The 70,955-nt window shown below is 49.6% G+C and overlaps 1 protein-coding gene across 1 annotated transcript; it reads left to right on the top strand.

The window, feature by feature from the left end:
- The first annotated feature begins 12,415 nt into the window (after nucleotides 1-12,415).
- SLC37A2 (solute carrier family 37 member 2) lies at nucleotides 12,416-69,119 on the top strand. The gene is made up of 18 exons (XM_065417145.1): nucleotides 12,416-12,474; nucleotides 36,503-36,584; nucleotides 37,317-37,404; nucleotides 39,030-39,108; nucleotides 40,620-40,755; nucleotides 44,875-44,951; nucleotides 46,962-47,128; nucleotides 49,822-49,859; nucleotides 52,121-52,279; nucleotides 57,428-57,518; nucleotides 58,122-58,184; nucleotides 58,873-58,958; nucleotides 62,110-62,158; nucleotides 63,130-63,203; nucleotides 65,684-65,762; nucleotides 66,803-66,900; nucleotides 68,521-68,585; nucleotides 69,074-69,119. The coding sequence occupies exons 1-18, from the start codon at nucleotides 12,416-12,418 to the stop codon at nucleotides 69,117-69,119; spliced, it is 1,536 nt and encodes a 511-aa protein (XP_065273217.1).
- The last annotated feature ends 1,836 nt before the right edge of the window (nucleotides 69,120-70,955 follow it).

Raw genomic sequence — 70,955 nt, 5'->3', positions numbered from 1 at the left:
CAACTCTGATATTCTAATTCACACATAGCAGCAAGCACATCATGCGGCAGTGCAAGACTGAGATGTAAGTGATGTGATAGGTAGCCCTCTTAGTTCTAACAGAGAGTCTTTCCATGTACTTCAATGGGATTGGATCAGGCCTACAAAGCGCTTTTCATCCATGCATCACAAAGGAGAGTAGCATTATCCCCATTTTACAGATGAAAAACTGGGGCACAGGGAGTTGAAATGACTTGCCTGAAATCACACACTGGGTTAGTGGCAGAGCTGGGCCCACACCCCAGGCGTCCTGAGACCTAGTCCAGTGCCCTCTCCAGGGGACAATATTGTGTGTCAACAAGGACATTGTTGTGACTGGTTTATTTATTTGTCTCTTTCAGGGGCCCTACTCCCCTCCCCATTCTGTGAGGCTCCCCATGGATATGATCTTGGCCCTTTGCTCTTCCTACCGCATATCCTGTCTCTGGGTGACCTCATCAGCCCATGGGGCTCCAGCTCTCACCTCTGTGCTGATGATTCACAAATCTCTCTTTCCATCCAATCCCATATTTCACTTTACCTCTCCAACATCTCCTCTTGCATGCCTTGTCACCACCTTACACAGACAATGGCTCACTTTTCTTTCCTCCTGAACCTTCTTTTCCTTCCTTCTACAGCCCCCCTCCCCCCCGCATCCTTCCCATCACTCTGGGCTACAATCTTCGGGTTATTTTTGACTCCTCCCTGTCCCTTGCTCCTCACATCCAGCTCATTTCCAATTCCTGCTGCTTCTTCCTCCTCAGCATTTCCAAGATTTGTCCCTTTCTTGCTGGCTCCAGAGCTAAACCCTGGTCTACACTACAAGTTTAGGTCGAATTTAGCAGCATTAGATCTATTTAACCCTGTACCCGTCCACACGACGAAGCCATTTTTGTTGACTTAAAGGGCTCTTAAAATTGATTTCTGTACTCCTCCCTGATGAGGGGATTAGCGCTGAAATCGACTCTGCTGGGTAGAATTTGGGGTAGTGTGGACGCAATTCGACGTTATTGGCCTCCGGGAGCTATCCCAAAGTGCTCCATTGTGACCGCTCTGGACAACACTCTCAACTCAGATGCACTGGCCAGGTAGACAGGAAAAGCCCCGCGAACTTTTGAATTTAATTTCCTGTTTGGCCAGCGTAGCGAGCTGATCAGCACAGGTGACCATGCAGAGCTCATCAGCACAGGTGACCATGGAGTCCCAGAATCGCAAAAGAGCTCCAGCATGGACCAAACGGGAGGTACTGCATCTGATTGCTGTATGGGGAGACGAATCTGTGCTATCCGAACTCCGTTCAAAAAGAGGAAATGCCGGAATATTTGAAAAAATCTCCAAGGGCATGAAGGACAGAGGTTATAACAGGGACCCACAGCAGTGCCGCGTGAAGCCTACCAAAGAACCAGAGAGGCAAACAGCCGCTCCGGCTTACAGCCCCAGGCATGCCGCTTCTATGATGAGCTGCATGCCATTCTAGGGGGTGCCCCTACAACTACCCCACCCCTGTGCTTCCCTCCTCCCCCACCCCTCCTGGGCTACCTTGGCAGTTATCCCACCATTTGTGTGATGAATTAATAAAAAATGCACGAATTTGAAACAACAATGACTTTATTGCCTCTGCAAGCGGTGATCGAAGAGGGGAGGGGAGGGCGGTTGGCTTACAGGGAAGTAGAGTGAACCAAGGGGGCAGGTTTACATCAAGGAGAAACAAACAGAACTTTCACACTCTTCTAACTGCCCTGGTGTCTGGCTGCGCATACTCAGCAGCCAAGCAATTTGCCTCAACCTCCCACCCTGCCATAAACGTCTCCCCCTTACTCTCATAGATATTGTGGAGCACACAGCAAGCAGTAATAATGATGGGAATATTGGTTTCGCTGAGGTCTAACCGAGTCAGTAAACTGCGCCAGCGAGCTTTTAAACACCCAAAGGCACATTCCACCACCATTATGCACTTGCTCAGCCTATAGTTGAACTGCTCCTTACTACTGTCCAGGTTTCATGAACCATGGGAGCAAGGGGTAGGCTGGGGTAGGTGTGACTGCGCGGTGCTGCCGACTGGGAGAGCAGGTTGAGGCAGAAGCCTCCAGCTGGCATGATATTCCAGGCAGGACTGAATCACCATTAGACGAAACTTAAAGAAGAGAATGACCTGGAGTCATTCCCATTTTTGTCCAGGGGCCCCCGACCGACCTCACCGAGGCCGGCCAGGAGCACCCATGTCTGCCCAGGCGCCCCCGACCAACCTAACCGAGGTCGGCCAGGAGCACCCATGGGACGATGACGACGGCTAGCAGTCGTATTGTATCGTCTGCCGTCCGCAAGGCAAGGCAAGGGGATGCTGCTGTGTAGCACTGCAGTACCGCATCTGCCAGGAGACATACAGTGACAGTGAGCTGAGCGGGCTCCATGCTTGCCGTGGTATGGCGTCTGCACGGGTAACCCAGGAAAAAAGGTGAGAAACTATTTTTGCCGTTGCTTTCATGGAGGGAGGGAGGGGGGCCTGACGACATGTACCCAGAACCACCCGCGACAATGTTTTTGCCCCATCAGGCATTGGGAGCTCAACCCGGAATTCCAATGGGTGGTGGAGACTGCGGGAACTGTGGGATAGCTACCACAGTGCAACGCTCCGAAAGTCGACGCTAGCCTCGGTACCGTGGACGCACACTGCCGACTTAATGTGCTTAGTGGGGACACACACAATCGACTGTATCAAATCGATTTCTAAAAAATCAACTTCTATTAAATCGACCTAATTTCGTAGTGTAGACATACCCTAAATCTCTTGTTCAGGCCTTCCTTATATCCTGCTTTGTTACTAAATCCTCCTGCTCTCTGGCCTCCCAGCAGCATAGACATTGCTCCCTTTCAGTCCATACCAAATGCTGTTGCTAAACTTGCCAGAAGATTTGATCAGATAATTCACCTTTTTGAATCCCTCATTGGCTTCCCATCTGACATAATCTCATATTTAAGTTCTTTTTGTCCTCACCTTCAGAGCTCTGGGTAACTCGGCCCCTCCCTACTGAGCGATCTTTGTCCAGCCTCTCTTTTCCCTTCCACCAATGCTCCCAATAAACCTGTTTGAGAAATTGAGTTTCACTTCTGCTAAAAATGTTGAGGTGGGCAGGAGGGTGAGGTGGCAGGAAACCACACAGGTTTGCCCAGGAAGTTTTGCCAAAATCAACACATTCCTGCAGAAAACACTGGTGAATCACCATTTTCCAATGAAAAACTGTTCGGTTGGAAAATGTCCACCCAGCTGCACTCCCCGCATCTGCCACAGGGTTGGTGCTCAGCATTTTAAATTGTCTGGAGTTGGACACCCAAAAACAGACACAACCAATTGTGAAAAGTAGGTCTGATATCATGGAGGTAGTTGGACATGCTGGTGGTGGGCACTGTATAAATATCCAGCTAGATGGGTTGTTAGGTGCAACTGGCAATACAAGGGAATCAGGTAAGAGGGTGTGACGATTTGGGAGTCTGTCTGTACAATGTATGGATTGTGTGAGATTCTCTGGGTGTATCTGCGTCAAGCTGCAAACTCCATTTGCACGCGAAGGCTAGTCGTCTTCTCTGTGTGCTTCTGCCTCTCTGCTGGTTTGGAATGCTAAAGGCCGGTGGCAAAGGGCTTAAGTGCTCGACCACTGAAGTGGAATTTCTCTAGACAAAAGACAAAATTTCTCTAGACAAACAGGAGAATGGGTTTGTCAGGGGAGAGATCATCTTGCAATGAGGTCGCGGTTGGGACTGATCAGAAGGCCAGCTGACAGGGAATGGAAGGTTATAAGAGGGCAGGAACTGATCTCTTTGGGTCATTCATGGGCCATCTTAAGATGAGGGAAGCTGATGCAGGACCCTGCTTCCTTGAACACAGATGGTTCCCAAGGACTCCTAAGGAATGGTGAGCTCACTCTGCACAGGCCATTTGTTGTTTTCTGTATGGTCTGTACCCACTATGTAGTTCTTGAGTGATTAAACAAGGAGCAATAACGAGTCAGACCCTGTGCAAAGTGTCTGTGTGTTATACGCTACACTTGCCACATGGTCCCTTGAAGCAGTAACCCAGCAGGCTCACCCCTTCAGTGGGGCTAGGGGAAAGGTGTGTTTAAGATATGGGGGTATCTCGGGGGTCAGCATTGGTCTTGGAGGGCTGCAGGGCTCCAGTTCCATGAAGCGGTAACAGACTGAGAGTCAATGCCCAGGAAATGGGGAAGGAACCAGTGCTGCAGCCTGCTGACACCCTGGGCAGCTTAGAGTCCATGGGGGGAATCACTGACTTGATCCCTCATTGCAGGCTGCCAGCAGGGGGAGCCTGACCAGATCTGTGTGACAGTGGGCGATGCCATGTTCATTTCCCTCTTTCCTCCAAAACTTTAACACATGGTGTCCATGAGGTTAATGTGATAGGGAATAACGAGTAAGAGCAAACCAGCTGCTCGAACACTCTAGTTACTGTCCCACACAACTCAACCTGGCTAGATTCCTTTGGGCCAGCATTGCACAAAGGCATAGAGGAGCCAGTGGTGCAGAGCCAAATCACATGACATGAATCGTTACACCTCTGCACTAACTTTCAATAATCTGTGATGGGAAAATTCTCAAAAATCACACGCAGGCCAAATAACCGGGCTGGGCCCTTAGCCGTGTGCCCTGAGGAACAGAATTCTCAGGTCAGATCTATACTACAGAGTTAGGTTGACGTAAGGCAGCTTATGTGGACTAACTATGTACGCGTACACATTACCGTGTTCCTCCCGCCACTGTAACTCACCCGCTATGCTGACCTAATAAATCCACCTCTGCAAGAGGCATAAGGCTTAGGTCGATGTAGTTTGGGCAACACAGTGTCTGAATAGACACTGCATTACTTGCATCACCTGTTGGCTGTCGGCATTAAAATGTGTTTGGAAACTACAGGAGAAAGTCCCTGGTGATCTGCACAGAAACACTGATCCATAATTTGAGTAGTTGGGCACATGACACAACCTATAAAGAGGGAACATTGTGCTCTGGAATTTATAGCTGCACTATTATCTTTGGGAGCTATGCACGATGTCTGAGAGGCAGAACTGCATGCTGCTGACAGCTGTGTCTCGGACACTGCCATCATTAGTTGTTTCATGTGACCCTAGCTCTTTGTACTATCTGAAAACAGGGCTTTTCTTTTAAAATGCTTATTGAATTTTAGGCAATACATTCACAAACAGCCAAACCTGAGAGCCATCACTCATAACTGAGTGTGACACTGAGGGGCCAGAAAGAGATGGGACTTGAGCACAGAGATCAGGGAATGACACAGGTTTCACGCTCCATTAACAGAATAACCATAAACCAAAGTAACTGAAACAAATATAAAATAGCAGCAGGTTTTAAATAACTATCTCTGCTTACCCTGGTGGTCTCCTCACTACCCACAGTCCAGAGACTGTTGTCGAAAAATCCTCGCCAGGCAGGTCTCGATTGGCATGGGAATTTTATGAATATTATGTATTAAAAAAACACAGCTGCAAACCTGGAGGCCCCCTGTGATGGACTGGGAATTTCTCATAATATTTTCTATGTATATTGTGTGTGCCTCAGTTTCCCCTATGTGCTGCATGGTTAACTAGATGGTGGGGAAAGTTTCTTGGGGCTTGTCTACACTGGCAATTTGCAGCGCTGCAACTTTCTCACTCGGGGGGTGAAAAACACCCCCCTGAGCGCAGCGAGTTTCAGCGCTGTAAAGCTCCAGTGTAAACAGTGCACCAGCGCTGGAAGCCGCGCTCCCAGCGCTGGTAGCTATGCCCCTCGTGGAGGTGGGTTTTCAGAATGCTGGGAGAGCTCTCTCCCAGCACTCTGCGGTGATTACACAAGCCATGTTAAAGCGCTGCCATGGCAGCGCTTTAGGGTTGCCAGTGTAGACTAGCCCTTACTCTTTGCAGAGTGACTGACACCCAGCTGCCTGGGGCCCCATGCCCATGGAGAGTCTGAGAAGACAACAGCCACTCCAATTGCCTGGACATTTGGCACCTAGCAACAAACAACCATGGATGGGCCAACCTCCTTAGGAAGCCAGTTGGGTGTGATAAAATGGAGAACAAAAGGCTAAGGAGGAGGCCAGGTGACTGTGTTTCCCTGGGAACAAAGACAAAGGACTGAGGAGGGACCAAGTGGGGTTATTGAGTGTGGGCTGCTGGAGGCAGAAGCGCCTGGACTGTGACTGAAGAGGGATCAGAAGGCTCTGTGCTCTGGGACTGACCCAGATGGACTATGGTATAACTATCTAATCTCTATGTTAACTAAGGACTTTCTATACTGTGTCCCAGACATCTAATAAACCCTCCTGCTTTTACACCGCTGCCTGAGAGCTACTCAGGTTACGGAAGTTGGGGGCGCGTTGCTCCTTTTGGGTCTGCAAGTCTCCCTCAGGTGTCCAGCTCAGGTGGACTCACTGCAGGGAGCTCACAGCGTGAAGCAGGAGTGCTGAAGGCCCCGAGGTTCAGTCTAAGGAGGCAGTAAAGCCAAGTGACTTACCCTAGTGACAGAGTGTGACCCTAAGGGGGCTGACAGACTGAAGGGATTCTCCCAGGAACTGTTCCAGAGCTGGACGAGAGCATCGGACTTGTGGATCTGTGACACCCCCACTGCAGGAAACCTTTCTGTGTTGCCTAGTAGTTTAAATGTGAAGCTCTCCCTTCTTTCATAGAGTCATAGACTTTAAGGCCAGAAGGGACCATTGTGACTGTGACAGATATGAAAATATCGTGGACAAACTTGATTGAATTAAGTACAAGTATCTTTGGAGTTCATTGTATTCGAAATGCAAATGTTTATGTATGATTGTGGGACTGTATGTAACTTCTTTTAAGCGAGGGGGGGGCAAGTGGGGCAATTTGCCCCAGGCCCTGGGCCCCGCAGGGGCCCCCACGAGAATGTCGGAGGCTTCCCCCATCCCCCGGCACCTCAGCGCACCGTGTCCAGGAGCCGCCCTGGACAGCGCTGCAGCGGCGTGGCCTGAGCTGCTCCCGCTGGGAGCCGCGTGGTAAGGGGGCGGGGCTCCGGGCCAAGCGACGGGAGCTCAGGTCCCGTGGAGCCACGCCACTGCAGCGCTGTCCAGGGCCGCTCCTGGACGCGGCGCGCTGAGGCTCCGGGAGAGTGGGGAGGCGGGAGTAAGCAGCATGGTAAGCCCCTCTGAGCCGGACACCCCATCCCCCCCACAGCCCTGACCCCCAGCTCTGAGCCCAACCCCTCTGAGCCGGACACCCCTCTGACCTCCCCCCACAGCCCTGACCCCCAGCTACGAGCCCAGCCCCTCTGAGCAGGGCACCCCCCTGATCCCACCCCCCCACAGCCCTGACCCCCAGCTCCGAGCCCAGCCCCTCTGAGCCAGACACCCCCCTGACCCCACCCCCCCATAGCCCTGACCCCCAGCTCCGAGCCCCGTCCCTCTGAGCCGGACACCCCCTGACCCCATCCCCCCCAAAGCCCTGACCCCCAGCTCCGAGCCCAGCCCCTGTGAGCCGGCACCCCCCGACCCCACCCCCCCACAGCCCTGACCCCCAGCTCTGAGCCCAGCCCCTCTGAGCCGGGCACCCCCTGACCCAATCTCCCCACAGCCCTGACCCCCAGCTCTGAGCCCAGCCCCTGTGAGCTGGGCACCCCCTGACCCATAGCCCAGCTCCCCACCCAGCCCTGGGCAACAGCAGCGCCACCCCCAGGCAGCGACAGCCCATTGGCACCAACCATCACCATCACCCAGCGACAGCCCATTATGTAATTGCAAATGTATACATACCATTAAAGCATTTAATGTTTTTAAATAATGTATTTCGTGTATTTTCAAATTATTAAAAATTAATTTTTGAATGTATTTCACTGGTTATTTTTTACATTTCCAAATACATGTTACTAGAGTATTGCAACTTTTTTTTATGGAAGGGGCCCCCAAAATTGCTTTGCCCCAGGCCCCCTGAATCCTCTGGGTGGCCCTGCTTTTAAGGGGCATACTCCAGTTATGCAAGAACTCAGCCTTTTGAAGCTTTGCCCTGAAGGGGGGACCCATGTGTGGCTGATAACCTATTCACAGTCCCTTCAAAGACCTCAACTGGATAAAGGAGGGACTCCCTCGTTTGTGAGGGTGCTTGTTCGGAGCTGAAGCGCCAATGAACTTGTGAATAAAGGAAAGCCCCCTGGGTGGAGTTTGAGGGACTATGGTGAACCGACCAAAGCCCTTGTTGGAGACAGAGGGTGATCTCTGGGGAGCTTATTAGCATGTGTGTAGGTTTTTTTTATTGTTTTAATATGTTTTCTTTTACCTTAAGAATAAACGTGTTTGTTTAGAAAGAGCTGTGTGGTAACTTAACTGTGGTAATTACACCACTTACTGTCTCTGAGCTCAAACGCAAAGCAGGCCTGCTTAGGCAGTCTGATTTTGCTAGACATCTCACAGTGTAGGCAGAGCCTTAGTAGTAGGCATCCTTCAGTCTCGAACTGTGACCATCTATTCTGACCTCTTGCATAATACAGGCAAGAGAATTTCAGTCAGTGATTCCAGCATCAAACCCATAACTCCTGGTAGAGCTACAGCAGATCTCTTACAACTTCAGCCAATCTTGATTTAAAGACCTCAAGTGATGGAGAATCCATTACATCCCTAGGTCTGTTGTTCCAAAGGTTAATTATCCTCACCGTTAAAAAATTGTGCCTTCTTTGTAGTTCGAATGGCTTCTAGCTGTTGCACCTTACTCTGCCCGGTAAATTAAAGAGTCCTTAATTATCAGAAATCTTCTCCCTGTGTAGGTATCTATAAACTTGCCTAAAACAATAATGCAATGCTCAGCTAGTTAGTGCTGGCAGTATTGACTCTTTCTTGTCCCACACTAAGCAGGGTGAGTGAGTGCCAAGAATGTAAGAAAGAAGAAATCTGTTGGAAGCAGCTGTCTAATTGTGTTAATTAGCTCAAGGTTTTGCAGCTCCAGATCTGCATGGCCCCACAGCATCTGCTCTGCTCTCTCCGGTGAATGTTAAGGTCCTCAGCAGGGCAGTGACCTAGTATTGACAAACCCAAACATCCAAAAATCACAGAAGATTTTAATTCAAAATCATGAGATCAAAACAAAACACAGATTTGGGCTCTTTTAATTTGCCCGCTGACTTTTCAGTCTTTTAGCGATCGTGGGGTTTTAAGCTTTTCCCCCCGCTATGAAGGCTAGACCGTTGTTCCTCTCCTCTAAATGGAGGCTGAGATTATCACATACCCTTTGACTCTAGGACTTAACACTGAATAGTGCAAGAGTTGACCCCTACGCTCCGGTTGCAAGGAAAGCAGAAATTCTACCTCTAATTAAATGCACATTCCTAATATAATCACAAGTACAAACATTGGTTTTCTCCAGTGTCCCCTCAGTGGTCCCAGTTCTGCTTTGACTGCTGTGAAAGTGGGAGATATTATGTTGCAGTAAAACTGATGTGACTTCAGAACCAGGCTCGGCATTGCCACCTGTTTTATGTATTGGTGCTAGAGGGAAATTGCTTTGCTACTGATGGGGCAGTGACTACCTAGGGGAAAACAGCAGCCACTAGGAGCTCCCTCCACCCTCTGACACTTAAACCTGCTTTAGTGCCTGACAGACTATGAGCCAGAGCCCTGAGGTTCTCTACTAAGCTCTGCAGGGTCACGATGCTCTCCTCAGGTTCCTGTCAGCCAAGCAAGGGATGACTGTGGAGTTTTCATTCCCATCTGTTCTGCTGCCATGGCAGAGCCCAAGGAAGGAAAATGGGGAGGGGAAGCCTGACTGAACTTGGGTGCTACTAGGTGCCCTCAGCCTGGTCCGGCCGTTCCCCAGCACTCCCGGGAGCCAGCGCCTTTCATACCCATACTAAGTTGCTCTACGACAAGGTTTTGTTTTCCCCAGATATGGAGATCCACACAAGAAAGTGGGTTTCTTTCCTTACCTGCTGCAATGGCTAGACTGACCTCACCAGACAATTTCTCTGCATCCCTGAAGGGCTCAGGAAGACATTTCAAGGAGATACTTGTATTTAATATTTTGTTCAGCTCGCAGCCTTGGTTCAGACAAAATCAACTGGAAACCTCCTCTGCTGTTACAGAAATGGATGGAGGGGGGTAGTCGTGAGTATGTGCAGGGGGAGGGTGTGCTTGTTTGGGGGTGCAGGAAGGGGTTATCTGTGTGGCCAGACAGCTGCACTTTCCCCTCTCCTCTGCTGGATCCCACCCAAAGGACAGAGGCTGGGGGAGCAGGGGCTGGAAGGGGGCAGAATGGGTGAGGGGGGGAGATGAGATTGCTGCTGGATTTCCTACCCTCCTTGCCCCCCCCCCCATTTCAATCCACCAAAGCCTTCTCCCCCCACTTCTCCTTTAGGTTCTCTCCACCCACACTCCCTCTTGCCCATGGCTCTCCCAACCCTTCACCAGCCTCTCCAGCCCTACTCCCCCAGAAGAAACCCTGGGGCGGAATGAATGGCTGGTTCTCACCTGTAAAAAATGCCACATACAAATGTGGCCATTCTCTGTGGGGAATGGAGGGAAGTGTGCGTGTGTGTGCATATATAGGAGATGCTGTGTGAGGGGTCTGGCCAGCACCTGGAGGGCCATGAGAGGAAGGATGTGTCTGGGTGCAGGATACTCCCTGGCAGGCAAAGCCAGTATATGGGGGTGGGGTCTGGCATATAGGGAAGGTAGCTATATATGGGGGCTGAGAAGTGTTTGGGGGTGGGGAGTGTCTGTGGAGATGGAGATGTGGGTGTATGGAGAGTATGCATAATGAAAGAAGCAGAAGGATGTGTGAGGATGGCAAGGCTGGGGGGAGTATGAGGAGGGAGGGGTGGGGCTGGGGCAGGAGGTCTATGGAGTGGAATAGGGTGTGGGGCTGTATGTGCTTGGGGATACAGGCAAGGCTGTATAAGGTTGGTATGTGTATGGGGAGACATGGGGTGGGATGTGTGTGAGGATGGGGTGGGGGTGCATGGAGAGGGAAGGTTTGTGGGGATAGGGGCAGGGCTTGTATGGGGAGGGAGGATTGTAGGGCTATATGTATGGAGCGGAGAGAAGTGGCGAGATGCATGGCCTATATGAAATTTAAAAGATGGGAAATTTAAAACCAAACGAAGGAAATACTGTTTCACACAACGTGTGATTAAACTGTGGGAACTTGCTGCCACCTGATGTTATTGTGGCCAATAGTTTAGCAAGATTCAAAAGGGATTTGATATTTATACGGATAACAGGGATAGAGGCGGGAGGGGCACATGTGGGGGGAGGAGCAGGGAGAGGGCAGGGGGTGCACAGGGAGGGGGATAGAGTCAGAAGGGGTGCACGGCAGATGGGAGGAGGGGGGTGCATGGGGAGGGAAATGGGGGGCACGAGGGAGATAGAGGTAGGAGGGGCAGGGAGGGTGCACGGAGGGGGGCGCGAGGGGGATAGAGGCGGGAGGGGCGCAGGTGGGGGGAGGGGAGCAGGGAGAGGGCAGGGGGCGCACGGGGAGGGGAGGAGAGGGAGGGGGCGCGAGGGGGATAGAGGCAGGAGGGGTGCAGGTGGGGGGAGGGGAGCAGGGAGAGGGCAGGGGGCGCATGGGGAGAGGAGGGAAGCAGGGAGAGGGCAGGGGGAGCACGGGGAGGGGAGGAGAGGGAGGGTGCACGGAGGGGGGGCACGAGGGGGACAGAGGCGGGAGGGGCACAGGTGGGGGGAGGGGACCAGGGAGAGGGCAGGGGGCGCACGGGGAGGGGAGGAGAGGGAGCGGGGCGCGAGGGGGATAGAGGTGGCAGGGGTGCAGGTGGGGGAGGGGAGCAGGGAGAGGGGAGGGGGCGCGAGGGGGATAGAGGCGGGAGGCGTGCAGGCGGGAGGGGAGGGGCAGGGAGAGGGCAGTGGGCGCACGGGGAGGGGATGGGAGGAGAGGGAGCGGGGCGCGAGGGGGATAGAGGCGGCAGGGGTGCAGGTGGGGGTAGGGGAGCAGGGAGAGGGGAGGGGGCGCGAGGGGGATAGAGGCGGGAGGGGTGCAGGTGGGGGGAGGGGGCGCGACGGGGATAGAGGCGGGAGGCGTGCAGGCGGGAGGGGAGGGGCAGGGAGAGGGCAGGGGGCGCACTGGGAGGGGGATAGAGGCGGGAGGGGAGGGGCGCAGTGGGGGGAGGGGCAGGGAGCGCTCGGCGGATGGGGGCGGGGAGGAGCGCGGAGCCGCAGCCCCCGCACAGCGCCAGGCGGGCCCAGGAAGGGAGCCGGGACGCAGGAGGCGGGCCCGAGCCGGCCCCGGCGCGGCCGCAGCATGTGACCGGCGGGGTGGGGAACGGGGCTGACCCAGTGGCATGTGCCCGGCTGCCGGGCTCCAGCGGGGCATTTAAATGGCAGCGCCCGCCGGGCCTGCAGCAGAGCTCGCCCCTCTCCGCGCCCGGCACCATGAGATCCTCGTTGGCTCCCGGAATCCGCCTCATCCGGGCTCTGCCCCGGGAGAGCTGGTAAGCTCGGGGACCGGCCCGCTGCAGGGGCACCAGCGGCGCTGCGATGCCCGACAGGCCCGTGCGGGCTCCGGTGGGCGAGCGAGGCTGGTCCTTCCGCCGAGGCCTCCTAGCTAGAAGCCTGCCCCGGAGCCACGGGGATGGGCCGGTTCATCCCTGACCCCAAACCCCAAGTGGTGGCACTGTTTGTTCCAGGAAGACTGGACTGGGGTGGACTAGCGGGGCGCCAGGGAGGGTGCACGGCAGAGCTGGGGGGAGCCCCAGGCTGGACTGGGCGCGGGGTGGCACTGGAGAGCTGGGGGGGAGCCCCAGGCTGGACTGGGCGCGGGGTGGCACTGGAGAGCTGGGGGGGAGCCCCAGGCTGGACTGGGCGGGGGGTGGCACTGGAGAGCTGGGGGGAGCCCCAGGCTGGACTGGGCACGGGGTGGCACTGGAGAGCTGGGGGGAGCCCCAGGCTGGACTGGGCGCAGGGTGGCACTGCAGAGCTGGGGGGAGCCCCAGGCTGGACTGGGCGCAGGGTGGCACTGCAGAGCTGGGGGGAGCCCAAGGTTGGACTGGGCGTGGGGTGGCGCTGCAGAGCTGGGGGGAGCCCCAGGCTGGACTGGGCGCGGGGTGGCACTGCAGAGCTGGGGGGATCCCAAGGCTGGACTGGGCACGGGTGGCAGTGCAGAGCTGGGGGGAGCCCCAGGCTGGACTGGGCGCGGGGTGGCACTGGAGAGCTGGGGGGATCCCAAGGCTGGAATGGGCGCGGGGTGGCGCTGCAGAGCTGGGGGGAGCCCCGGTCTGGACTGGGCGCGTGGTGGCACTGGAGAGCTGGGGGGATCCCAAGGCTGGAATGGGCGCGGGGTGGCGCTGCAGAGCTGGGGGGAGCCCCGGTCTGGACTGGGCGCGTGGTGGCACTGGAGAGCTGGGGGGAGCCCCGGTCTGGACTGGGCGCGTGGTGGCACTGGAGAGCTGGGGGGATCCCAAGGTTGGACTGGGCGCGGGGTGGCGCTGCAGAGCTGGGGGGATCCCAAGGTTGGACTGGGCGCGGGGGTGGCGCTGCAGAGCTGGGGGGAGCCCCAGGCTGGACTGGGCGCGGGGGTGGCGCTGCAGAGCTGGGGGGAGCCCCAGGCTGGACTGGGCGCGGGGTGGCGCTGCAGAGCTGGGGGGAGCCCCAGGCTGGACTGGGCGCGGGGTGGCGCTGCAGAGCTGGGGGGAGCCCCAGGCTGGACTGGGCGCGGGGGTGGCGCTGCAGAGCTGGGGGGAGCCCCAGGCTGGACTGGGCGCGGGGGTGGCGCTGCAGAGCTGGGGGGAGCCCCAGGCTGGACTGGGCGCGGGGTGGCGCTGCAGAGCTGGGGGGAGCCCCAGGCTGGACTGGGCGCGGGGGTGGCAGTGCAGAGCTGGGGGGAGCCCCAGGCTGGACTTGGCGCGGGGTGGCACTGCAGAGCTGGGGGGAGCCCCAGGCTGGACTGGGCGCGGGGTGGCACTGCAGAGCTGGGGGGATCCCAAGGCTGGAATGGGTACCGGGTGGCACTGCAGAGTTGGAGGGGAGCCCCAGGCTGGACTGGGCGTGGGGTGGCACTGCAGAGCTGGGGGGAGCCCCAGGCTGGAATGGGTACCGGGTGGCACTGCAGAGTTGGAGGGGAGCCCAGGGCTGGAATGGGTGCAGGGTGGCACTGGAGAGCTGAGGTGTGGGGCTGAGTTGCTGGTCACGGTTGATTTTTTTGTTTTGTTTTGTTTTTGTTTGTGGGCAGATGTGCGGGTGAAGGAGCGCTCGCAGCTCTTGAGTTTATTGCATCTGTCACAAACTCCAGGCCCTGCCCCATGCACCAGCTCTCTGGCATCTGTTACTTTGTCACTGAAACAAGGAGCTCACCCAGATCAGTCTGTAGCTAGAAAGTTCCCTGGGTGGTTATTTTGTCATTTGTGGACTTTCTGTTCCTACTCGGTTGGCACCTGTTCTATTTCATGCTGAGCAATGAATTTCCCCAAGTCTATGCCAGTTTCTGCTGCAAGTTGCTGGGCAACTTGCTGGTGCATCTCTGTGGACCAACATTAAGTGTATTTAGGGCACATCTACATTCAGGAGAGTTAATCAAAATTAACATAGGCCTGGTGTACACTAAAAAGTTAGGTGAACCCATGATTGTCGCTCAGGGGTGTGAAAAATGCACACCCCTCAGAGACGTAGCTATACTCAATGGAAGAATTCGTCCATCAACCTAGCTGTTACCTCTCGTGGAGGTGGATTACCTACACACCGATGGGAGAAGCTCTCCTGTTGACATAGGTGGTGACTATACTGAAGTGCTACAGAAGTGCAACTGTGCTGCTGTAGTGTTTTAAGTGTAGACATATCCTAAAACTGCATATGAAGTGGATTAGTTAAACTGCATTAAACTCCTGAGGCCACTCATTCAGAATTGATTGACGTGGTCCGTTCTAATTAATTTGGATTAACTTTTCTGAGGTCGGCTCTACGCTACACACCTATATCGGTATAACTGTGTCCCTCAGGGGTGTGAAAAATCCCATCAATTTAGGCTGCATCTACACTGCCACTTTCAGCATTAAAACTTTCAGGGGTGTGAAAAAACACCCCCCCCCCCCCCCGAGCGATACAAGTTTTAGCGCTGAAAAGCCCCAGGCTCCCGGCGATAAAGCTACCACCGCTCGTTAGGGGTGGGGTTTTTTTTAACACTCTCCCAGCGATAAAGCGTGTCTACACTGCCCACGTCACAGTGCTGCTGTGCTGTAACGTGGGTAGTGTAGACATACCCATAGCTACTGCCTCTCAGGGAGGTGGATTAACTATGCCAACAGGAGAGCCCTCTCCTGTCGGCATAGAGCATCTTCGTTAAAGTGCTACAGACGTGCACTGAGTGTCTCTGTGTAGATAGTTCTTATGTGGACTATGGAAACACCAACATAATGCTGGTGGCCAGCAATGAAACAAATATTTTTAAGATTATTTTTGTGGCTCTTTAAAATCTGCAAATCCAGTGAAAATAAATGTGAAATAACACTTTTCATACAATGTTTGCTTTGTTCAACTTCAGAGGTTTATATATCAGCAGAACCTTAGAACAGGGTGTAGTATGCGTGGGCTCTTAATACTTCACGCTTCCTATTTAATCCAAGGATCACAATTTATTGTGTAATTAATAAATCTTGCAGCATCCCTGTGAAATAGACTCATCTTACAAATGGGGAAACTGAGGCACAACTAGCAAGGGACTTGACAATGTCACATTTGTGACAGAGCTGATCTTAGAAACTGTCAGCCTCAGTTTTCTCTCATTTGCTTTAGCTGGACCCTATGTCCTTTGCATGCAATAATTTTCACTGCTTGCTGTCCATCTTAATGCATCTGTCTTCCAGATGTTACTCTGTTAAGATAAAACAGTAAACTTTGCGGACTTCTGTTGGGGTGGTTTGCTGCAGATATCCTATTCTACTTTAAAAGTGTTTCACTTACTCCATACATTTGGCTTTTAAGTGACATTAGTATCCATAGTCATATTGTGACATTTCCTATAATGCTATATTGTATCACTGCAGTTCATGACTGTGCTTTGTAAAAGCCTGTCATTTGATATACCCTTATAAAGTGACAGGATTATAGGAGATAAAGTGAACCTGTTTTACCTGTATCAGCTAAACCATGAGAGTGAAGCTTATTTGGCTTTTTCAGTTCACTAAAGGAAAATAAAACTCATCTGTAGCTGTTCCCCTCTTATAGCTGATTCTCCCCTGCCCAGGCCTCTCCTCTTTGGCTACAAGAAAGGTTCTGCCTTGTTAGTCTGCTGAGTTGCATTCCAATCCCTGAAGAATTCTCAGGGCTTTGTTGGCCTAAGCTTCAGGCTCTGTAGGGGACTTCAGTCTGCCCTGCTCTGAAAATGAGAAGATTAGTGGGGCTACAGAGATAGAAATGGATGTCTGCAACGTTCATTTCCCTTTATAATTGGGCAGGGCTGGGAGTGGGAAAGCTTTTGAGCCAGATAGGCAAAGATCTCCTGGAGGGAGACTTGGTCCCCACAAACAGAATGTTTACACGGCTTCTGGCTTCTCTTTTTACAGTCCGTTTCTGATATTCTCTCTCTTTTTTGAAATGTAGATGGGGGAGGCATGGAAGCCTGTAATTTTTGATGAACTCTCAAAGCAGCACAAGGAGTGGCAGTGCAGTTCCCATTAGGTTTAGTGTAGATAACCCCCTTACGCCCTGTTTTCAAACCTGACTGTCTAGTCTGTGTGACTTTTTCTACAGAATGAGAGCTTGAAACCTTTCAGTTCCTAGTATGGCTATTAGTATAAATACTGAGTCATCACTTCCAGGGGGGATAGTGGCTTGTGCCTCTTTGACATGTAATCTGGCATTGTCACATGATAGACACGAGATCGCTGAAGAATCGTGGAAAGTATTGCTTTCTTCTAGCACTGAGCAAGGAGCCCTTCTGCAGTAAAGAGAAGCATTCTTCCTAAAGCAACTTTGTCTTGCTCTGCTTCAGTTTAAAGCTTCTACTGACAATCTTACCAGCTACCCCTCACTTATCTCACCTAGCCTGACTTCTTGCTGCAATTTTAAAGAAACAGTAGACCTTCTCATTGTGCCCATCACCATTGTATCTGGATGGTCATGAAATCTGGTATATGATAATGTACTGTAATGTCCCTTAGAAAGCCAGGATAGAGGTACACATCCATTCTAGTGGTTAGAATCTGTCAAATACATATGTATGGTACGTAATTACATGGTGTGTTAATGGTTCAGTGTGTAGGTAGGTAGGAAGCTATGAAGCCTTTCACGCTTGCATCACCATACCAAACGTGTGGTCTGTGGTGGCTGGCTGGTTGCCTGTGCATAACGAGTTGGCTGTCTTGGTTCAACTCCAGATGAACTGGGACCCAGTAGTGAATACTATCAATCGTCCCCTGAGCGAAATCTTTTGGCAAATAGTAAATTAGCAGGAAAAAAAATCACCTTTTCAGGGCAACCCAACTATTTGTGTATTTGGGTTGAATTCGACTAATAGTTTTGGGGAAAAAACCCCAGAAATGTCGAAATACTTTATTTTGACATTTTTGAAACAAATTGTTTCAATATTCCATTTCAAAATGTTGTTTGGTTTTGGTTTTTGATTTTGGCAACCAAACCAGAGTATCAATTATTCATTCAACTCTACTGGGCCCTCTGCTGCTAGTGAGTGACTGGGCCATGGAGACAGCACTCTCCTCTCAGCTATAGAGGTGATTTCCCCCTCTCCTCCCCCCCCCCCCCCCCCCACAGCTCAGGGCCAAGTCTGGAAGGCTGCATTATTGTCACATTAATGAATATGAGGCGCTCTGACACTATGGGGATGAGCACCATAGAAATACCTAGAAATAAATACATCTAATGGATGTAACTGATCTTGGTTAGTCTCTGATTGCTAGTAAGGCCATCTGACTATGGGACATGGGTGTGCCACAGGCTTTCATAGCAAAGCAGCACACATGTTAATAACTCACTCAAAGCTGTTGCCAAGGAGTATCATTCACAACAGTCACTCCAACACTGTGTTTGAGTGGGCCTTCAAGAGCTAACTAACCATAATGCAGTGTGGATGATGCAAGTATTACCTGGGGAGTAGCGACAAGCTTTTGGGCAACTTAATTCTTGCTTTTCTATGGCTTTTAAAAAAATTCCTGTTGGCCTTTAAACTGCAGAGATGTAGGAAGAAAGGACACACCTCTGTATTTGACACTGGTGTGACTATTACTGGAACACTATGTCCAGATCCAGTGTCAACAGTCCAAGAAGGATGTTGATAATAGGAGAGGGTTCAGAGAAGAGCCATGAGAATGATTAAAGGATTAGAAAGCCTGCTTTATAGTGATAGACTGAAGGAGCTCACTCTATTTAGGTTAACAAAGAGAAGGTTAATGGGTGACTTGATCACAGTCTGTAAGTGTGGATATGAGGAATAAATATTTTTGATAATGGGCTCCTCAGTCTAGCAGAGAAAAGTCTAATGCAGGGGTTGGCAACCTTTCAGAAGTGGTGTGCCGAGTCTTCATTTATTCGCTCTAATTTAAGGTTTCCTGTGGCAGTAATACATTTTAACGTTTTTAGAAGGTTTCTTTCTATAAGTCTATAATGTATAACTAAAGTATTGTTGTATGTAAAGTAAATAAGGTTTTTAAAATGTTTAAGAAGCTTCATTTAAAATTAAATGCAGAGCCCCCTGGACCGGTGGCCAGGACCCGGGCAGCGTGAGTGCCACTGAAAATCAGCTCGTGTGCCACCTACCCCTGGTCTAATGCGATTTAGTGGCTGGAAGTTGAAGCTAGACAAATTCAGACTAGAAATAAGGTGCAGATTTTTAACGCTGAGGGTAATTAAGTTGTTCCAGTGGTTACTAAGAGTTGTGGTGGATACTGGCAATTTATAAATCCAGTCTGGATGCGCTTTTAAGATCTGCCCTAATTCAAAAGGAATTATTGTGGGGAAGTTCTATGGCCTGTGTTAAACAGCTCACACTGGATGATCACAGTGGTCCCTTCTGGCCTTACAGTCTATGAATCTCCTCACACGTGTTGGGCTTTTGTACTGGGTTTCAATCCAGTGTTCAATTGATTTTATGCATTAAGCATAATAAACTCTTGGAAATGGGTCAGCACTGCAGCTAGATCAAGTGTGATATGTGCCATACAGTTCAGCCTGTACTGGGGGGGGGGGGGGGGGGGAATGGCAGAGGACGCTCAAAACACATACCTCATTTAGTGAAACTGGCTTTTGTACATCATGGGATCAGGGCTCGGTCTTCACCTGGCTGCAGATTTGACATTTCTGCACCACAGAGTAGTGTGTGGGGCAGGTGAACCAGGCTGAAATGAAGAAAAAAATAGTGGTCACTCTGAATGCATCTCTGGTGCTTCCTGTGTACCTAGTGCATTCCCTTGAAGGGGCAATGGGTGTGGGAGTAACCCAGAAGGGGAAGCCTAGCTGGATGGGTCCCAACAACAGACGCTTATGATATTGCAATTATTTGTCCAAATGATGCCAGTTTACAAGGATTGTGTGTTTAGATGAGCAAACAGTGGTGTGTGGGGGGAGGTATTAATAGCTTAACTTGGACCCTCAGAAGTGATCAGGAGTGACCCTTCCCCTACTGCCCCAGTGCTACTATTGCCAGCTCCTGTGTTCCATTGCTCGGCTGGGGAGTGTCAGTGCTTGGTGCTTAGTGCAGCCGATCAGCCTCTCCTACCCCCATGCCTCAAAACAAGAGAGCGAGTGAGGGTTCAGCTGCTGGACAGCTGCCAAGGGACTCCCTTTCTCTGGTTCTAGAGGCCTCCTCTATACTGGCATTTTTCTTAGCCTCTCCCGCTGTTGCTGTAGCCCTGGTGCAGCCCCACTGGTGATGGCATATGGTAGGTAGCTGCAGTATTTGTGGCTCATCCTGTTGCAGAGTGCACCAGCCAGGAGGCAGCACACAGGAGAAAGCTGATGCCCTCCTTCTCTCGCATCAGCATTAGGGGGCAAAAGAAAGAATGGGGGTGGGGCTAGCATAGAGGAACATGGAGTCTAGAAAGGTGTGGTTCTGTATTTAGAAAGGGGTATGAAGGTTAGAGGGATGGGGATGAAAATCATCTGTCCAGAGGAAAAAGTGAACCTACCTGCTAGGGGCAGGCGAGCAGGACAGTTGCTCTGGGTGCCAGCTTCCAAGGGGAACTGTATTGCTACCCCACTTGAATTTTTGTTCCACTCTGATTGACCAGCTGCTTTTGTACTGCTGATTGACTGGCTTTTTTCCCTTCAGCTGTGTGTGCTGGATGCCCACACACATACCCAGGGGGTCAGGCGCGATGGCACTTGGGTGGCTAGCTTGAGTCACCACTCGTGTCACTGCAGCCACATTGCTATTTTTAGCATGCTGGTTTGAGCAGAGTTTAGTGCATCTGTCTACCCAGGCTGGGAAGTACCCTCCCAGCTGCAGTGTGGACATGCCCTTTGGGAATGCTAGAGGCATGAAAAAACTACTCAGAGGAAGGGTGCCTAAATCTGGCCTTAAACGATTCTGAGTGTTTGTGGTGGACACTCCACAGTTTTGTGAGTCTAGAGCACAGTTTCTCAAATGCGGCCACCAGGTGGTTTCCCTGTGGCCACGGCAGTTTCCTGTGCAGCATGTTCTTTGTTCGGCTCGGACTTGAAGATTTTTCGCTTTCCTCTCCACAGCATGGGATGTGGTTCGCCTGCTGGGAGCATTTGGGCATATCTCACCTAATCAATTCCTTGCACTGCAGGGGTCTCTGGCATTATAAGTACCTTGATTTCTCTGTTCTATCCCTGTGGCACACAGTTTAAACTAAAACGTTTCAGTCCTCAGAAGACTAAAGTCTCTGGGCTTAACATAGGGGTATCTAGGTGGAAATTAATGACCTGTGAAATATAGGACAGACTAGATGATCCAATGGTCCCGTCTGTCCTTAAATTCTAAAACTATGAATTTTAAAGTGGCTGCCATTCCTGACTCGAGTGCCCAGTAATATTCTAGATGTTTAAAAAAGTAAATTGAAAAAACAAATTCCATCATGACTCATGTGGTTGGCATATCAGCAGGGTTGGAACCTTTAGCTCCATCAAACAGACCTATGCCCCTTAAACTAGTGGAGTAATTGAAAGCAACATTAAATCCTCTATGTGGATTAACATGGGGGGTGGAGGGGGTGAGACACACACTTTGTGGAAGGGTTTCACAGATATTTGCTGACTGCAGAGGAGTGGTGACTCAAGAATCTTGGATTCCATTCCTGGCTCTGGAGGGGGAGTGTGCTTTGTGGTCACAGACTCTTCTGCCCTGTCCACTCCAACTTGTCCCTATCCCAATCCTGTCTCTTCCCCACCATTGGCTTCTCATCCCAGTTCCATTCTCCTTGCCTAGCCTATCCCACTCCTCAAGCTTCTCATCCAAGTCCCAGTGTCGTTGGCCAGCCAGCCCTAGTCTCCCCCTCTGGGATCCCCATCTGAGTCCCAGTCTCCCCCTACTCCCAGTATCCTTGTTCAGTTAGTCCCAGTTGTCCCAGGAAAGGCACTGAGAGTTAAAGTAACTTTGCTTGGAGGTGACAAATGCATGGAACTCTGTGTCCAGGTTCACAAGACATTTTTGAAAACTGATGCTACCTGGTCACCTGACGTTAGTGAGGATTCAAACAGGACCCCAAGACTTCCCACCACTTTGAGAAATGGGAGCTGTGCGCTTTCTATGGAAGATAGCAACAACATTTTGGCTGGCTCTTCAAAGTGTTTCCTCTTTCCAGTCAGCATTGCTTCAGTCGTGCCTAGGTTCAACATGGGCCAGCTGCTCTTCATAGGAGAGCTAATTTCCTGTCGGAATTCTGACTCTTGAGTGTTGGTGGTGATTCCGCCAGTTGAGGTAGGTAGTAGAGTGTCATTGGCATCCTGGAGCAGCTGAGTCCATGGCGTCTCTGTGCTCTCCTGTAGCTATTGAAGGGGAGTGGGATAGTATGGATCCTTGTGGAATCCCACCTTTGGGGAGGAGGAGCAGTTACCTATCACCATTCTCTGAGTTCTGGTGGAGAGAAATGGTTGGAACCAATTAATTGTAATTGAAGGCTGTCCCATAATGCAGACATACAGGGGGACCAAATTAAGATTGCATCAGGAACCTTAATTCTGGCATTTCCTAACTTTTGAGTGCTTGATTTAGCAACCTTAATGTCCTTTGAATGGTGTGTGTGTTTGTGCGTGTGAATAAATGTTCTGGAAATGGGGGAGAAGGGGGCAATGAGGAAGCAAAATTTGCAGATAGCACAAGATTAGTTAGATTAGTCAATTCCAAAGAGAACTGTGGGGGAATATAGGGGAACCTAACTACCCATGATGTCCATTCCCTTGATAAATGCCAAGTAATGCATATTGGAAGGAAAACAATAAACTATTTGTACACCTTATTTTATGTAGCTGTATTGACTCAGAAAAAGGATGTGGGTGTCATTTAGGACAGCTCAATGGAGACTTCTGCTTAGTGAGAAGCTGCGGTCAATAAAGCAAACAAGATGTTAGGATGCATAAGAAATAGGCTGGAGAATAATAGCAAAACTATTGCAATGCCCTTCTGTATATCAGTGGTGCAGCACCATCTGGGTATTGAGTGCAGTACTGGTCACTTCATCTCAAAATGGATATTGCAGAATTAGAGGGGGTTTAGAGAAGGCAACAAAAATGATTAAGGGCCAGGAAAAACTCTAATATGAAGAGAGATTGAAATGACTGTGATTGTTACCTTTTACACATGAGACGAGGGGACATGATAAAAGTCAATAAAATAAGCAATGACCTAGAGAAGGTAGACTGGGAGTTTTTGTTCACTCTGTCTTGTAACACAAGAACAAGGAGACATTCAATGAAATTAAAAGATAGCAAATTCAAAACTGATCAAAGGAAATACGCTTTCACATAGTGCACAGCTAAACAGTGGCACTCCATTGCCATAGGCTATCACTGAGGCCAGAAACTCAGTGAGATTCGAAAAGATCCCAAAGAGATCTCGTCAAACAAAATACTAAACTCATGAGGTGCTACTTTTTTGATCTAGTTAAAACTGTTGGAAGAGTGTAGGCTGGCCTGCTAAAATAGCAGGTTTAGTCATGCTGAGTGACGTATGCATCTGAGTTGAACTTGTTAGTATTAGGAGTTATGTAAGAGAGGAAAACCTTGCAAAGCCTCTATGCACTGGGAACCTTAGGCTGCTAATACTTGTCTTTTGGAGTCTCGCTCCTTTTCCAACTGCACGATTTAATGTTGAGGTTTCTACAGTAGAACCTCAGAGTTATGAACACCAGAGTTACGAACTGACCACACCTCTCATTTGGAACCGGAAGTACACAATCAGGAAGTACACAGCAGAGACAATCTTTCCCCCCAAACAAACAAACCCAGTACAGCATTGTGTTAAATGTAAACTACTATGCAGAAGAAAAATGATGCGTGGTTTTTTTTTTTTGTTTTTTTTTAAGTAAAGTTTCAAAGCTGTATTAAGTCGTCTTGTTTCTGTGCGGTGGAAAGAAATGAGGGATTTCCAACTCTGGAGATGAGCAGTTGTCTAGCTCTCCTATGTGGAGTCTGCACTGCATGCTTACAATGCACTTGTAATGATTGATAAAATCGGTTGGGCTCACTGCTGTGGAGGCCTGATCCAAAGCCAAATGGAATAAGTGCAAAGTTTTCTATTGGGCTTTGGATCAGCTCCTACCCAAACCACAGTGTGGCTTCTTCTGATGATTCCCTACCACTGGAAGTCTTTGCGGCAATCTGCACTTGACTCCCGAGTGACTTGGATGCAGTGTGGTGGGGGAGTAGGGTTTTTTGTGTATGTAGCACATACTAATTCGTTACAGACAGAGCACCCAGCCCGGTGTTTGTACACAGGCTTTATAGAGCTCCGGCATCTCCTTAATTTGTGGATCTGGCTCCTCATCCAGACAGAGAAATGTGGGGTTGGTGTTAGTCCCAAAGCCTCTTGGCTCCAGTTCCCTCTTTTCCCAGCAAATACAGGACCTGCATATGCTTTGCCTGGGTCAGGTTTTTCTTGGTCTCTCTTGTATTGAGAGATCCTTGATGGACAGGCCTGAGAGATCCTAACTCCTGTTGCTCACCACATCATGGGCCTGCAGTTTCCTCTCTGAACTCTTCAGCCCTCTCTACTGTCCACTCTTTCCTCTAAAATAGATGAATTCTAGATTGAGCAGGGGCAGCAAGTTCCACGAAAGGGCACTGTGCATCCCCCATTAGGAGCTGCCTTGCGTTCTCCTCGGCCCCCTCCCCCAAAGGGTCTTTACTTTCTCTTTGCAGGATTTTCTTGAACTGTGTTTTATGTCTAAGTCAGCTCTCTCTTAAGCAGAAGTGAAACCAGTTTGAGGCAAGAACAGAAGCTGCTCAGTTCAGAAGATTAATTCTCTGGGGGAAGGAAACCAAAAGCTACAATGGCATACAGTAGTTCCCTGGCTAGGCTGAGCTCTGAGGCACTCATGTACAAGTCACTAGTGTCACATCTGTAGCTGATCTTACACAGTCCTCTGTTGTATGTTCTTAATCGTTCATACAGACTCGTCAATTCTATGTACTGCAGCACTGATCCTCCTCGGTGTCTGATCAGCGCTAAGAAGCACAGCCTGGTGACTGGCTGCTATGTGGCACTGCTTTGGCAGCTCTAACGCTTATTCCTGACTTCTTGCTCCCTTTCCTCTCCTTGGCTCTTCTTAAACAGAAATGAGAGGAGGACATGGCTTTTAACTGTCTCATGCTGCCTAAAAAAGTCCCCATGAGACGAAATTTCCTGTTCAGTACAGAGCACAAGTTCCTTGCCACGCTCTGGCCCAGCACAGCCCCTGAAAGTTATGAGGACGTGATGCTGTTTGTTCAGAACTCACTTGCCTAGGGAGTCCCTTATCCATTACTAATAGCCCACTGAGTTGACCTACTTAGTGTGCCTTGTGAAATCTGCTAGATGGGTTTACATGTCTCGTCATCTTGACACTTTGGGACCAAGGGAGCTGCAGCCTATACAGCTGTCAGCTTGTATCTTGAAGAGTAGAGGTCCCTGGATGTGTCCATTTCCCCCCCTCTCTCGGCACACCTGTGGTGCTGCCCTCAGTTTGGGATAAAAGTACCTGGGACTGGTAAATTGCTAAACAGTTTCCTGCTGTGTTGGGGCTGAAGCTCCCCCCTGGCTGAAGTCAGTGTGATTGTTTTCACTGATCTCTCTATGCTAATGAGGGAATAGATAATCCCTGCCTGAGACCCTGACCCTTGAGGAGCCTCTCGGACCCAGCATCTTCTCTCCCTTCTTCCCACAATACAATCGTCTTCAAGCCAATTTTGTCTCTAGCCATTCTGTGCGGGGCAGCTGTTCCAGAGGCAGCGCTGTGGGACATAAATGCTGAATCAGATGCTAAGAGGATGTTGGGGGTGGGGAGCTAGGGCGAGAGTCCTCAGCTGTTTAATGCTGAAGTTGTGTCTGTGAGTGGCTAGAGCAGGGCCTTAGTTTCCTATCTCTTCCCACCTCCGTTGCTCCCACATAAAGGCCTTATCTTCGTCTATGCTAAGCACCCACAAATCCCACCAAAGCCAATGGGAGCTGCTGGTGCTCAGTACCTCTGAAAACTGAGTCATCAGTACTTACCTGCCTGCACCACAGAGCAGTATCTGCATAAGTGGGGTATCGAGGGAAATATACTGAGAACTGTTGGCAAATGTTCATTTTTTATGGGGACTGTTACCCTTACCAGACTCACAGGTGGGCCAAGACTCCATTAAGTAAGGATCTTACACCAGCATCACCCCTAAAGCAGCCTAAGACCCGCTTGTCTTCTAGCATGTCTGATCTTTTTCACTCTCCGATGCATTCAGGGTTGTGAAAAAACAGACTTTTCCCAGGAGACAAAATGCCAGCGTGGTGGATTTTGCTCGTTTTGTTGGATCTTTGTTTTATTTTTCACTTTTTGAATTCCTTGTGTCACTTTGAATGATTTTATAGGCATATAACATACCTGAAAGTGTCTTTGGATGCTAGAAACATTCTCACTTCAATGTGTGAATGGAAACTTTATTCGGAAGTTACAAGGGAAGTGATGAGACTTGCCAGGCTCTTATGCCCATCAGGAATGTGTAAAGCTGGCTAAGTCATTGCATTATTTTTTTTTTTATTTTTTTGTCTTCAGATTGTTTAATGCACTAATGGTGGCGTCTTCTTCCTGTAGTAAATGTGAAAGCTCTGGTCAGTACTGGTCACCAGTAATCACAGATATCTCAGTCTGAATTGCTGACTCTCCAGGCCTGAAGTGGAAGGCACAGTGACCAGCATTTGAATAGACCAAAGTAACCAAACCAAAGAATTCTTTTGAACGAAGATAAAGCTCTTCTCAAGGTTGAGTGGGCGGATGGGAAGGACTCATGCTAATATCAGAGCAGAGATGACGTGTAATTGAATGAGATCTTGTCTAGTGAAGTGGAAAAGCAGAAAATGGAGTTAGGCGATTTTGCAGATGAGGTATTTTCCATGCCATTGTTTTTGGGATGAAGCTACAATGACAACTTATGTCACTGATCTAGACCTCCCTGCACTCCTCCCTCCCACCCCCATTTTTTCGTTCAGGTTAGGGAAATTCCCTTATTTTGTGTGCAGAATTGTGGTCTGGGCATGGGCTGGCCTGCCTGAGAGTGATCCCTATGGACTAGGGTGCTGATTCTTGATCATCCTTCCTGCATCATGCTTAAGTGCTTGGTCCTGGGAGAGAGAAATATTCTCTGAATCTTTCCTTCCCTGTCCTGCCTGTTTCTCTGCGTACAGTGCATGCAGCAGGGCTTGAGTGGGAACTTGGTCACAGGGAGGCAGTAATTCCACTGCTTCTCCCATGTGACACTGGAAACATATTAGTCATTCTGTGATTCAGTTGCTTGTCTGAGGGAAATACTGAAATGGAAATATTCTCATTTCAGTGGAATCTGCTCCAGATAAACAGCTGACACATGAACCACCATCAAAGCCTAGGATTCTCTTGCAGATTTCTGCTGCCTTTACACATATATCTTTCAATAGCTCCCTAAATTTCTAAACTGTGCTTCCTGATCGATCATAGATTTTTTTTTTTTTCTTTTTTTTTTTTAAAGGCCAGAAGTGATCAGTATTGAGCATCTAGTCTGACCTTCATAACACAGGCCACCGAACTTCCCTGAATTAATTCCTGTTAGGAGTCCCAATAGTTGTGGCTGAACAAAGCACATCTTTTAGAAAAATAGTCCAACTTGATTTTTTTTTTTAAAAACTGCTAGTGGTGGAGAATCCACCACAGCCCTTGGTAGGTGGTTCCAGCTGTTAATTACTCTCCCTGTTAAAAAAATAAATACAAACTTTAACAATTGCTTCTTATTCCTATGGTCTGCATTTGCCCAGCTTCCACTTCCAGACATTGGATTATGTTAAGTTATACCATCCTCTGCTAGACCGAAGAACCCTCTATCTAATTTGTAACATCTTCTAGAAAGATGAATTAGCTGCTAGGCCCTCCCCTCAGAAATCTTGAGCTGCTTTATTTAGGCATTTATTGGAACCATTAAAAGCTTATAGAAAAGGCTGAGAGTACCTCTTAAAAACTACCTTTTAAGCTAATTTTTCTTCTCATGAACTAAGAACATAGGAGGAATTTTCCTGTTGATCAGTGTTGTGGCCCTTCATTGAAAGCTTCTTCTAATGTACAATGTAATCTGTTGTCAAAATGCGGTAGGTACGGTAGGGAGTGATCCTGCACGTGTGGGAGATGGACAGGTTGAGCTAATTGTGCTTTTCCGTCTCTGATTTCTGTGACTGCCCTTCAATGATCAGTCCAGAGTAATGGAATGACTAGGAACTGCTCTGTTCTCTCAAATTTTAAACAAACGTGTCCCGTGCTGTGAGGTGCTCTGTTCCATCCAATCCTACATAAAGAGGGTAGAAGGCACTTAGTATCTCACGTGATTGGCCCCACTGTTCGCAGCATTTTCTCTTACTGAATATGGCCATATGCTGAGAGCTGCTCCTTCTTGTACATTGGCTCCTATTAAACTGCAACTTATCTATGCCTTTTCATGTACACTTCTATAGTGAAACATGTGTGGACATTAAGGCTCGTGGGAAAAAGTTAAGGCTAGCGAAACAAGTGACTGTTGCCAGAAGGGCAGGGGCACAGCGAGGGGAGAACGTTGGCCTATCTAACACCTGAGAAGGGGGTGGGGTGAAACTCATGACTCCAAAATGACAGGCTGAACTTTTCCCCGTCTCTGTTGTTGAGATCTTTGAATATATAAATAATCTTTTGGTAAAGAAGGAAGATCCTGCCAAAATAACTTGTTTCCTAAACGGCTGCTCTTAAGCTTGGTCATAGAGGCCATACAGGTCATCAGATGACCTGAATTGCATGAGTCTTCGTGTGCAAGGGAACTAACTAATGAACTCACTGAATCAGTGATAATTATAGTTTGTAAAAAATCACATGGAAAACTAGGGAGGTATTAGAAGTGTGGAGGACAGCAAACTCTGTACCGCCTTTCCAGAAAGGAAAGAACTGCCAGGATCACTTAACGTTCTGTATCCCCTAAGTCCTAACTCCTGTCCACAGTAGTGCATTTTCTTCTTAAAGAGGCTAATGGAGCCATGAACGAGAGGCATTGGGAATTTGGAAAGTACAACTCTTTCTGGACGCACTTGATTGCTTTTTTTTGGTTGCTAGAACTTGGTGAATGAGTGGGAATCCAATAGGTGAACTGCCTCTTCATCATTCACTATGAAGCCTAAAGATGGGTTTTAAAGTCAGCTTTTGACTAAGTAATTTTTTTAGAAAGAAATCCATACCTACTCTGGGGTTATGAATGGCATTTAAGTAGAACTTGTCCACTTCCCTGCATTCTGACCCTGGGGGAAGTTCTGTAGTGTGGTAAATGTGGTGTGGGTCCAAGTATCAGGAAAATCTCCCTGACTGCCGGATGTATTGTCCTGTTGAATAGTCTCCTCAGGGAAGTGGTGAACGTCTTCTTGCTTGGGACTTGTAAAACTAGACTGAGGACAGTGCGAGTACACATGCCATAGGGAATATTTCTGCGCTGGGAGAGGGACTAGATGATCCAGCAGGTTTTCATCTCTAACTCTTGAGTGTCTGAATCACCTAATAAACAGCTGCTGGAGGAACCAGAATTCCAGCTGCTGTACTAGAACTGGGACTGCTTAATTTCCAAACTGGGCCAGGTGCAGAGAAGGGCTGCTAGGATGCTCATGGGAATGGCTAAGCTATATTAAGAGCTTGGTTTGTTTAACCTAGCAAACCACAGGCTGAGAAGGGCCATGGTTGTGCTTGATAAATACATCAGGGGCTACACTAAGGAGGAAGAAGAGCTATTGAAGAATTTGGTACAAGAACAAATGGGAATAAACTGGCCAGAAATAAATTGAAGCTGGAAATGAGAAGCAGGTTTCTAGCCAGTTCTGGAGGAGTGCAGTTCTGGAACAGCCTCCCACTAGGAGCAGTGGGGACAAGAAACCTGACTGATTTTAAGATGGAGCTTGATCAGTTTATGAACAAGATTACATGTCAGGTTTGCCTGCCATAACAGGGACTTGACCTGATGGCCCAGGAAGTCCTTTTAGTCCCACATTATGTTCTAAAAATAATGTTGCACTAAGGCATCAGCCACTGAACCTGATCATGTTGGCTTTAAATGGCACCAGTTGGTCTGTCGTTCATGTGTGATAAATACAGCCCGTGTTCCCTCGGGTCTTCTAGTCTCTACCCTAGACCCGAAGAAGAGCTCTGTCTAAGCTCAAAAGCTTGTCTCTCTCGCCAACAGAAGTTGGTCCAATAAAAGATATTGCCCTCACCCACCTGGTCTCTTTAATATCCTGGGACCAATATGGCTACAACACCACTGCAAACAATCTCTACCCAAAACAGGGCAAGAGATGGCATTTTCAAGAAAATAGAATCATAGAAGATTAGGGTTGGAAGAGACCTCAGGAGGTCATCTAGTCCAATCCCCTGCTCAGAGCAGGACCAACACCAACTAAATCATCCCAGCCAGGGCTTTGTCAAGCCAGGCCTTAAAAACCTCCACCACCTTCCTAGATAACCCATTCTAGTGCTTCACCACCCTCCTAGTGAAATAGTGTTTCCTAATATCCAACCTAGACCTCCCCCACTGCAACTTGAGACCATTGCTTCTTGTTCTGTCATCTGCCACCACTGAGAACAGCCTAGCTCCATCCTCTTTGGAACCCCCCTTCAGGTAGTTGAAGGCTGCTATCAAATCCCCCCTCACTCTTCTCTTCTGCAGACTAAATAACCCCAGTTCCCTCAGCCTCTCCTCATAAGTCATGTGTCCTAGCCCCCTAATCATTTTCGTTGCCCTCCGCTAGACTCTCTCCAATTTGTCCACGTCCCTTCTGTAGTGGGGGGGGGGGGGGGTCCAAAACTGGACGCAGTACTCCAAGTGTGGCCTCACCAGTGCCGAATAGAGGGGAATAATCACTTCCCTCAATCTGCTGGCAATGCTCCTACTAATACAGCTCAATATGCCATTGGCCTTCTTGGCAACAAGCGCATACTGCTGATTCATATCCAGCTTCTCCTCCAGTGTAATCCCCAGGTCCTTTTCTGCAGAACTGCTGCTTAGTCAGTCGGTCCCCAGCCTGTAGCGGTGCATGGGATTCTTCCGTCCTAAGGGCAGGACTCTGCACTTGTCCTTGTTGAACCTCATCAGATTTCTTTTGGCCCAATCCTCCAATTTGTCTAGGTCACTCTGGACCCTATCCCTACCCTCCAGCCTATCTACCTCTCCCCCCAGCTTAGTGTCATAAGAACGGTCGTACTGGGTCAGACCAAAGGTCCATCAAGCCCAGTATCCTGTCCTCTGACAGTGGCCAATGGCAGGTGCCCCAAAGGAAATGAACAGACAGGTTATCATCAAGTGATCCATGCCCTGTCACCCAATCCCAGCTTCTGGCAAACAGAGGTTAGGGACACCATTCCTGCCCATCCTGGCTAATAGCCATTGATGGACCTATCTTCCATGAATCCATCTAGCTCCCTTTTGAACCCTGTTATAGTATTGGCCTTCACAACACCCTCTGGCAAGGAGTTCCAGAGGTTGACAGTGCATTGCATGAAAAAATACCTTCTTGTGATTGTTTTAAACCTGCTACCTATTAATTTCATTTGGTGGCCCCTTGTTCTTGTATTATGAGAAGGAGTAAATAACACTTCCTTATTTATTTTCTCTATACCACTCATGATTTTATAGACCTCTGTCATATCCCCCCTTAGTCACCTCTTTTCCAAGCTGAAAAGTCCTCTCCTCATACGGAAGCCGTTCTATACCCCTAATTATTTTTGTTGCCCTTTTCTAAACCTTTTCCAATTCCAATATATATATTTTTTGAGATGGGGCAACCACATCTGCACACAGTATTCAAGGTGTGGGCATACCATGGATTTATATAGAGGCCATATGATATTTTCTGTCTTATCTATCCCTTTCTTGATGATTCCCAACATTCTGTTCGCTTTTTTTACTTCCGCTGCACATTGAGTGGATGATTTCAGAGAACTATCCAATGACTCCAAGATCTCTTTCTTGAGTGGTAACCGCTAATTTAGACCCCATCATTGTATATGTATAGTTAGGATTATGTTTTCCAATGTGCATTACTTTGCATTTATCAACATTAAATTTCATCTGCCATTTTGTTGCCCAGTCACCCAGTTTTGTGAGATCCTTTTGTAGCTCTTCGCAGTCTGCTTGGGACTTAACTATCTTGAGTAGTTTTGTATCATCTTCAAATTTTGCCACCTCACTGATTATCCCTTTTTCCAGATCATTTATGAATATGTTGAATAGGACTGGGCCCAATACAGATCCCTGAGAGACCCCACTATTTACCTCTCTCCATTCTGAAAACTGACCATTTATTCCTACCCTTTGTTTCCTATCTTTTAACCAGTTACCAATCCATGAGAGAACCTTCCCTCTTATCCCATGACTGCTTATTTAGCTTAAGACCCTTTGGTGAGGGACCTTGTCAAAGGCTTTCTGAAAATCTAAATACACTATATCCACTGGATTTCCTTTGTCCAAATGCTTGTTGACCCCCTCAAAGAATTCTAGTAGATTGGTGAGACATGATTTCCCTTTACAAAAACCATGTTGACTATTTCCCAACAAATTATGTTAATCTAGGAGTCTGACAGTTTTGTTCTTTACTATAGTTTCAACCAATTTGCCTGGTACTGAAGTGAGGCTTACTGGCCTGTAGTTGCCAGGGTCACCTCTGGAGCCTTTTTAAAAAATTGGCGTCACATTAGCTATCCCCCAGTCATTTGGTACAGAAGCTGATTTAAATGATAGGTTACAGATGACAGTTAGTAGTCCTGCAATTTCACATTTGAGTTCCTTCAGAACTCTTGGGTGAATACCATCAGGTCCTGGAGACTTATTACTGTTTAGTTTACCAATTTGTTCCAAAACTTCCTCTAATGACACCTCCATTTGGGACAGTTCCTCAGATCTGTCACCCAAAAAGAATGGCTCAGGTTTGGGAATCTCCCTCACATCCTCAACAGTGAAGACTGATGCAAAGAATTCATTTAGTTTCTCCGCAATGGCCTTATCATCTTTGAGTGCTCCTTTAGTATCTCGATCGTCCAGTGGCCCCACTGGTTGTTTAGCAGGCTTTCTGCTTTTGATGTATTTAAATTTTTTTTTGCTCATCTGTGAACTTGCTGAGGGTGCAATTCATCCCATCCTCCAGATCATTAATAAAGATGTTGAACAAAACCGGCCCCAGGACCGACCCCTGGGGCACTCTGCTTGATACCGGCTGCCAACTAGACGTCGAGCTGTTGATCACTACCTGTTGAGCCCGATAGCTTTCTGTCCACCTTGTAGTCCATTCATCCAATCCATAATTCTTTAACTTGCTGGCAAGAATACTGTGGGAGACCATATCAAAAGTCGCCCTCTTCCCAAGTGGTTGGGTCTCTATCTGTATACGTAGGGAGTGGGTGCTTCTGTACCATGTCCCCTGCCCATTAACTTGCCCTGGTGGGACCAATATTCCACGTGTGTCACACCGTGTCTTAGTAAGTGTGTCATCCAGTGATCCCATCTTTGTCCATCAGGCTCCGTGCTAAATGCATTCAATCTACAAATTCAAAGCAGGCTCTTCTAACTGCCAGCCCTGCAAATTCAACCTGGCATCCGGGAGTCAAAGTGGGTACTGATTGCTTTGTGCATTAGCTGCAATAAAGGTTCCATAGGCTGAGTTCTGCTCTCAGAGACTCCTGGGCAACCTTCCGGAGCTTGCGTAGGTGTGACGCTGGAACTCCACAAACAATTGTGTTGATGCACAAGAAGGAATAGATTTCCCCCCCCCCCCCCCCCACTCTCTCCTCTATTGCTCTGTGGAGCAATAGGAAGTAAAAAGCAATAAATAATTTTATTTTGTCACTCAAATCGGATTTGATTCTGTTGCACCCAGGGAGCAGATATCTGAGGATAGAGAGTGCCATTTTACATTAGGCCTTTCTGTGAACTGCATCCACACCTGGGAAAACATGCCTTGAGGTCAGGGCAAAGCTCCGGCTTGAGGTGCCAAAGTTCCGTTAGTACGGACAGTCTGATTCCATTCCATGGGCTCCCCAGATTCCCCTGTGTTAGGAATACTTCCTTATCTGGTAAGTATTGCGAGATGCTTGGGTACCCAGACCAGAGCCAGACCCTCACATCCTCAGCCGTGAAGACAGATGCAAATAATTCGTTTAGTTTATCCACAATGGCCTTATCGTCCTTGAGTGCTCTTTTAGCAACTTGATCGTCCATTGGCCCCACTGGTTGTTTAGCAGGCTTCTGATGTACTTAATTTTTTTTTTGCTATTACTTTTTGAGTGGCAAGCTGTTTTTCAAATTCTTTTTTGGCCTAATTATATTTTTACACTTCGTTGGCCAGAGTTTATGCTCCATTCTATTTTCCTCACTAGGATTTAACTTCTACTTTTTAAGGGATGCCTTTTTGCCTCTCTGCTCTTCATTGTTTGGCCACGGTGGCACTTTTTTGGTTCTCTTACTATGTGCACTTCCTTATATGACATCTCTGAAATCCAGCCTTTCCTCTCTGCCCACATAGCCAGATGCCTGTCGAGGCCTCAGTGTGTCCCGCTGTGGCTGCTCCACTCCTGCTCCCCTTATGTCTATATGTGCTGTTGGTGCTGAAATCACCACCTTGGCTTGTTGCTTGGACCCTGTCAGCCCCCTCTGCATCCCTCCGCTGCCGCCCATTTACCTATACAAGCTTCTTGCCTTCACCTTTCTTAAGGCCCTTCATCACTTAATCCCATCCTGCTTAGCTGGTCCAATAACTTAACACATGGATCCCCACCTTCCTTCTGGCAGTGCTCCCAGGCTTCACTGCCCACCAGTCAGCTTCTCTCCTACCCACCTCTGGGCTGTTTCCCATTGTCCCATGTGGTTGGAAGGGTGGGGGGAATCTCCTAGGTAAAATCCAAGCAGCCTCTATCAAAACCTTCTCAGGTTGCTCCAGACTAACCCTTGCCCTGATGGTGATCAAAGCTAGGCAGGTGACAAGCTGTGACTATTCCTCTCCCCTTTCTTTCTGTACTCCCTTCCTCCCTAGCTTTATCCTCCCCTGAAATGCCACCCATCTGATGGGATGACTTGTTCACCAGGTTCTTTTGCTTGCTCGCATCCTCAATTCTGCCCCCTCCCCTTCCCTTCCCTTCTCTTGTTGTGCCTTTATGTTGTGAGCCTTCAGGGCCGAGATTGTGCTGTCCAAACAAGGAAAGACAATGGGGCCCCGATCCTGATCACCTTTGTTTGCTACTAAAATATAGATATTTATTTTACAGGCAAAAACCAAAGACAAACAGACAAAACCTGTTCAAAGCTATTTAGGTTACTACATCAAGCACTCAAAAGTTAGGAGACCCCTGATTTACAGTTGTCCACATAACCTTAATTTCATTCTCTTCACTTCTCTCACTGAATGAGGCAGGGTCCTGTGGAAAAAAACTAGCATGTAATCATGGAACTAAAGACTGTATCATAGTGCATATGCACAAGGGCACCAAACTAAGGTTGCTTGGGCAGCAATAAATCTTGCATTTCCTAATTTTTGGGCGCTTTTACTCTGTAACCGAAATGTTCTTTAAATGCAGTTTTTTATTTAACGTGTGTGTGTGTGTGTGTGTGTGTGTGTGTGTGTGCGCATGCAGTTTCTTGTTTTAAAGTTGGAGAGGAAAAAATAAAAGCAAATGATATAGCTATGACTATAACAGTCTCTCATGATGAATCGTGAATGGGCTTTGAACCTTGGGCCTTCTGCAGTCCAGACTTCTATCACCTGAATTACTGGACTAGCTATACTAGCTGGCAGCAGGAGAAGGCTGTTTTCTCTCAGAGGTGTGGACTGCTGGCTCTGGGGAGGTGTAGGAGGATGGGGTACTCCTCTCTCCCCACCCCTGGAAGTTGGGGGCGCACCGGCTGAATGTGGTGTCCCCAAGGGAGGGAGAAATGGGTCCCTGGGGCCAGATGCTGAATCCAGGCAGCTCTGCTCTCTTTTTTTCCCTCCCCTCCACACGCATGTTCCCCACCCCCACATCACCAACCGTCAATTTTACAGCTGCTCTTGCAGCTCCAGGCCCTCTCAGCATGTCTGCTGCCACCGTGGCATTGTGAGTCGGGTGTTGGCAGCCTTCCTAGATGATAACTGATGACAACACTTCCCTGAGGAGTGTGGGAAGGGGAATGGAGACTGAACGGTTTATAGTTCATGAAATGCTGAACTGAAATTTATGGGAGAAGGAAAAAGGCATTTGTGTCATGGAAGGAATTTCTACTGCTAAGTATCAAAGGCTTTCTGCAAATGGGTGTGGGAACGTCTCAAACAGAGTCAGAAGAATCTCTTAAAATGGGACCAGTTACGGAATTTAAACATAGAGATTGCTGGAACTAACTTGTTCCACCTAGCATCATAGGTGGGTGGATTGACTAGAAGCCCATCTGTGTCTCTTTCACCTATGTAACTTCTATGGCCCAATCCGACCAGTAACCTGCCTCTGCAGCCCCAGGGGTGTGATGAAAGAAGTGGTGCACCAGTCAACTGAGGGTTTCTGGAATGGGGTGGAAGCTTGTTTCAGACCCACTTAAGGTGGAGCCAGTGCCATGTTCAGGCCACGCTCCCCTGGACCTCTACATATGGGAAGTGGAGTTCTTCCAGCTTGTGGGTCAGGGTTGTGGGTAGGATCCTGCCCATGTGTCCACAGAGTCTCCTTGCTCCATGATGGTGGGGAAAGGGGTCAGGCTTGTCCCCAGCTCTTACCTGGCAGAGCAGTGACTAGCACAGACTGTGACTGCGCTATCCCCGACCCTGGTGCTAATGATATGGCTCCTCTCCATTTTAATGCCTTGTCTCGCTCACTTGTGCTGTTTTCCTGTTCTTCCCCCACTCAGGTATCGGGGGCTAACGCTTGTGCTGACATTCCTGTTTTATGCCAGTTTCCATCTCTCTCGCAAACCCATTAGCATTGTGAAGGTAAGTGCTGTACCTGGAGTGTAACACGTAGTGTGGCCCCATGCTCATGAGATGAGATTTCTGCTTCTGTAATTAGTCCTGTTCTGGCCAGCTCCCCAACCCACTGTTAATGCATGAGTCTGATGGTGTTGCAGGCCCCCGCCCACCCCACGCGCCAGTACCTGCACCCTGCCAATGGCCTGGTCTCACCATTACCTCCACAGCCAGCAGTGAGCTGCTTGCAGCCATTGGCCTGGCGCACTAGTGTCTCATCCTAGTGCGCTTTATTAAGAGATGTTTGGGCAAGGGTCAGGAAGAAGAGTTCTCCAGATTCTCTCTTCGGGCGGCTTCTCAGATCCTCAGTCACTCTGGCAAGGCTTTTCCCTTGAGGAGGATCTGTGTCATGTAGGTTCAAACCTTCACACAGGGGTATTCAATACCATTCCTGGTGCCTGAAACGTGGACAAGCAGCATCAGGGAGACTTCAGTCAAGCTATCCTAGGTACCAAGGGTGCTTAAAAGGCACTAGCTGGTGGGGGCAGGGTAGCCAGAGGGCATGGAGAAGCAGAGAGCACATGGGGGTGGGGGGGGGTGTCTGGGAGGTGCTGGGTTGGGGACAGGCTGTGGGGTGGGCAGTGTGAGTGTGTGCAGGAGGGAAACAAGAAGTGGGAGCTGCCTCTTGTTCTTGTGTGAAGATGCCTTTTGAAGGAGACCTGGACTCTTCAGCCTTTTCTTTCCTTGTTTGGTCCACAGAGCGAGCTGCACACCAACTGCTCTTCTCTGGGAAGGATTCCCCCCAATGGCACCAACAGCACCACGTGGTGTGACTGGGCTCCCTTTGGTAAGAGCTTCCTGACTGAGTGCCATGGGCCTCCCACCCAGCTCCTCTGGACGGCTGCGCTCTGAGCTGCAAAGAGCGCAGGCGAGCACAGCTCCCTTCCCTCACGTGCCGGGAGCAGCCAGGAGGGCTTCACCTCTGAGCTCAGTGCCCAGATCGCTGCCAGTCACTTGGTCCAAGGTCTCCAGGAAGGTGTTTGGGTGGGAGGCTCTAATGGTTGGGCAGAAATTACAGAGACTGCTCAGTCTGCCTGGCTGGGAGCCCTCATTATCTGCCCCTAGCCTGTCCATGTCCCTCTGCCACACTCCCCATGCTGCTGCTGCGACCCTGGCTTTGTAGGAGTGCTGCTTGGGTAACCCTCGGGGCCAGCAATTTCCAGTGCCTCTGCATTGCCTGTTGGGGCCCCAGCCCCTTCTCCAAGAGCAAGCCATGACTGAGCCTGTGTGCCTCCGCCCTAGACTGTGACCCCAGGAAGTTCGATCAAATATTAAGAATTGGCAGTGCTCTGGCAAATAGATTCATAACGTGATTAATGACCTTACTCGGGAGCCTTAATGTGTTTACAACGTACTTATGAGTCTCATTAGCACGTTAGCTGAGGGTCGGGTTCCCGGAGCACCTGGGTTTGGCAGTTGCTAATCAGAGCCAATTGGAGGCCATTAACCAGCTGAGCAGTGCCCAGTGTGCTTTTGCCTCATGTCCCCGGTACAAAGGGCAGGTGCCTAGTGGAAAACAGGCATGTAACAGAAACCGCCAGAGCTGGCACCATCGTGGGGTGTCCTGGCATTCAGAGAAGGCGTCGTTTCTGAAAGCAGTGCGGCTTAGCACGGCCTAGAACCATGCTCCTCCACCTTTTCAGGCGGGCACCCCTTACTCAAAGTCACGTTTTTGAAACTCTCTTACATTGACTGTAAAAGAGTGTAAACAGCATCGCCATGCGTACAGCGCCAAGCCAATGGAGTGGTCGGTGCATGCTGAGAGGTTGACCGAGAACACTTCCCCTTGAAGGGTCAGGAGGTGTGGGAGTGAGAGCCTCTGTGCTGTAGACTGTAAGAACATAGTCAATGCCTCCTTCCTTTCCTGTCGCATTGGTTGAGAATCACTGGCCTGGAGGAATGAGCTCAGGAGGCAAAGTCCCGAGTTTGAATCCCAGTTCTGCTGCATTGTCCCATCCCCTCTTCGTACCTTCAGTCCCCTTTGGTAGATGGGGATAATTATACTTTGTTTTGGGGGGTGTGGGGTGAAGAGCAGTGAGGTAATGTTTAAATACACAAGCTTCTGCTCTACTCTTAAAAATCTGATCCCTGAAGCAGTGAGTGAGGCACTCGGCAATTCAGCTCTGAGGGTCTCTGAGCCTTGCTGGGAGCACAAAGTGATAACCTGCATTGGGGCGGGAGTGGGAGAGAGCAATATCCCCTGTGGATGTGAATGAGATGCAGGGCTTCTCTAAAATATAGGCTTAAACCCTGAAAATATAGCTAGCAGCAAGCCCACCTTCCAGGTCTTGAAGCATCCCCGCGGTGCTGAGGTGGGGAGAGTGGGCAGAGACTGCAGTTGGGAGTCCTGCTACTCCAGCCTGTTGCTCTTTAACATGCTGGTTTCTGCCTGCATTGTCACCTGTTTTCCAGATCAGGCTAACTACAAAGAGCTCTTTGGTGCCCTGGACAATGCCTTCTTGGTTGCCTATGCCATTGGAATGTTTATCAGGTATGGACATGCGAGCACCACCAGCATGTGGGGAGGAGACGGTTACATCTCAGATCCTCCCCCAGATGCCTCACTGTGATCACCTCCATTCCACAGACCCATGAGAGCTTTCCAACTGCATAGCTGCCAACAGGTGTACTGGCTCTTGCTTCGGGGTGGTATCTTTCCCTGGCTCAATGATGGTGTCTTGGACAAAAGCTGGGCCAGACAGTCTGATTCTGGCTTCCTACATGTCCCTGGTAGCCTCAAAAGCACAGGACATGTAGCATAGCCAATGTTGCTACCTTGCACCCCAGAAGTGGCTGCATTTCAGTGATGCATGAAGCTGATGTAAACCATTCTGGAATGTGTTGGGTGAATGGTGCTGCATAATGCCAATGACTGATTGTTAAGAAGTGGAACGTCCCTTAGGGAGCTAGACCCTGGCAGAAAGCTGCAGCACCAGTGCTCTTTGGTCACGTCTCTTGTCAAGCAAGATGAAGGGAAGACAAACTTTGAACTGGCCTCCCGGCACTGAGAATAAATTGATCCCCATTTCTCTTTCCTGCTTCAGCCCAGTGATTCCAAGCGCCCTAGCTGACTGGTCTGTACAGACCCTTCCCTTTCCCTTAGACTCTGGCTATCGCTGCCAGTGGAATCGGTGTAGCCCTAGCATGGAATTTCAGCCACCTTGTTCTGTTCCTAGAATGCTGACTTTTCCCTCTATTGGAGCTTGCTGTTGGGTTATGATGATGATTTTGGGTGGCGTTTGCCCTTCCCCTACCCCGGAAAATAACCCTGTGGGGATAAGAAATGACTTGCGCTCCAGCTTGGTAAATAACATCCATCACAGGTGCTACAGGCTGTGAACACTTTAGCAGGTTTCTTATCAGTTTGTTGTTTGTGACGGCAGCTTCAGGGGGTTGTATCTGAAATGTGTCCAGCCTGTTTGAGAGGTCAGGTTGGTTTCTGTGTTGATCTGGGCTGAGTGGGATGGCGGGCTGGTCTCCGGTCTGGGTGCAGCTGGGAGGAGACCACATACTAGGTCTGTCCTGGGGACGCTGCATTGGGTTGGTGACTTATGGCACCTGGCCTCAGCCAGCACGGCACATAAATGATAACTTGGCCCAATGCCTGTGAGATATGACTTCAGCACTCCACACCGAGACAACCAGAGCCATTGAGAGGGGAGGGGGACTCGAAGAGTTGAACATTAGGAAGATGCCATGGTGAAGAGATACAAGGCCGCATCTAAGGCTCATTCTGCTCAGGGGTGAGAGGATCAGGATGGCATTTTGGGTTTGGTTCTGGGTTTTGTTCCTGCTTGGGAGGAAAGTAGCTCTGTGTCTCTGGAGTTCAGACAGCCCCCTCAGCCTCGCTGCATGCAGAGATGGGCCTCGCATTTCACAGAGCTGGGAAGGCTGTAGCCTTCCATAAGCATGTCCCAGCCCTTGTGTAAAGCATTGCTGAGCTGGCAGGGTGCATGTGGGTGGCTGTTAATGCTCTTTCCCCTCCTCCCCTCCTCTGTGCAGCGGCATCTTTGGTGAGCGCCTCCCACTGCGCTATTACCTGTCGGGAGGGATGGTGCTGAGTGGAATGTTCACTTCCTTGTTTGGCCTGGCCTACTTCTGGGAAATCCACGTTCTCTGGTACTACATCATCATCCAGGTAAGGCGTCCCTGGCCTTCACCTACCATCTGTTCTGAAATGCTTAACTGACCACAACGTTGGGTGCAATCTATTGGCTGGATTTTCACTCTGTGGAAATCCCTTGTGCAGAGCAGGGAGTTCAATACCTCTGAAGAGTCTGCATGCAATCAGCAAGCCAAGGCCTGGTCCACACTAACCCCCAACTTCGAACTAAGGTACGCAAATTCAGCTACGTTAATAACGTAGCTGAATTCGAAGTACCTTAGTTCGAACTTACCGCGGATCCAGACGCGGCAGGCAGGCTCCCCCGTCGATGCTGCGTACTCCTCTCACTGAGCTGGAGTACCGACGGCGAGCACTTCCGGGATCGATTATCGCGTCTAGACAAGACGCGATAAATCGATCCCAGAAGATCGATTGCTTACGGCCGGACCAGGAAGTAAGTGTAGACTAGGGTGACCAGACAGTGAGTGTGAAAAATCGGGACGGGGGTGCGGGGGGTAATAGGAGCCTATATAAGAAAAAGACCCCAAAATCGGGACTGTCCCTATAAAATCGGGACATCTGGTCCCCCTAGTGTAGACCTGCCCTAAGAGTTTCTTTGGAACGCCTCTGCAGGTACATGGTGCTTCTCAGCCACTTGGAATCTTTAAACCATATCGGACTTCCTGCTAAAAGCTATGCGCTAACTCAGCCACAAGTGATGGGGCTCAGTGCAGGAATTACTGGAGGGAAGCTCTGGCGTGCCTTGTGTAAGGGGGCAGAATAGTTTATCATAATGGCCTTAAATCTGTGCATCGGCAAAGCTGTAATTAAATGTCCTGGTTTGATGGGAGCAGCCTAATGTGTGATCATTAAAAAAGGCTGAGTTTCCCGAGGGGAATCCTCAGCATCCTTTGGAGTAAAGGCTATTGTGTGAGTTTCTCAGTAACTTCGGGAGTTTCTCTTTGTCCTGCCTGATGGGTTCTTTTCAGTACTTGCTTCTGCAGCCTTTGATGTGATCATAGAATCATAGGACTGGTAGGGACCTCGAGAGGTCATCTAGTCCAGTCCCCTGCACTCGTGGCAGGACTAAGTATAATCTAAACCATTCCTGACAGGTGTTTGTCTAACCTGCTCTTAAACCAGCTTGGGGTTCAGTTCCTCTGACCAGCCCAGAGAGCCAGGAATGCAAAGCCAAACCACAAACCTGTTCTGTTTCTCTTCCCTCCCTCCCACCCAGTATGAAAGAACAAGCAAGGTAACCGATACTCTTGGCATGGCCAGGCATCCGCCTAAGTGTGCAGAAACTTTCCATGGTGTCCTGAGTCGGTGTGACGTCTGCAGTGGATTCTCCAGGAGCTCTCTCTAATGTGATTGTTCCAAAGTGCTAGCAAGAACAGGGCACTTCCTAGGACATTTTAAGAAATGGGAGGCTTGAAATGCTCCCAAACTTACAGCAGCCAGGCTGGAGCAGAATGACCAGTGTGGAAAAACTAGCAAGTGACTAGAGCTGGCAGACTGTGTTACCTGAGGGAGACCCAGGCTACAGAGCAGTGCAAGGCTGCGTCTCCTTCAGGATCAGAGAGATGTTCATCTCCTCCACTCTGATTTCATCCAGAGTAGGCTGCACAGATATTCTCTGCAAGCTGATAGGGCCTGGAGGAAAAAAGTGTTGTCCCTATTCTTCAGATTCCCTCCTCGCACCCTCTTGCTATGAACCACTGGAAGAAACCAAAAGCTAAATAACTCTGTTCAGAAGAACGTTGCTATCTCAGGCACTTCATCTGGGGTCCAGATGGTGCACCCCAGACCCCTCTGTGCCAAGTACTCTCATTCCTGCTCAGGTAGGAACAGGAAATGGAGGGGCCTATTAACAGAAAACAACCTGTAAAAGTTCCCTAGATGTGCTACGTTACAGGAGTGTCGGGAAATCTCCCTGACCCACTAGCCCTGTCTATTGCCAATGGAGAGCAAGTAGCAGGAAATATGGCTATTTCTCAACATTGATGTCCCAGATGCAGCCCTGCAAATCTCTGCTTCACCAGACAGCCTGTACCAGAGGCAATTGGCACAAGTGCTGATGAAATGTAACCTACTGGCAACAGCCACGTTTCCTGAACCTGTAATTGCAGGTTCCTGTTCCAGTTTCCTGCTCCAGTTTCTCTGATAAGAAATATGCCGTCAAACCTGCCACTTTGACGTGGGGTGCAGCAAAACTTGACTCCCCAAAATATCCCAGCTGCAGACTGAGGCGCCGTCCCTCACAATGGAAAAACCTTGACTTCCAGGGCTGCGGTGAAGCTGCTCAGATTTCCGCAAAGCTGCTGCTGCTGGCAGGGATTCTGTTCCCTCAAGCAATGCCAGGGAAGCATTTCACAATGAGCTGGCTATTGGTGGGGCCCTGGGTGGGGTCCTGGCTGTTACTGCCTATTAAAGGATGAATTCCCAACCAGCAGTGCAGACCTTAATTGCAGCTTTGGAATCTAGAGGGCAGCTGCCTGGGCTAAAGGCCTCATTTGTGTACTGCTCACGTTTTGTGTTTTGACATGCCAATGCTTCCTAAGTGGATGTTTGGGCTGGGTCATGGGTCAGGATTTTGCGCTTCAAACATAGGCCTCCTTCTAAGTGCAGAGACCCCTCCCCCCAACCATCTCCTACTCCCAGTGCTTTCAGACACCTATTTTCATGTCTCAGGGTGGTTCTGGATTTATTTACAGGAGTGACTGGGATGCTGAGCATGACTTGATGCACCTTCTACACTTTAACGAGTTTAGCCTCACAGCCTCCCTGTGAAGTGGGTCAGGTTTATTAACCCCATTTTACCAATGGAAAACTAGGGAGCAGAGAGAAGTGGCTTGTCCAAGGTTACACAGCGAGTTAGTGGCAGACTGAGAACCTTCTCAATAATCTTGTGCCTTAGATCCAAGGCTCTCCTCACTCCCTAGGTGGTGAGGGCAGTTGGAAAACGCTGTGGTATTGAAATAGGGCAACTTAAATGGAAAGTTCTGCTGCTGGAATGACTTTCAGACAGAAATATCACCGAACGCCTGAGAAAGCATTGCTAGGCACTGCAGGGATTCCCAGCCTTCAGGTGGGGTATAGCAATAGCTTACGTTCCTGATGCATGTAAAATGGTCCAGCAGGGAAAACTTACCGGCTACTCACTGAAAAGCGTGGGTGCTTTCAGCATCCCATACATACTGGAGCAGTCAGCCCTGGGCACAAGGGAGGCGATATTGGGCTGATCTTGGAGCCAGGGATTAGGAGTTCTAATCCCAGCTCTCTCTTTGACTCGCTGCATGACCTTGGGCAAGTGACAAGCTCCCTGCTTCTGCACACCTCCAGCCTACTGCATGGGGTGAGGGGTTCTGAGGATTAAGGCCACACTTTTCAAAAGCAGGAACCTAAAGTTAATCTGCCAAATCTGTATTTGGGTTCTGGAATAAATGTCCTGGCTTGTCAGAAGTGCTGAATTACCAGGGGGCCGTTGGGTACTCAGCATGTTTGAAAATCAGCCACTTTGTTTAGGAGTCAAAATATGCACTTGGGATCTGAACTTCAGGCTTCTGGTTTTGGCCTGACCATTTTGGAATCAGGGACTGGTGTTTTCCAAAGAGCACTGCAGTGTTTCCCTTTAGTGAAGGAAACAGCCTCTTCCACTACGAGCAGAGCTCCATGGAGACAACAGGAGCTAGTGGATGTCATGTCCCTCTGCAGTGAATGCCTGCAGCTCCATCCAGATGGAGGCCTACTTCCTATGGTAGCTCCATGAATGTCCTTGTAGCGCTTCTGAAACCTGCCCTGCATAGTTCCCTTTACTGGATGGGTGAAAGTGTACCTGCACCACTCATTGGCCTTCCCTGCCACTGCATGGAGAGGGTGGGACTGGCATGCCTTTAACTTGGGCACCACAGACAGAGTTTCTCCTTCTCCTTTGGTGGGGAAGCTGGCTGGGGTGAATGGCCTGAGCATGGTCAGGGTGTAAGGCACTACTTTCTTTCTGATTCGGGTGGTGGATATGTGTGGTGGGCTAATGAGAACACCTCTGTCCTAGAGGAGGACTGAACTTTCCAGGGACGGGGGCAGGGGATAGCACAGTCTGACATTGTGACTCTATTGCATGGCTTCTTGACACACCTGCTCTCTCCCCACTAGATCTGCAATGGTTTGGTGCAGACGACTGGCTGGCCATCCGTAGTGACGTGCGTTGGGAACTGGTTCGGAAAGGGGAAGTGAGTCTGTTTCTTCATCTCTTAAGCTTTTTGTTGTGGCTTCTCTCAAGTGTTTGTTGCTTAATCCCGTCCCCTGAGGAAGTGCCTGATTCACACCCTGCCAGTGGCAGGAAACGACACCCAGCACAGAAACCTGTGCACTAACTTTGGTTTATGGTCATGGTGGCGCTGTCGAGGCCTGGCCTGAAACTCTCACAAGGTCCTACAATACAGCTTTTTTGTGTGGCAGGGGAGACCCTAAAATGCTGAGGCTTCCCAGCGAGGATGGTAGCACCATTAAAGAGGCAGCTACCCTGAGCCATTTGCCAATGTAAGCTCTGTGCACACTGCATATCTCCCTATGTTCCTTCCACTCCGCATAGCTGCCCGTCAGTGCTTTGGGGCAGAGATTCCTGAGGTGTTCCAGCACTCAGGGCCTGTCTTGGTAAGTCATCGGTGCTGAGAAGAATGTTTGTTTACCCAGCAATGGCTTGATAAGCCATTGCCACCTTGTTTTATATGTCAGCAACTAGTGATCATATGTGTTGCACCTGCTGGGCCCTCTGTCATGATCAGATGGGGTGATGAGCATACACAGGGATAGCTCAGTGGTTTAAGCATTGGCCTGCTAAACCCAGGGTTGTGAGTTCAATCCTTGAGGGGGCCACTTAGGGATCTGGGGCAAAATCAGTACTTGGTCCTGCTAGTGAAGGCAGGGGGCTGGACTTGATGACCTTTCAAGGTCCCTTCCAGTTCTAGGAGATAGGATATCTCCATTAATTTTTTTTTTTTTTTAATTTTTTTCACAAACTGGTCACGCAAGAGCCCATCTCTGCCATTGCTCCCCATGGTGCCAGCCCCCCACTTGTCCTCACTGGCCATAACTTTGGATTTGGAGAATTTTCTTCCTTCCCTGTTTCTGTGGCTGTAAATCGGCATATTCCCCCCTTCCCCCCTGCTTGTGTTCGCTGCTGCCAGGAGCCCCTCTGCTGCAGTCCTCATCCAGGCCTTCATTTCCTCTCCCTTGACTGCTGCAGCTCCCTTCCTTAGCATGCCCGTTTCCAGCCTCTGCAGAATGCAACATCCCCTTCTGCGCATACGGAGCAGGAGCCCATCCTTAAACACATAGTCATTCGTGTGGGAGCCAGTTCTGTGGTATCCCTCCTTGTTTTTAAAACTCCATGGACTCAAAGCAGCCCAGCTCTCCTCTGATCATGGGCCTCTTACGTTGCTTCACAGTCACACCATTGTTCATGCTTCTCCTTTGCTGATACTGCCACCTGTAGCAGCCTTCCTGGATCTTTGCCTCTCTCTGATTTTACAGCGGAAAGTCCGTAGCTGTGACCATCTCTTCTGGCCTGCGCGTGTCCCCTAGCTTTGGCTTTTCCTGGAATACTGCTTTAACTGTATCTCTGTTGCTAAGCTCTGATGTGTTTGGGCCCTCGCGGTATATAGGAATGGTGCTACCCAGAGTGACATTGCTGGTTACGAACTATTGGCCCATTCTTGTCCATTTCAAGCAATAGTGGGAGCTGCACAGTCACATCACTAATGCATGCCCTGACCTTGGAAAAACATGAGCAAGGCTCAGTCCCCAAATTTGTGGGCCCTTCCTCCTAGGGAGGAGGATATACATCAACGGCGTTCTCATGTTCCCTCTTGGGTTAGGTTGGCCCAGTCTTTGGTGCAGGGTACTTCTTACTAGACTCGGCCATGTTCATGCCCACTGGCCAAATCCCCTCTGCTTCCCCCCCCCCCCCCCCAATTGGCATTGCAGATTGGAACAGGAGAGAATGTGCCCTGGTCCCTGCACGCCCATTTGCCCACATCAGCTGAGCTGGGAATCCTGTTGAGCCTTTCTTAGCTGCTGCGGTATAGGGCCTGGTTGTGGAGGAAATGGCAGGACATTGAGGGCCTGCAGGGAAGCATCTCATATCCACTAATCCACTAGAGTCTATCCCAATAAATGGTCATAACTGTCAAGCACTGCAGAAATGCGGTACTAATGGTTTCTCTCTTCTCCTTCATCAGGAGAGGTCTGATCATGGGCATCTGGAATTCCCATACCTCGGTAGGAAACATCCTGGGGTCCCTGATCGCTGGAGTGTGGGTTTCGTCAGCCTGGGGCCTGTCTTTCATCGTGCCTGGGATCATCATTGCAATCATGGGAATCGTCTGCTTCTTGTTCCTCGTTGAATGTGAGTGTGAGCTGGGCCTAGATGCTTCATCACAACCTCCTGTTGGAAGACTAGCTGTGCTGCAGCATTCTGCTGGCCTGGGGGCGGGGAAGGTGGATACAGAACGTGGCAAAGAGGGAGGCAGCTTCCCAGTAGCCTCTGCAGGGAGAACAGTACCAGATGCAGCATTGCTGACCCCATGCCAGCCCTCCATAGTGACGAGGAGAGAACTGGCTGTATTCAATATTTAGGGCTGGCATCTAAAGCCCTTCAGCTCTAGGACACTGGCGTAGCTGGTGAATGGCGCTGAAACCTCCCTTCAGTATTGGCTTGACCTCTGGCAGGGCGCTGTCCCCTTTGTGCTGGTGTCTGAGAACCCTCCAGCGAGCAGGTTCCCTGGCAGGAGCATTGGTGGAAATGGCAGATGGAACCAGTTGGTGCTGGAGCATATCCATGGGCTGTGGATTCAGGCTGTCAGAGTACTCTCCCCAGGAATTGGGTTTTACAAATGATGCTAGTCTCATGGGTGTTTGTGAGATCAGTGTTAATCAGAGCTAGCTGGCAGAGCTCTAACTGTGAAGAGAAGACTCTTGATGGACAAAAAACTGATTATTCTACAATATCTCGTTGAGCTGATGAATTCTGAGTGAGGATAACCTGGGCACATGCAATCTATGGAAAGAGCCAAGACTTGTTACTGAGCTAAAGACCCTGGTTCCAAAGTCCTGTACAGCGGCCTGTGTGGAAACAGTAGGTGGTGTCGGGGTGGTTCTCATGCACAGAAGTCAGTGTTATCTCTTGTCTTTAGAGCTTGAAAGGCTTGTCTACCTTTGGGGGTCCATATGGGACTGTCCTCTGTAGTACAGGCCTGCGTGGCCATGTGGAGACTCTCTGGGGAAACACTAGAAAATGATGGGCCGATAATAAGAATGAAAACCTTGGAAAGGGGTTTGGCTCTCCAGGGAACATGAGGTCCTAGAAGAGCCATGCCCGAGGGGAGTGACTGCAAAATCTCTTATCCCTCTTAGCATGTGCACCTCGGGCCCTGGCAGCCTCTCTCCGTGGTGGCACACGCTGGTGAGCTGCTGAGCGTCTTTCCAACTGGCACGCAGAGCCGTAAATCGGCAGCATGGGAGCTAGCCATAGGGAAAGCTGCACTAAGCTGGGGCCCACTTCCAAGCTTAGCATGTCGCAGCTGCTGTGTGGGGCTTTTGCAGCCATGTGAATCCAGGAAGTTGTCTGCTGTAGGGCTGAACTCTTACAATGGAGCCTCTTGACATCCAGAGAAGTGAAGCATGGACAGCAGTGAGGAGAGGGCAGTTCCTGGGAGCTCATATGCCCCATTGCAGCCACAAAGATCTCTGCTGGAGGCATGGTACCTTAGTGTGGACAGCTTTCAAAGCTCTTTGGGGTACATGGGGTCACCTAAGGGAAAAGCCTCCCAGTCAGATTCCATGAGAATCCTCACGCGGTGCGCTGCTGTGATTGCTACCCACTGATGTATGGGGACCCCAAAGCTAAAGGGAACGTTGGGCCAGGCCCTGACTTACAAAGGGATTGAGGCACCTAAAGATGCAGAGAGGTGCCTAGTGGGATGTACAAAAGTGTCCAAGTTAGGCACCTGTGGAACTCAGGGGATGTTGTGAAGGCCAAAAGTATCACTGGGTTCAAAGAAGAATTAACTAAGTTCATGGAGGATAGGTCCATCAACAGCTGTTAGCCAAGCTGGGCAGGGAGGCAACCCCATGCTCTGGGTGTCCCTAGCATGTGACTGCCAGAAGCTGGGAGTGTATGACGGGGATGGGTCACCTGATAAATGGCCCTGTTCTGTTCACTCCCTCTGAAGCACCTGGCGTTGGCCACTGTTGGAAGACAGGACACTGGGCTAGATGGACCTTTCATCTGACCCAGTCTGGCCGTTCTTATGTTCTTAGGTACCTCTCTGCATCTTTAGGTGCCTAGATACCTTGTCAATCTGACCCTTTGTGTCTCTTGCCCCACGGGGCTCAGACAGCTCAGAGCACCTTTAAACTTCAGACTAGGAGCTCTTTGAATGGAAACAACAAATAGCTATTGCCATCTAGTGGCACGTGATGATACAACTGCTTCCCTATCCCGGCCACGCTATTGCTCTGCATGGCTGACCTAAACTGTGTCCGCTAAGTTTTTACCGCCAGTGCTCTGGTCTCTGAGCTCCCCTAGAGGTGTATAGATCTGTTGCCCACCAGGCATGCTCCCCATAAAAGCCAAGGTCCTCTCCCACCCATCTGTGCAGCTGGAAAATGGAGGGGAAATGAGCCCCTTGGGAACACTTGGGGTCTTCCAGTTCACTTCACTTTAGGAAATAGTCACTGGTCTCTAAAGTCGTCACCTTTACTGTGAGCTGCAGCTGAGCCTTGGCTTTGCCGTCACTGCTGAATCTTGGACCTGCTTTTCAGATTGCCATAACTGGGGCCTTTTATTCTTCAGGTCTTGTAGCATGAAATGTTGGGGCACACCGCACAAGGGTTTGCACTTTCCTTTTCCTAGTTGGGGGACTCCTGAGTTAGTGCACAGGAAAGCTCTTGTCCTGTGGGGCGGCCTGCACACATGCTACAGACTAGGGACTGCTGGATTAGCTTCCCACACTGGCTGTTGTACGTGTGCTGAGGTAACGGGAGGATGCAATGGGGTGGTTGTGTGTGGCAGTCACGTGGAATCTCTCTCTCTTTCAGATCCTGAAGACGTTGATTGTAACCCACCTCTACACCATGTAAGTTAACTTCCTTTCCAAGCTCTCTGAGGAATCCGGGGCTAGGCGGTGTTTCCTCTTCCCTCTCAGCAAGGGCAGTGCCATTTCCAGGGAACACGGTTCCAGACCCCAGCTTCCAGAAGGTTTCCCATTTCCTTGGTGTGGGGCTAGCAATTCACTCTGCTGTGGTACAGCAAAAGCTCTGATGTGCAGCCATGGGAATGGCACAAGTTAACCAGAGATGCAGAATTGCTCAAGGAGGGTGTTCCTGATGCTTTGGCTGTTGAAATCTGGCTCGTGTGCTGTTGTGTAGCTCACATGTTGTTACAGGTTATTTATAGATTCCAACCAATTTCCCCAGGACACCTGTGTGGAGATGCATTGTAAAGTTCTTGGCATGTCCCCTGTTCAGATGCCTCGACGGAGGCACATTGATCCCATGACACAAGTGGGGCTCTGAGCTTTCCTACTTTCATTAGCCATGTGGCCTCCCTCGCTAAGAGCACTTTGCAGGGCTAGAGACACATCACTTAGCGAGGGTGCCAAGCTGCTCTGCGTGAGTGGCACTGACCAGGCAGCTCTTCGGCAGAACCTAAGAAGGGCTGCTGACAGCTGCTTGACATTATTATTATTATTTATTTATTTATTTTTAATGAACTTTTTTCTAAAATGAAACTTCATGGAAAAGTGGGTGGGTGGTTGGTTGGTTGGTTAAATCCACCGTCTCCCTCCTCCCAGCCTCATGCAGCCTTGATAGAAACTGAATCTTTCCGTTTCCCCCCTTTTCTCTTCCTTCCCCCGCCCCCCCGGAACAAATAGAAAAGCTGGGGTGGGGGGAGGGAAGGAGAGGAAAAATGGAGTTTGTACTGTTGGCAAGTTTTCCTCTTGAAACTCGGACGCAGCCTGATATGTGTCCAGCACTCAGGCAGTGGGATTAGCAGCACCGGCGGCAGGCAGGTGTAACTGTCAATGCACAATTCATTCCTGACCTGAATACCCCCACGTTTGCAGTACCAAGGTGTACTGAATAAACCAGTGCACCTTGGTACATGTTTTAGCCATGGCCTGCCACATTCCTGCTCTATTAGGGCTGGTCTACCCAGAGAAATGTACTGGTATAATGACACTGCTTTATTCAGTACAACTTTCTGTGTGGACATTCTTATTGCACTGTGGCAATAGAATTATACCAGTGTAGTTCTGCTGGTAAACGTCCCCATGTAGACAAGCCCTTAGCCCTGTCAATCTCTTAAACCCAGAGCCAGATTACATAAGAATGGCTGTACTGGGTCAGACCAAAGGTCTGTCCAGCCCAGTATCCTGTCTACTGACAGTGGCCAATGCCAGGTGCCCCAGAGGGAGTGAACCTAACAGGTAATGATCAAGTGATCTCTCTCCTGCCATCCATCTCCACCCTCTGACAAACAGAGGCTAGGGACACCATTCCTTACCCATCCTGGCTAATAGCCATTAATGGACTTAACCTCCATGAATTTAAGGCAGCATGGAGCCCTTGGCACAGCCTCAGAACTGGCATTGGGACCTTGTCCTGCCTGGGGCAGTGTTGGCAGGGGCTGCCCATGTGAGCTGGTTGGAGTCAGGCAGGGCTACCACCCTCCTTTCTGGGAAAACTGAAAATCACTGTTCCGTCTTCTGGGGACCTTGGGCTGCCTGAGCAGCGAGGACTCTGCCTCCACGACCCTGAGCAGAGAACTTCGGGGGATGGACTCTGCTGACATCACCCCACGAGAACTGATGATGGAGTGGCAGCAGTGAGAGCCCCTGTTCTGGTGGTGATGGCAGGCCCCCCCCACCCCGCCCAGCAGTGGCTTTCACTGTTAACAAATCCATTGAGATGAATGGCAAAGCTCATTTGTCAGCTATTGTTTCAGGCTGTCTGCAAACTCAGGCAGGTGTCACTGCCTTGGTTCAGCTTGGAAACATGACCCAAGTGTCTGCAGCCATAAGGGCTAGAAGCAGTTTTTGGTGTGTGTTTGTTTGTGTTTTTTGTTTCTTTTTAAATGACAACTGAGGTTTGTGATCCCAGGAGCGAGGGCCCTACACGGGGGGCCTATAATGCCTGCCCCTGAAACAGCAGGCTTGTTACGCAGTTGTGTGGCTATGCAATACTTCATCCCATTATACTGATGGGCCTGAGCATGAGAATAAGTTGTACCTGCAACCAAGGGGAGGGCTGGGCTCGACAGGTGTACCAGGCCAGGGTATGGACACACTCTGCTCCAGCTGCCTGAGTGTAAACTGCTGGGCTAATCTGGTTTCAGACGGAATCGGAAGAATCGGAGGAGAAAGACCCTGAAGTGACGCGCTCCACTGATGATGGGAGCTGTAGCCGAGAAAACACTATCGATTCTTCAGAGTATCCCAGAGAACCAGCTGAGCAGCCAGAAGCCATCAGCTTCTTAGGAGCCCTCCGGATACCTGTGAGTAGAAGAACCAGGCAGCTAGTGGGTCCAGAGTATTCTGAGCAGGGGGCTAATGTCCTGTGGGATTTGGGATGCCACTTACTGTACACCGGCACCGACTTAGGTGAAGTCCAAGGTGTGTAGCTGAACCTGAGAATGGCCGTATTGGGGGAGGTATAGCTCAGTGGTATGAGCATTGGCCTGCTAAACCCAGGGTTGTGAGTTCAGTCCTTGAGGGGGCCACTTAGGGATCTGGGGCAAAAATCAGTACTTGGTCCTGCTAGTGAAGGCAGGGGGCTGGACTCAATGACCTTTCAGGGTCCCTTCCAGTTCTGTGAGATAGGTATATCTCCATATATTAAATCTAGCCCAGTATCCTGACTTCCCACAGTGGCAAGTGTCAGCGGGGAATGAACAGAACAAGGCAATTTTATCTAGTGATCCATCCCCTGTCATTCAGTCCCAGCTTTTAGCAGTCAGAGGTTTAGATCACCCAGAGCATGGTTAATGGCCATTGATGGACCTGTCCTCCATGAACTTATCTAGTTCTTTTTTGAACCCCATTATAGTTTTGGCCTTCACAACATCCCCTGGCAACAAGTTCCACAGGGTGACTGTGCGTTGTGTGAAGAAATACTTCCTTTTGTTTGTTTTAAACCTGCTGCCTATTAATTTCATTGGGTGACCCTGGTTCTAGTGTTTATGTGAAGGGGTAAATAACACTTTTTCTCCACACCAGTCAAGAATTTGTAGACCTGTTTCATATCCCCCCTTAGTCGTCTCTTTTCCAAGCTGAACAGTCCCAGTCTTTTTAATCTCTCCCCATATGGAAGCTGTTCCATACCCCCAATTGTTTTTGTTGCCCTGCTCTGTACCTTTTCCAACTCTAATATATCCTTTTTGAGATGGGGTGAGCAGAACTGCACGCAGTATTCAAGGTATGGACATACTGTAGATTTATATAGTGGCATTGTGATATTTTCTGTTTTATTATCTATCCCTGTCCTAATGGTTCCCAACACTAGCTTTTTTTGACTGCCGCTGCACATTGAGCAGATGTTTTCAGAGAACTATCCACGACTCCAAGATCTCTTTCTTGAGTGGTAATAGCTAATTTAGACCCCATCATTTTGTATGGATAGTTGGGATTATGTCTTCCATTGTGTGTTACTCTGCATTTATCAACGTAGAATTTCATCTGCCATTTTTTTTGCCCAGTCACCCAGTTTTGTGAGCTCCCTTTGTAGCTCTTCCCAGTCTGATTTGGACTTAACTATTTTGAGTAATTTTGTATCATCTGCAAACTTTGCCCCCTCACTCTTTACGCCATTTCCCAGATCATTTATGAATATGTTGAACAGCACTGGTCCCAGTACAGATCCTTGTGGGGGCCTGCTATTGCCTTTCTCCACTGTGAAAACTGACCATTTATTCCTACCCTTTCTTTCCTGTCTTTCTAACAGTTACTGATCCATGAGAGGGACCTTCCCTCTTATCCCATGACAGCTTACTTTGCTTATGAGCCTTTGGTGAGGGACCTTGTCGAAGGCTTTCTGAATGTCCAAGTACACTATATCCCCTGGATCACTCTTGTCCATGTGTGCGTTTGACCCCCTCAAAGAATTCTAATAGATTGGTGAGGCATGAATTCACTTTACAAAAGCCATGTTGACTCTTTCCCAACAAAAGCGTGTTCATCTGTGTCTCTGATCATTCTGTTCTTTAGTGTAGTTTAAACCAATTTGCCTGGTGCTGAAGTTAGGCTTACTGGCCTGTAATTGCCAGAATCACCTCTAGAGCCTTTTTTAAAAATTGGCGTCACATTAGCTATCCTCTAGTCCTCTGGTACAGAGGCTGATTTAAGCAATAGGTTACATATCACAGTTAGTAGTTCTGCAATTTCATATACGAGTTCCTTTAGAACTCTGGGATGAGTACCATCTGGTCCTGGTGACTTATTACTGTTTAATTTAACAATTTGTTCCAAAACCTCCTCCCCTGACCCTTCAGTCAGAGACAGCTCCTCAGATTTGTCACCTTAAAGGAATGGCTCAGGTCTGGGAATCTCCCTCATCATCTGCAGTGAAGACCAGTGCAAAGAATTCATTTAGCATCTCTCCAACAAACATGCTGTGTTAAGGCCTTTAGCATCTCGATCGTCCAGTGACCCCCCACTGATTTTTGGCAGGCTTCCTGCTTCTAATGTTGTTAATTTTTTTTTTTTTTTGCTGTTCGTTTTTGTGTCTTCTGCTAGTTGTTCTTCAGGTTCTTTTGTGGCCCGCCTACTTGTACGTTTATACTTGACTTGCCTGAGAGCAAGTCTACACTGCAAAATTAAGTCAACCTAAGGTATGTCATTGTACAGCCACCCAAGTAACTAAATTGCTTTTGCACGTCTATGCTACTCTCCTTGTGTCGGCGGTGTGCGCTCTCACCAGGAGTATTTGCACCGATTTAACTGTTAGTGTGGGGCATTGTGGGATGGCATCTGAAAGGCTGCACCAGTCAATGTAAACAACACAGTGTCTATACTGGCACTGCATCAACCTAACTACATTGACCTCAGCACTACGCCTCTCACCAAGGTGGAGTTATTAAATTGGTGTAGTGGACGAGTTACACTGGTGGGAGCTACATTTTAGTGTAGACGCTTACAGAGTTCGATCAATGTAAGCTGCCTTACATAGAACTTTGTAGTGTAGACCAGGCCTAAGTTTATGCTCCTTTCTATTTTCCTGAGTAGGGTTTGACTTCCAATTTTTAAAGGGTGTCTTTTTGCCTCCAACCACCTCTTTTACTATTTTTTTTAATTTGGGGTATGCATTTAATTTGTGCCTCTATTATGGTGTTTATAAAAGTTTCCATGCAGCTTGCAGATATTTCACTCTTGTCACTGTTCCTTTTAATTTCTGTTTAATTAGCTTCCTCGTTTTTCTGTAGTTCCCCATTTTGAAGTTAAGTGCTACTGCAGTGGGATGTCTGTTCAAACCATGTGGTCCTCTGAACCTGTCGGCTTTGGCCCAGCTCTTAGTTTAAAAAAATCCTCTACAAACTTTTTAATGTTACATGCCAGCAATCTGGTTCCCATTTGGTTTAGATGGCGCTCATTCTTCCTGTATAGACTCCTCCTTTCCTACAAGCTTCCCCAGTTCCTAATAAAACTAAATCCCTCCTCCGAACACCATCATCTCATCCATACTCTGAGACCCTGCAGTTCTGCCTGTCTAACTGGCTCTGTGTGTGGAACTATGCTACCATGGAGGTCCTGGACTTTAATCTCTTATCTAGTTTGGTTTCCAGGACGTCTCTCCTACCTTTCCCTATGTCACTGGTACCCACATTTACCACAACCACCGTCTCCTTCCCAGCCCTGTACATACATCTGTCTAGATGTCTCGAGAGGTCTGCAACCTTCACACCCAGCAGGAAATTCACCATGCGGTTCTCCTGGTCATCACAAACCCAGCTAGCAATATTTCTAATGATCAAATCCCCCAGTACTATTACCTGGCTCTTCCAGGTAATTGGTGTCCCCTCCCCTGGAGGGGTATCCTGTGCGAAAGGATACCATGACATCATCTGGAAGGATTGAGGAGATGCTTACTAGCAAAAGGCAAGGACTAGCTTTGTCTTTCAGCTAATGACAAGGGCAGACGCAGGCAAAACACTGGCCTGTCAGACTCTGACAAGACGGGAGCCCCTGCCTCCTAGAGGGGGAGGAGTTAACCTTGGGGACCCAGTGACTGACCGGATTACAGAGCAGGATGCCCAGCACCCTCTGCACAATGGGCCTGAGTCTCTGGTCCTTAAGAGCAGCCCTGGCTGTCCACAGCCCCAGTGGGAGGGGCTAGCCCCGAGGGTGTGCACCACTCCCTCCCATCCCTTCAAACCAGGGTTCTCCTAGCTGCCTGGTGGGCCCTGCCACCGCTTGCTACCAGGCCTCCCCAGAGGGGCCTTGGTGCCTTCCCCGATCCATCTGTGTTCCATGTGGCCTCCATTACTGCAGTAACTGAGCGCCTCACAATCTCCAGTGTATCTTCTCAACCCCCTGTGAGGCAGGGTAGTGCCACTGTCCCCATTGTACAGAGGGGAAAGGGAGGCATGGAGACACCGCTAGGGTTGCCAGCTTCAGTTGGATGTCTTCCTGGAGGTTTCATCACATGACATAATCTTTAATTAAGATTAATCTATGATCCCTGGAGACTCCAGGACAATCCTGGAGGGTTGGCAACCATAGACACAGCACAGCAGCAGAGAAAAATCAATTATTGTTGTGCTTTAAAATATATATATATATATATATATATATATATTTCAATTCAATACATTTATATTTTTTAAAATAAACCTATTGAAAATTAAATTTTGAAATTGGCATCCTATACTAAGGCCTAAAAATGGTACAATCTGTTAAAATTTCAATTTCAATAAAATTCAAGCAGGCCATGTTCATTGCTGAACTTCTAAAGGAAGTCAAAGCACTGACTTGGGGGAAGTCACTGGCGAAGCACCTGGAAGCAGAGTTTGTTGAAGTGCTAAACCAAATTTTGACAGCATTGTCCTCCACGTGCAGAGAGAATACTTTACTTTCTTCACTTCAGTGTATTCAACAAGCTCAGTTCCATGAGTTTTTCCTTCAAAGTTGAGAAACCAGTTTGGGAGTTGAAAAAGCAGGAAAGCTTGTTCTCCTCCTCCAGTCTATGAATAAAAGTGAGGTGTGAGTGGATGAGGCCTACTGTTCGAAAATTCAGAAGGACAATGCTCAGCTGCTCTTCCTGATGTTTATTTTAAGGAAGGTGACTAGTGTGCAGTGGGTGTGCCTGGTGCGTCAGAGAAATCCAAATGGTGGGCCGTTTCCCTGGGAGCTTGTAACTCCTTGTCTGATGGTGCTTCGGATAACATTCCCTCAGTGTCTGCAGTGTTCCCTATCCGCCATATGCTTCCCGAACACCTAGAACTCTGCAGATACTGTGGTGAAGCTGTTTAATTGTCCAAGGTAATGAGTGAGTTTAAGATAATGATTAGCACCACTGATGCACCCGACATATGGGATTGGGATGAAAGCAAACCGGGAGAGAGAAGAGGATGGAAGGGGGAGGATAGGGGTCCCCTCTGTGCCTTGGGGTTTTCTGACACTGACCCTTCTCCCCTCCATCTCCTCCCCAGGGTGTGGTGGAGTTCTCCTTATGCCTGCTGTTTGCAAAGCTGGTCAGTTACACTTTCCTCTACTGGCTGCCTCTCTACATTGTGAATGTTGGTGAGTCACAGGAAGCTACTAATGCCCATTTAAGCACTTCACCGGGTGTGCCCTGGATGGAGGGTTCTCATTCTCCTGCCAGGAGTGCACAGGCGTCCCGCAGAGAATCTTGCTCATTTGCTCCTAGGAGCAAGAAAGTGTTCTCTGCTTCCTCGTAAGTGTTCAGTCTCCTGGGAAAACCTGTCTGTGGTTCAGGAGTGTGTGGGGACCTCAGCTGAGGGACACAGACGTACACCACAATGGCAGCTCAGCTCTTGCGGCCAGCTGTTCTCAGTGACGTCCATCATGGTGCTGGGCAGGTCCATGGGGTTTAGATGCAAATGTTGCTCCAAATTGAGCAAGTGACAGTGCGTCCTGTGCCTGCAGTCTAGGGTGCAAGTGCCTGCCAATGGGCTCCTAGTGAACAAGGTGTCTTCCTGGGCATCCACAAGAGCTGCTTCTGGCTCCCAGGAGATCCATACCCAGCACCAGTGGTTGCCTGTCTCTCAGCCCCAAGAGCTCTGGCTCCTGATGCCAGGAGAATAACCACACAGCCAGAGCTCAGGCTTGCTCTGAACTTCTGACAAGTGAATGTCTCTGTTGATGTATCTCATTTCATTGCAGCTCACTTCGGCGCTAAGGAGGCTGGGGACCTGTCCACGCTCTTTGATGTTGGCGGCATCCTAGGTCTGGCATTCTTCATTCTTGCTTGCTGTGTTGCCGTTGTGGACAGGGAGGGATGATGGCTTGTGGCTAAAGGAGAGAGGAGTTGTGTTCCTGGCGGGACCTTGGCCAGTTCAGTTATACCTACACTGTCAAATGTGTGTCCTAATTTGGATGCCTATCTTGAGATGAGGCATGACCCCCAGAGGTGTTCAGCACCCACCACTCCCATTGCTAGCTGGAGTTGAGGGTGCTCAGTGCCTCTGACCACGAGTGTCCCAAGTTGGCCGTATGCAATGCGTAGGGCTTCCTGTCCTCTGCCTGGGCTTTATCTGAAAAATGGGAGTAACGCTTGCCCTTCTCACCGGGGCAGGGGGCTGTAAGGATTGACTCCTGTTTGTAAAGCATGTTAAGAGCCGTGGATGGCGAGTGCTAATAGAAGTACCAATTATTATCACATATTTTTATTCTGCTCACTGATTGACTTGTCGTGACAGCTCTTTAGAATCCAGGCCCTTGCTGCATATGTCTATTTTCCAGCTCACTGAGTGAGTCTCTTGGAATTCTCTCCTCTGCCTGGGGTCTAACCGGTGACCAGACAGTAACATCTGTCTGCAGGGCCCCAAGCACCTTCCTGAAATCGTGTGGGAAGGCAGCAGTGGGACAAACCCCTGCTCTGACAGAATACAAAGTATGTGACTTTCTCATGCAGGAGGCATTCTGGCTGGTCTCATATCGGACTACACTGGCGGCAGGGCCACCACCTGCTGTGTGATGCTGATAGTGGCTGCTCCTATGGTGCGTATTGTGATGGAAAATGTTCGCTTGTCCTTGGTCATGAGGGTTTGACGTGAGCCTCTTCCCTCTGCTCCTCCCCACGTATGCCCCTTTGAGTCATATGCACTTTCCTGCAGTGAGTGGCCAGATGGAACCTTGTGCAGGGAAGTCTGGAACCTGGGGCGGGATCAGCATGAGTCACAGCTTTCATGTCTAGCTCTTGTTCCTGGAGGAGGATATTCACTCTGGAGCTTTTCCTAGACTGTAAGGGGCTCCAGCATCCTCCACAGCTGGGCACAGGAGGCCATGTGAGAGGCTTTCCTCCACCCCCTGCACTCTGCTCACTGCCCCTTCCTGGACCTCTGCAGTGAGGGTGCCACCTCCACCTCCCTTGGGAGTCTACTCCACTATCCAGCTGCTTCTTCCTAAACTTTTACTCCATAGCCTGATACCGAGTGTGCTTGGTCTGCACCCTAGAGACTAAATAGCTTCCTGGTTCTGCCCTGTACTAGCTCTTGTAATGTTCTCCAGTAAGAGACAGGAGCTGTAGAGCAATTCTCTCAGGACTGCTGCTCCTCTGCCTAGTCAATGTGGGTCTGAAACAGAAAAGCTATACTCCACTATTAATGTTCAAAACTCCTAATGTGTCATTCCAAGTGAGGCTGGAATCAATCACTGAATAGGGACCCATCTGCTCCCTTTAGCTGGGGTAGAAAGGCACCTTCAGGGTCTTGGTTTCTCCAACAGGAATGGAGGGTGGGAGCAAAAATGAGTGAATCAGGGAATAGCCATCCCTTTTGTTCTAAGGCGCTGGAGTTCTCTGCAGCACAGAGGAGCTCTTGGTGCAGCTGTGAATCAGTGAGGTGCGGATGGCAGTCCTGCTGCTATGGAAATCTGGAAGGAGGCTGGCATCTGACTGCTCCCTGCTGGAGCTCCTCCCCTGTTCGAATGCATGGTGGCTCAGGCAGGGAAAATGGGGCGCCCTCCTGGCTACTTTGCACAGCACCCAGTAGCAGCCAGAAGGCTGTTTTTAAACTCTGGCTGCTCATCCAGGCGTCCAAGACTGTCAGACCCGGCTGCACAGTGCTGGGAAGATGGGCCTGTTGGCAGGTATTGTCTGGGCTGGTGGCAGGTTATGGTACCTCTGGGTCACCAGATCAAAGCAGCCAATGTTGATAGTTGCTGAAAATAATCCAACCCCCCATCACAATGGATAGAGCCCTGCAAATCTATGGATATCCACAGGCTATGTATGCAGCTACTAATTATGTATCTGCGCAGGGCTCTAACAATGGGACTCCTTCTGCCAGCCCAGAAGTGCCCTGTGGGTTCTGGAGTAAAGGAGGAGTTAAAGTTAAAATGTTTGTGGCTTTTCCCCCCATAGGTAGTATTACCCCCCACGTCTGTGCTGAACTCCACTTCAGTTTGACTTCACCGTTCACCCCTAAAAGCAGCTCATTGGACCAAGTTGCAATGTGAACGCACTCTGACTCTTAGCTGCAATTCTCTTCCCAGCCCAACTGCCTCTGATGCTGCAGTCTATCATTAGTGCAACGCTGCAACAGTGAGTCCATGTCTAGGAGGTCAGAATGCAGGCTCTGAGGTCCTGGTCCTTATGCCAGGCTAGAGCAGTGATAGCACCCCAGAGACACATTATTTTGTATTGCTGGATTTCACCTTCTTCCAGACTCAGGATTCACATGGCCCACCAAATGAAACTGAATCTCAAAGACAGCTATGTTTGGCTAGCTGTCCGGTTACCAGCTGCTGGTATTTTATCTGGCAGTCGAACCACAGAGCTGAAGGCCAAATGAGAGATTCTGGCTCTGTTATTCCCCTTCAGTCCGGCTCTCCCATAAATACTTGCCAACATCTGCTCTGGCTGACTTACTCAAGTCGCACTTTCTAGAAAGACTAAACATTTTTCAAACCAAGAAATAATTGAGTGCGAGCAGTAAAACTTAACCTCCTGTTAAAAGCACATCACTGAGTGACCAGCAGGTGTCTCTAGAACACTTCCCATAACCCTTGGCTTCAGATGTGATTGGCTGGGATGAACACTGGCAGGATTGACACTGACTCATGATCTGCTGCCATGTGGCAATGACTCCCCCCCCTTCCCCCCCAGCAAGCGAGGATGGAAGTAACGCTCTCCTTAACATGCCACAGTGGGCCTCTTTTCCCACACTCAACTCCACAACTCCTAAAGAGATCTCCATTCAGGATAATGGCTCTTAACCAATCTAATGCTGCCTTGGAACTAACCGTGCCCTCTGATCATTGAATGACCCACCCGCTCATACCTGGGTATGTCTAATTGGCTCTCCTCACCCTCTCTGCTTTACTCTTGTCTGGGAGAAGGGACGAGAGACAGGTACCGAATCAATACTGCTGCGTCCTCCACCCTGACGCATCTGGTTCCAGGAGTTAAGCATGAGAACTTAACTGCTGGAGTGCAGGTTAGGTTTACCCAAGAGCCTTCTTGAGCCAAGGCCAAATTCTGTGAGCATTTCCTTTTGCGCTGAGAGGGAGCCGTGCACGTGTGCATGTACTGCCCCCAAAATCCCCCAGCCACAAACTAGGTCTAAATGAAGGACCTCAGTGTGTATTTAGGCAGCTAAGTAAGTGGGCTGACATTCAAAGGGAATGAGCACCCCAACTGCCGGCTTCAGCGGAAGCTGCAGTAAGTAATCGGTCCCTCTGAGAATGGATTTAGCACCTGACATTAGGCCCCCAAGCTAGACAGTGGTGGCCCCTCCTTTGTCTGAAAGGATCCAGATGTGGACTCGGGGTCTTGCACACCACTGCAAGCTAAAATGCTCTTAGCTGGGAAAGGGGACAGAACCAGAATCCAGGCAGGACTAGCTCACTGCACCTTGCAATTCGTCTGGGACCCAGGGACGCTCTGCTTGATCTCAAGAGGAAGGCGAGTTCCTTCTTGAATGGGGGCGGGGGGGGGGATGGGACTTGTGACAAATCACTGTCTGTGGTCCGGGATTGTCCATGGAGGGTTTCCATGGAAATAACCCTGATACTTGTACCCACTTGTTATAGCTGCAGCTAGGCCGTGGCACTCCACCCAGCTGAGGTCTATGGAGGAGAGCAGAAATTAGATAAAGGGTTTGGTAATTCTAACCTGCTGGCATAATCAGTTTCTCCTCTTTGCTTCCAGCTATTCCTGTACAATCACGTTGGCCAGAATGGAATAGGCAGTTCAGTAGGTAAGTAGAACTTCAGACTCTTGGGAACAAACCAATGAGTTTGTTCACAAGTTTCTGAGTTTCTAGATGTGCCTCTCTGGAGGCAAATAAACCATCTAGACTCGTTCGCCCGTCTCCTCCAGAATTATCTGCCCTAGGGAAAAACAGGGAGATTGGTTGACCATTGGAAGAATTCATCTAGGGATGTGGTGGAATCTCCATCACCTGGACATCTTCTTTTAAATCAAATCATGGCCCCAACAGTTATTGGGCTCAATGCAGGAATTGCTGGGTGAAATTCAGTGGCCTGTAGGAAATCAGACTCAGTGATCACAGTGCACCTCTCTGGCCTTAAAATCACAACTAGTCACTGGTGCCACACGGTTGCTATTGCTGTTATTTTATAACTCTTCCCTCTCCACCCCCCCACCAACACCCCATTTCTGCCTTCAAAACCTGTTTGTATCAAGGTCCCCAGCAAACCTTCCTTTGATCCAGGCTGAGCCTCACTCACTGTCACCCTTGTCAAAGCACCTAACTATGGTTGAGAGCTGCAGAATAAAGTGATGCTGTCATAGCCCAGAATGGTCTCTTCCTCCCTGCAGGCATTAGGGGAGCAGAGGAGGGAAGACGTGACATTCTGAAAGGGAAGAGTAAATGTGTAATGCAGAGCCCATCCTGCAGTGACCTCCAGAATAGTGTGTTGGAGATGGAGAGGGGACTCTTAACCTAACAGGGCCTTCCTGGGCTGCCTGTAACTGCAAATGGCTCTTGCTTCCAATTCCCTTGCTCCCCCCGTTGTCCCACTATGAACTCAATGGCAGAACTGAGAGTTCATAGAAGTTAGAAGCACCTGGTAGATCCTGCCAGTACAGGGTTGTTCCCTACAGTAGAGTGTAGCAAATACACACATCTCTGACTGGATCGCTGTAGGATCTTGGCATACAGCAGGGCCAGCTGTGCTGTAGTATTGATACTCTTTTTCTTTGCAGCTATGCTAATTATATGTGGTGCCCTGGTGAATGGGCCTTATGCTCTCATTACGACAGCGGTTTCAGCTGACTTGGTAAGAATTACACTGTTTGTTTTTTCTTAGGGCAGGTCTACACTTAAAACACTGCAGCACTTTAGTGAAGACGCTACCTACACTGATGGGAGCAGCCCTCCCGTCGGTGTGGCTACTCCACCCCCCCGACAGGCGGTAGCTGTGTCGGCGGGAGCAGCCCTCCTGTCGGTGTGGCTACTCCACACACACACACCCCCTCCGACAGGCGGTAGCTGTGTCGGCGGGAGCAGCCCTCCTGTCGGTGTGGCTACTCCACCCCCCACCCCCCCCGACAGGCGGTAGCTGTGTCGGCGGGAGCAGCCCTCCCGTCAACGTAGCACTGTCTACACCAGGGGTTAGGTTGGTTTAACTGCATCGCACAGGGGGGTGGATTTCTCACACCCCTACGCAATGTAGTTACGCGGACTTAATTTCCTAGTGTAGACCTGGCCCCTCTCGTCTCACTTGAGCCTTTTTCTTATTTTTTGCCTGGCTCAAAGTTTGAGGCCTTCCATTCCAACTGCAGCTTTTTGTGCACTTCCCTCCACACAAAGGCTGTTTTGTCTCTTCTGAGCTTCGCTGTAGAGGGTTGTTACTGGTGGATCACGTGCAGATACCCGCATCTTGGGCCTCTCATTAGTGCAAATCCCTCCTCCCCTCCCTGGGCTAGGATTGCACACAGCACAAGTGCAGGAAAGTCTTCTCCTCAAGTGTAAAGCTGACACCTGGGTTGAGCCCTCTTGGCGGCAGGGGGACAAGGGCTGGGACGCTGCATTAGAAACGTGGAGGGATTTAAGTGACATGGTACGGAGAGAGTGCTCAGACATCTCCGAGGCAGTTCAGAAAGATTTGTGGTTTTACGCAATCTGCTGGCTGTAAGAGTCCCTGAGGTAAATTCTCCAGAGCAGCCAAGCATAAGAAGGTGTTTGCTAGTATCTGGTTTCAAAAGATTTAGTCCAGTCCAAGTGTTCCTCAGTTGTGCAAGGATATTTTCTGTTGCTGCTGCTTTTAAGACTAGAACGTCGTCTTCCCAGTTCTGGCACACGCTTGGGCTGACACTCTTCAGATCAAATGTAAGACTAGCTGATAAACAGCTCTATGGTCTGACAGCACAGAGTCCCATTCCTTGCCAGGGCCCCACTGTCAGCAACTGCCCAAAAGTTCCTCTAACAAACTGGAAGGCCTTCTGAGGGACAGGGGAAGCTGTCTACATGCTGCTCGCTTTCTCCTCTAAATGACCTTCTCCTTAGGAGCTTCCCATTAAGACTCTAATAGAGTGGGGAGGTAGCACCACTATACTTAAGGTGTTTTTACAGCCTGCAGTTGGGCTTGCATCAAGCTAACTTCCAGATACTTCAATGGGAGCAAAGTGGAGCCAGCACAATACGCTTTTGAAAATTCCATCCTTAATTCATAGGGAAGTAACTTTGGGTTGTTTTTTAAAGGTAACACTTTCGGCTTGTTCAAATGGAAGATATTTCTACCTGCTTTCGTAACTGGCTTAAAGATAGGATTTTGGAGGTGGGGGGAAGGAAAAGAAGGGACTTCGGTTGAATTTCAGTGATATTTGGGCACCTGGCTCTGAAACCTCTTTGAAATCCCTAGCCTTAAAAACTTTACAACTGTGGAGTTAATAAAATCAGATGGGATTAAAATCACTGGATTTTTAGCTCTCGCGGGAAGGGTCTGTTTTATGTTTGTGCAGTGCCTAGTACAATGGAACCTTGCACCCGATTGGGGTCATTGGGCACTACAGCAATGGAAGTCCTCAGTAATGATCCTATTATCCATTCATCAATCTTACTATCAACTCAGGCAAGTTACGGAGGTGCCACCCCCACCCCTCCTCCTCCAAAGATTCAGTACAAATGTAGCTGAAACACTGTAAGTAACAGCAGAGAACCTGACCCAGTCTGGCCCTTGTGTTGGGCAGCCAGATGCAGTAAATCTGCAAAGAGGCCAGCAAAAAATCAATTTCCCCCCCCAACCTTCAGTCTTCAAAAATCCCTCCGCTCCAACCAGCACAAGCCAGGACTCCAGAGAGGCCAAAGCAGTTTCTCCTTCAGGCAGAGCAAAGTACTTCAGCCATTGTGAGCTCCAGTGCTGCTTGCCTGCCTTTGGAACGTGGCTGTAGGAGGCAACATGAAATGTGCAGAAAATCAGATGATTGGAATGCTGCCCCCTCTTGGTACATGGAAGGGGAGCAAGTTCCCAAAGATGTCGCTTACTGGTCTAAGAATCTCCATCCCCAGGGCAAGTATTCAAGAAAGGGGTTTCCCCTCTTCAGGGAACTCTCTCCCTAGAGGGTGTGTTCCTAAATCTGCCTGTCACCGAAGAAACCTCTCTGGCATTTTGATACCAGCATTCCTCGCTGGAAGCTGGAGACAGGTCCTGGACTAACCCAGTAACCAGAATGAGTCAGGGTTCAGGATGCACTGAATGGATCACAAATTGTACCCCTCATTTTTACTCCAGTATTTTTTACTTCCCCTCCCGCACAGGGAACTCACGAGTGTCTCAAAGGAAATGCAAAAGCCCTGTCCACTGTTACAGCCATAATTGATGGGACTGGATCTATAGGTGAGTAGGGTTGGCTGTACTAACCAAGGGGGGCAAACTGTTCCAAGAACTCCATACAATAGCTGGAGAACCTAATTCAACCCCCAGCTCTCCTGCCCCCAGTAGGGTCTATGTTCCTCTTGTCCCCAGGGTCCAGCACCCTTTGCCCTAAGGGAACACAGGCTGACGATGAGCTGGGAATGGTCCAGAGCCAGCCTGCTTTACTCAAGAGAAGGGAAAGGGAGGGAGACTCTTTACTTCCCTCTGCAGGGATGGTGATTGGGTCCTGTAAGCTTCCGCCAGCCATTCTCGGGCAGGCAGAGAGACGGGAAGGGAGGGGATAAGACCCAGGGGAACGGTTGGGTTCCCGCGGCCCGGGGGGTGGGAGCTAATGGTGCAGGTGCTGCAAGGAGCTTTTCAAACTGCCAAGTAGAATCAAACTCCACTGCTCAGAGGGCCCCAGCGATTAAATGGGCCCCAGCGCCCGATAAATAACCCTGCTGTGGGACTGAGCTAGGCAGTGAGGCACACCCAGGCTGGGGCAGGAGGAAAGCTACTGCCGGCTGCTCCAGCTCTGCTTGTGGCTGGAGCCAGGGGAATCCAGGCACGCTCGCTTCCTGAGCAGGGCTGGGAGGCTAGTGCTAGCCATGTGTGGAGACTGCTCAGAGGGGAGACCTGGAGCAAGCTCTTCCGCTCTCTTCCGGCCCTTGGGAAGTGGGAGCTGGATCTGCAGGCCCAGCTGCAGCATCCGGCGAGTCTGGCCAGTGCCTGATAGCAGGGGCAGTGGGAGAACACAAGGGGGCATTGCTGAACAGCAGCGGCTGCCAAGATGGGAGTGGGAGCAAGGTGAGAAACTGGCAGGGGAGGAGATGACTGAGAGCAGGCAGAGGAGCTGGAGCCTGCAGCTCTGAGCATGCAGCCTTCAAGCACTCCAGCACGTGTGCCAGAACTGACGTGGGGGCTGGGCATGGGTTTTCTGCCCTGCATATGCCAGTGCCCAAAGGCTGGCTGCCCGGGATGGTTCAGGGCCGCTAGTGATCTGCTTTGTTTGTCCTTTGCAGGTGCTGCTCTGGGCCCCCTGCTGGCAGGGCTGATCTCTCCCACTGGCTGGAACAATGTCTTCTACATGCTAATAACAGCGGACATCTTGGCATGCCTGGTGGGTTTCCCTTGAGCCTGCTGTGGCTTCTTGATGCAGATTAGGGGATTGGTGTGCAGCTGGGCCAGGGGTTGTGTCTGATTTCACAAGCTAAGTGTCTGGCCTGGCCTGCATTTGGATGAGTAGCCGCTAAGGAAAGGCCAGGAGCTGTAGCACTTAGTGCTGGTCACTGAGTATTTGGTGCGCTTCTCTCTGAGGCAGCAATGAATTCGTGTCCCAGCGTCCTGAGGGGGTAACATCGTGTTTGACGGACAGCACCCAAAGCCCTTGGCATGCTTGGCAAGGGTAGAGGGAGGAACTCCGGTGCTGTGACCAAATGCCAGTGGGGTTAATTGCATTTGTCTCCCAGTGTTACTCCTGGAGTGTCAGCTGGATACAGGACTCTTCGTTTCCTGCCCTAAACGCTTGTGTAGTGCTGCCGTGCACATGTCAAACAGCAACTGGTTCCATTTCAGAGCGGGGAGCATTTCCATAGCTTAGAACACGCTCTGGGAGCCTTCAAGATAACCGGCAAAAGCGCTGTGTAAATAAGACTGTCGCATGCATGGTGAAAGTGGGGGGCTCTGTATAAAGCCAGGCACAGTGAACAGCCTCTTCCATCTGTAGTGCTGCTTTTATGCACAGCAGGTTCTCTTAGCCATTGTGAAGTGGTTCCTAGATTTGTTACACAGCCTCGGCTCTGAACCGCTTTGCTCTTCCTAATTCCTTTGCGCTGCACTGGGGCATCGAAAGAAAATCTGCACTCTTTTCTCCCCCTTCTTCTCTGACAGCCAATGCTGCTGTTAACTGGCCAGGGGTCGCTGAAAGGGGCAAAGTGGTCAGTGGGCAGGGCACTGGACTGGAAGTGGGGATACCTGGGTTCTATTCCTGGCTCTATCGCTGACCTGTGCACAGGACCTAGCACCACCATGGGGCCCCAGTCTGGGTTGGAATCTGAGCTCTTGCAGTATTCCTCCCCCCCCACCCCCGACGACACCACTGCTCTGCCTTTTCGCTGGCTTCCCACTTCCATAAAGAGGTAACTCTGCTGGAAGTGAGCCAGGCTCACTGTGACTTGCATCCTGCCCCTTTCCATGTCATTGCTGGACATCTGCTCTACAACAGGAGCGTTTCCACTCCTGTTTGGTCGGCTTTTTGATTGCAGGTGTGCGTGTTCTGCTTTGCAGGGACACGCTAGAAAACAAGACTCTGCAGGAATAGTCATGGAGATGGCAAATGATGTAAATGTTTCAGAGCATTTGCAGAAAGCAAAGCCTGTATTTAACCAAGTGTTGTCCTTGGAAACCTGAGGTTAGGAATATGCTCATCCAGTCAGGGGTTAGATATAGACCCTGTGACTCCTTTTTCCCTTCAGAATTTTGACTCTTGAATACTCATAATGAAAATGCTCTCAATCGACAAACAAAGAATTATTTCCTGGATCTGTGGTGAATAAATAATACATTTATAGATGATACATGGCCTGACAAACTAAATTCAGACTAAATCATTCATCCAGTTGTTTGCCTACTTCTCATTCACTCCAGGAACAGGGAAGGTGGGGGGACTGTATCTTCAATACTTTCCCAGAGGCTAGAATCATAAGTCCGATATTAATCTTGAGTGTCTTTTCCCTTCCAGTTCCTTTCCCGGGTGGTGTATAAAGAGATTCAAGGATGGTGTGGCTGCTACACAAGAAAAAGAGGGTATGTGCTTCTAAAATCCCAAGTTTCCCGTGTATTTCTATGACTGTTCTCAGATCTCCTGTAACACTGGCAGAGAAGCCCCCACTTCCAGCGGTGTGTCCTGACCTGGCAAAATATGCAGGTATGGTACATGCTGAGTGCACATAGGAGTTTTAGATATAAAGTAGGTGCCATTGAAAAGGGAAACATACTGTACTTGGGTAATTTACCTCTACTGCTGCATTCCCTGCATTTAGAATGGGAAGCACCCCAAATGCTGCTATAAATGTTTTGTCTTTGTCCAGTCTTTGATGGAACCCCCTGTACAATGAATGCCTCCCCACCCCCTATCCTATCCCCCAAGCATGCCCAAAGGGACACCTAGAGCCTGGGCCACAGAAGAACCCAGGGAGCGTTATGACTGTTCTAATGACCCAAGAGTTCTACCTCCAGCCCTGCAAAACCCTATTAATGTGTTCTAAATGAATTGTCCTTGTGTGTCTTCTTAGCTCTTCTGTGGCACTAACACATGCAGTAGTGTTGGATGGGAAATAGTTTGTATTGTGAGTATCTCTGGTATTTTGCTGCTGCAGCTAATTCCATCTGCGATTTATCCTGATTTTTCTTTCTTGGCATTTGTGGGGTAAACATGAAGGTGTCTGTTCCGTGGCTAACTAAAGAAGAGCAGAGACCCAAGGCACAGTAGTCATACAACAGACTTCTAAGGGAGCAGCTTCCAAAGACAGGATCCAATATGTCCATCTCCAGTGCCTGACTGTGACAGCGGCACATGCTGTGCTCTGGGTCATATTGCAGAGTAGTGGGGCTAACTGAGCAGAATACTATCTTGAAATGTCCAAACACACACTGATCTGGACACCAAATTTTTAGTCCTAGAGTATAAGGCCAGAAAGGATCATCTTGTCTGACCACCAACTAGTGTGTTAAACTAACAAACTACAAGTGGCAAAGTACATAGCCCCACTGCTCCTGTAACCTTGCCAGTGAATCTGATGATAAAAATATAAATGTAATGATGTACCAATCAAAGTAATTTCCAAGCCTGTGTAAAATGAAGGTAATAATCATGTGTCTGAATCAGTATTGTCATAAAAATACTCTTGTCCTGGAGTCAAAACAAATTGGCGAGATTGTAGACTGCATTTCTCAGAGGCCATCTTTGCTCTTGAACTGACAATCCCAGGGCAGCTTGTGGTGGTGTAGGGCTGCGCTTTGCCAAGGCGTGTTCCTGCCATGCTCTCAGGAGCCTGGTACACTATATCTTGATTATGTTTACAGGTAAACAGCTTTTTTGGTAGCCATGTTCTGGGCCCCTGTGTTACGGTAAGTCTGGCCCAAGTCTCCTCCGCAGCCCTCGTGCAGGGTACTAAGGCTCCTGCTTTCATGTCTCGGCTACCTTGTCACAAAGGGCCCAGTTCTAGCTTCTCCAACCTGCACGAGCTCCCTTTGGAGTGATGGGAGTGACGTGTGCCCATCTGCCGGCAGAAATGGGCCCCGGGGAGAATGTGCTGTGAGCGGCTCTGGCTTTGGGAATGTGCCACTCTGCGCTTGCTGGGCCCACCAAAGGGAGGCAAACCTGCTTCCTTTATGTTGGTCAGTCAGGGTGATGCTTCAGGCTCTGTTTAGAGCCCTTTGGTCCAGTCTGATCCCTTGGGAAGGGAATATGGTGGGCTCAGCCAGCTAATGGCAGCTGGACCTCAATTTATATCTGGCTGGTTCTTCCTTCTTGAGAGAGTCTCCTCAATAGCAGCCTGGAAAAGTAGGGCTATAGCCAGGGTGCCTCCTGCTGCATTTTATGAGACAAGGTTCCCTTTCTTTGGGGCTTGTGAGGCTGGGAGAACTGGGCCAGAAAGCTGTGGGTTCAAGTCTCTGCAGTGTGATTCTGGCTCATCCTCAGGGACGTGGGCATTGCAACACCTAACTTTTAGGCACCTAGAAACCCCTGGAACAAAAACAGGATCCACAAAGCCTGAGTTAGGTGCTAGTTTCCCTATGCAATGAATGGGGTGGGGGGAGGCGCCTAAGAATGGGACCAACAAAAGCCAGCCTCTCGTCCTCTGGATCTGGCCCGACAGTAACATCCTGTCCGCCAGCCTTTGGTGGCTGGGCTAGGAAGTTGGAACAGTCAGTTCTGTCCCCAAATTCCCTCTCAGCAGAAGGTTCTAATGTCTAAAGCTGAGGCCCATGTGGTCACTGAGGGCTGCCTCGCTGTCTGCATAGTCACTGCAGTGCTGGTGTCTCCTTATGTTGGGACCCCCAGCCTCTGGAAGGGGCTGCAGCCACCTCAGCCCCTGGGTGGTCCTTGCGTGTCCCTCTTGGGTTGTTTCTTAGACTCTCACCATTTAGTTCCCCACTGGAATCAAATTAACA

The sequence above is a fragment of the Emys orbicularis genome, chromosome 15 (genome assembly GCF_028017835.1).
Source record: "Emys orbicularis isolate rEmyOrb1 chromosome 15, rEmyOrb1.hap1, whole genome shotgun sequence".
NCBI classification, from domain to species: domain Eukaryota; kingdom Metazoa; phylum Chordata; order Testudines; family Emydidae; genus Emys; species Emys orbicularis.
This window is presented reverse-complemented; position numbering and strand designations above follow the sequence as displayed.

What these genes read in the sequence shown, in the direction of transcription:
- SLC37A2 (XM_065417145.1), top strand. Translation starts at nt 12,416, where the DNA reads ATGAGATCCTCGTTGGCTCCCGGAATCCGCCTCATCCGGGCTCTGCCC. An exon ending in GGTACTACATCATCATCCAG is followed by an intron (nt 40,756 to 44,874) that starts GTAAGGCGTCCC and finishes TCTCCCCACTAG; the next exon opens with ATCTGCAATGGTTTGGTGCA. An exon ending in TGATGGGACTGGATCTATAG is followed by an intron (nt 65,763 to 66,802) that starts GTGAGTAGGGTT and finishes TGTCCTTTGCAG; the next exon opens with GTGCTGCTCTGGGCCCCCTG.